Source organism: Puccinia triticina, chromosome 11A (genome assembly GCF_026914185.1).
Source record: "Puccinia triticina chromosome 11A, complete sequence".
In the NCBI taxonomy this organism is placed as follows: domain Eukaryota; kingdom Fungi; phylum Basidiomycota; class Pucciniomycetes; order Pucciniales; family Pucciniaceae; genus Puccinia; species Puccinia triticina.
Window position 1 is genome coordinate 6283391 of NC_070568.1, and position 67314 is coordinate 6350704.

Here is a 67314-nt window from a genome sequence, read left to right on the forward strand (position 1 = left end):
ATCAGTTTAACAACTGTGCCTTTCCGTTTTTTGATAGACTCAAATATTTTTTCCTTCAACTTTGTCCTGATGCGTCTGCCTCATGTACGTGATTCTATAATGGGCTGTTGAACCCCCATTATCTCAACAGCTTTCGCGTATAAAGATCGTTTAACACCCCAAACTAGAAGCTTCATTTTCTCTTTTTCAACTGCAAGACAATATCAACCTCCATGTGGAATGTTTTTTGAATGTATCAGGGAGCAGAAAGACTTACCATTGGTGCCCAACCCAGCATACTCTATCCCCAACTGATTGGCCAGTTCCTGCTGAGACAACTCGGCTTTGTTTATATCATCAGCCAAGCGATCTATGGCATTGGCTTGGAGGGCCCACCGTGCATTCTGTACCACTTCACTGGATGGTTGCAAACACATAACAGCAATCAAGTCAGTTTTTGGATGTGCGGTGTTTGATATAGTTACCTACCAGAGCTTTCTCAGGGCCTCTTCTTTTTCCAACAGTTTGTTGAGGTTCTCTCGACGCTCTGAGTCCTCATCAGATAGCTGCTTTAGGTGGTTAACTTGATTTTCCCATTGAGTCTTAAAGAACTCTTGAGTATAGTTGAAACTACCATTTTCATTGAATGGGTTTGGCAGTTGTATCAAACAATTCAGGTGCTCTTTAGCCGCCCGCCTTGCAAGTTTTGCAGCATCAAACTTTTTCCGAAGCCACAAAACTAGTTTAAACAGCAAGAAAAACAGGTAAACATAACGTGATTTTACAGTAAATTTTACACATCGCTTACTCAACGATATTAGCCCCTCTGCGTTGTGAAACTGACAAAGATGAGAAAGAGCGCCAAAGCCATGGTTGCGGGAAGAATAGCGTAATTTTTGTATTATCGGAGATAGAGATGACCAGAGTCGTTCACAACCTTCACCATCTGACAATCCCCAACCCTTTTTAAATCGGGGATTATACTCTACCTGGCATTTCCATTCATGAACGTATGCATGGAATACTGAAGTCCCAAAGTTTACCTGTTCCTTTTTGTGCGGAAATGCAAAATAATCCCGCTAGATAAAGGCTGTGAATGAGTTCCAGTACCAAGTCAGAAATAATTACAGAGAAAGGCCTACAAGTTTGAGAAACTTGTGCAATGAGCAACCTATGTCGTAAAGCACACCCACCGGTCAATTGGAGTCGATATCCTCAAAGAGTTGCTTCAAAATTGCTACCGGAAAAGACCTTTGTTCCTCGCTTTTTTGGATGTTAGCAAGAGAAACAACCTGGTCATGGCGGCAACAACACCCCATCAGGCCGGTATCGTCACAACCTTTCCACGTCGATTCACTCCGCTGATCATTTGCCGCCTTGTGTGACGTGGAGCATGGATCTGACTTGATTCACTGTAATCAGCATTGGGAGGAGGCTATGTTATGTTATTTTATGTGAAAGGTTTATTTACAACATCGGGTCTGCCAAGGTTTTCAATCTCACTCCACATTTTCTCGACAGATTCTGGTTCCAAGAAGATTGGTGGTATTACCAATGGAATTGCTTGCCCACCAGCTTTTGCATGACACCTGTGCTGAAAATTTCCATCTAAGCAGATGATGAGCGAGTTCTTGAGAGATGATCGAGATGCATATGAGTCGTTCTCCGGTGTTGGCCCAAAGCACCCGGGACAGGAGGATCTTGCAAGGACCTGTGTTTTTGTAAGCTGAAGGGCAGTGTTGACCAAATTGTTGGTTTTCTGGAGCATGTGACGAAAGGTGTTCACCGCCGCTGAGAAAGGTTTACGCATCTCTCGCCGCTAATGATGTTATCCGCCAGATAATTATGAGAATCCAGTGCAAAGAGGAGTAAATGAAAATTACTTGCCTTGGTGCGTTCCTCATTAAGCAACCTTTCGGATCTTTCCTCAAGCCAACCTGCTAGCATTTCAGTAAACGGCAATATGGCAACGTTACACCACTGCCATGCTAAGTTGTGAAACTGCAACAGGCAAATAGAAAAGGCTGTCTGTGGCTGGACCGGCGAGCTGCCCATGTAGCCAGTTTCAAGCAATCTGACCGCATCCGGAAGACACTTGCAGAACTTTTGTCTGATTTGCTTCTGCCCTATTTAGGCACTCATCTGATCAGTGAGATTTTGCATTGGTTTGTTGAAAAATCTGAGCTTTCACCTACACATGATGTCCACCACATCAATTATTCGGAAGTTGAATTGAATGCAAGTGCATAATTGATCCTCCCATGAGTCAAATGAATTGTCAAAGGTCCAGTTTCCGGTCTTTGCTTTGAGCCACACATAAACCCAATGAAGTTGGGGTATGATTCTATCCCAGTTTTTTTCATTTGTTGCTTTTGTTGAGCAGAGTTGAAATATAAGATTTGTTGAGTAAGAGAAGTTATAGGTCGCGTGGGTTCTTCAAGTGTTTCCCAATCGGCTGGATCTGAGTCGTCCCATAACTGAGCTTGAGGCAAAGGTTCTGTTGGATCAATGTCGAAATTTGCAAGGTTCGAGGTCTGGCCAGCTTGTTGTGAACAAAGGTGAGCTTTGAGAGCACGAGAGGATGAGGGCATTGGAAGTTCTCCGCGATGCAATGCCTCTAATCTTTGAAGAGATCACATGTTTCGGGCCTGATTTCTCTCGCAAAGCGACCGTGCCGTTGGTGTTTCATGGCGGAAAGGATTAATGCGGCTAGTTCTTCGAGCAATCAATGTCGGACGGTTCACTTGGGATCGTTGGTCAGTTCTTTGTTGAGTGGATTTTGGAGGCATGAGAATGGTGGATGGCAAAATGTGTGGGGGTGCAATACGAAGTTTGGGGCAACTCATCTGCCTGAACAATGAACTATGAGTACAAAAATACACAGCCCACAAGGATGTTACACCAACAACCTTTGTGCCATTTGTATCAAATTTTATCAAGAATTCTACGCAAATTCTCATAACCAAAAGTATTACTTTCAAGAAGAATCTAAAAACTTGACATAATTGCAAAATTTCAATTGTAAATGGGATAAAAATAGCATTACTAATAGAACACAAACCTGCCTGGCTACTGAAGAAGAATTGAGACCAAGCATATCAACCCAAATTGTTAAAAAAATTGTTGAGGGGTTACTGACATGTGGGCCTTAATATCATGCCTAACTCTTGGTATTGTTTGGAATGGCTTTATGGTACTTGAGAGTGGTAAAACATAAATTGATAATCTGAGATTTAGTAATAACAACAGATCAAATCCTGCAAACCACTCTCATCCCTCACACTGCAGCTTGCTTTCTAGGAGGGCTAATTTGCTGTAACAAGGAAGGCTTCCAAAATTCCAACAGTCCAAGAATTTTGCTTTATAGATGGAATCAGTGTTTTCATAGCCAATAGGATCAAGGGAAGGAGGACTAAACACCAGGAAAAAACAGTAGTCACTTGATGGCAAGTGACATGACACAGATTTGTTTTCAGCTCCAACACTGCTCCAATGCTGCTCCTCTCCACCAGCACATCTAGGGCTCACATGACAGGTGTCAGGATCAAAGCACTCAATGTGACAAAACCAGATGATTCTCAGCTTTGGCCCTGGCCCAGATGATGCTCAGCTTTTACCCTGGCTCAGCTGATGTTCAGTTTTTGCCCTGGACCAGCTGATGCTCAGCTTTGGCACCAGCCAACTGATGATCATCTTTTGCCCTGGCACACCTGATTCTTAGCCTTGGCCATGGCTCAGCTGATGCTCAGCTTTGACCCTAGCCTAGCTGATTTTCAGCTTTGGTCCTGTCCAAGCTGATTCCCATATTTTTCCTGGTCTGGCTCAGCTGATACTCAGCAAGCTGAGGATCAGCTGGCCAGCTGGCCCAGGACTGGTTCAAAGCTGAGCATCAGCTGGGACAGGACTAGGAAAAGGCTGAGCAAGGACTGGTAAAAAGCTTAGCACCAGCTGCGCAAGTAGTAGTACAAAGCTGAGCATCACCTGGGCAAGGACTGGTCAAAAGGCTTTATTCCAATTCTGAGAGTGAGCTGCGTGAAAAAGCTGAGTATGAGCTGATCAAAAAAGCTGAGTATGAGCTGGGTACCAAATCTGAGTATCAGCTGGACAGAACTGAGGATCATTTGAGCTCATCAAAAACTGAACATGACCTCCTTGGTAAATTTTGGAAGGTGAGTAGATTGTTGGGAGATTAGGGTAGATAGTGGATAGATATTGGATAGATGGTGGGTAGCTAGCTGGAGCTGGTGTGATGTCACTTGTCATCAACTGACTATTTTATTTTCCTGGTGAAAGAGCTTGTGTACAAGATTTCCCAAATGGTGCCAACCTACACTTCATATTCCCATACTGCATGCAGAGTCTTATACAATTTTTGTGTCAAGTAAGCCACCTCTTTGGTTTGGATGCTGCATGGGTGGGGATTAGCGGGTCCAAGGCTGTTGGAGGTTATGTGTTTAGGTGCCAGTATGTTATGTGTTTGGCACCTAAACACATGGAGCTCATGCTTATGAGCATGTTGAATATGCATTTTGAGTTTAATCCAAGGATTAGTGGGGTCTACATGTAGACCCCACTAGCTCCAAACGGAGCTCCGGGTCAAGTTGATCCCGAGTTGATCCAAGCTCATGTGGATGCGGGGGTGGACTAAGTGCCCTAATCCGGACTAACTTAGTGCCAAATGCGGGTGCTCTAACCTCCGACGGCCTTGGACCTGCTAATCCCCACCAATGCGGATGGCCAATTGGATTAGCCTATTCCAATTGTAATCCGAGCTAGTTAGCCCAGGCTAATCTAGCCACAGATGCAGATGCTCTAACACTCCTAAACCGGCTACTTACATCAGGTTCAGCCTCTCCAGATTGATATGCTTCAATCTTTATGTTTTTTATACACATGTAGAATTAAAAGGCAATTGAAAAATTGACTCCCAAAAATTGAATTTCTGACTCACAAAAGTAGCAGACACTGCGTGGAACAACTTCATTACATTGCTATTTTGGCTCTAACTTGGTGGATTTCCTACTGAGGAAATCTACCAAAACCTTAGCTGTGGTGCCAAAAATTGCATCAAACATTTACAGCTGGCAGAATACACTCTAAAGAGTACATGTTGAGCTGCATAGCATTAGCTCACCCCAGGAAAGGGTTGTGCTACTGAGTGCCTCTGGCACAGTTAACAGTGTCTCCGGTACAGTTAACAGTGTCTCCGGTACAGTTAACAGTGTCTCCAGTACAGTTAACAGTGTCTCCAGTACAGTTCATAGTGCCTCAGGTAGTGTCAACAATGTCTCTGGCACAGTTCATAGTACCTACGGCATTGTTAACAGTGTATCTGGCACAGTTAATAGTGCCTATGGCAGTGTTAACAGTGTCTCCGGGATAGTTAATAGTGCCTACGGCAGTGTTAACAGTGTCTCTGGGATAGTTAATAGTGCCTACGGCAGTGTTAAAAGTGTCTCTGGAACAGTTAATAGCGCCTACGGCAGTGCTAACAGTGTCTCCAGCACAGTTAATAGTTCCTACGGCAGTGTTAACAGTGTCTCTGGGATAGTTGATAGTGCAACAGTGTTAACAGTTTCTCCGGCACATTTAATGGTGCAGCAGTGTTAACAGTGTCTCCAGCACAGTTAATACACCAGGGGAGATATGTTCCCACTCCCCAGGGAGTGTCAGAGCTGAATTTTATGTGAGTTTTGGTCGGATGTGAGCCTGATGTGGATTAGTAACCCATCCCCAAAATAGTAAATTGGATGGAGAAGTTAGTGAAAAGTCAGTCACAATTGATTTGGAAGTCAACACAATGTTGTGTAGAATTCTTTTGTTTTCTATGTACAACTGTAGGAAGAAATATGATGAAATGATATTTCACCAAAGTCCAACTCATCAATTGCTCCTGTTTACTGCTTTTTAAGGATAGCAAAGCAAAATTCCCATTCTCAAAAGTAATTCCTCCAAAAAAATGGGTCTCTTGTAATTCACATTATATGCCCTGATGTACAAAATTAAACTAAAAGTTGACTTGGTATTATTGGGTTTAGATTTTTGGAATGTGGTAATGTTGCAGTCATTGAAATTGAAACCCATTTTCTTGGAAATGCGGGAATTAATTTGAATTTGGCTGATAAAAATGACAAAAAACTGTTTTAATAGGGTGAAAGTCTGAGTTAAGTCAAGGTTGGATTGCGGTGCCAATTCACTTTGGCCATATATCCTGTCCTCCTCACAAAAATGATCTAGTGAATTTTGTATTTTTTTGCTTTTCAAAATTCACATGTGCACATGCAAGTTAACCTTTTTGCACTTTGCTAATAGTCACCCTGATGTACGCGCGTACATTGAGGTGGAAATATCACAGGATGGGCCTTTCACAGCCACATGAAAAGTAAAAAATTTCATTGAGGTGGAAATATCACAGGATGGGCCTTTCACAGCCACATGAAAAGTAAAAAATTTCATTGAGGTGGAAATATCACAGGATGGGCCTTTCACAGCCACATGAAAAGTAAAACTGGTATTTGCTGTGCTTCAGGAAGAAAGAACTTATCACAACTTTCTTTTTTCTTTTTGATGCCTTCTCTTAGAGTTATTAGAAGGCCTTTCAAGCAGCTTAAACCCCTTCAACTTCAAGCTCATCTCCCTTCCCGTGAGAAGTTCCACAACAGTCAGAAATGCAATAGCCGTAATAGATGGGGACCTTGGTGATCAATTTCTGGAGCTTTTCAATTGGAAACATTCTGATGTCAATAATCTTGATGGTCCTGAATCCTGTTGGGCAAGATAAGCCACAGAGAAACCCTTCTGGACTTATATCATCTTGTGCTTGCTTTTGAGATTCACAACACCTGACAGGGCTTCCAGCAGGGTTGATTATATTAAATTGAGACATGGATTGAGCTCATGGCACAGGTTTTTACTTCCCTGAATGGGTGGGCTGCTTGGAGGTTAAGTGTGGATCAAGGATTCAAGATTATGTTGCGGATTGACATTTCCTGGATTGTGGGGCTGCTCTGAGGCCAAGAGTGGTACAAGAATCTTGATGAAATCATCTTACAATGGAAAAAGCAGACCCTTTTTATGTTTGTGGTGAAGAAATGGCTCATAATTAGATTGAGCTCAGACAGAGTAAAAAAAAAAACATTGGAAGGAGTAAAACAATGGTGAAGAAAACAAGAAAAAACATTGGCAACCAGAAAACATGAATGTTTATTCATTGAACTCGTCATTGCTATTATCACCTTCATTGTTGTCTTCACCACTATCAAGAAGACCAGTAATGTTGTCGTCATTTGACTCTGAGCCGGAATCGGAGGCAGAGCTCTCATCTTCAAGAGATTGGCGGCTTTTACCACCTCTTGTTTTCTTTCTAGAAGATTTGAGTCGGGATTTTTTTGGTGGAGGGGGATTTTCTGAATTGCTCTTGAGGGTGTTGTCCACGCCTTCGGGTTTGTATTCAAACAAGATCCATCCTTTTCCAAAAGCTTGAATTATCCTTTGCAAGGGGTTGATCAACATTGTGTTGACAGGTTGCCACAATTCTTTTGCCTGAAATTGGGTGGGGTTTTGCTTGACTTTTAACTGAACTTTGGCGCTGTTCAATTCACGGATCAGATGTGTACCTGGCCAGTGTGTGAAATGTTTTCCACAAGAAGCATCTTCAAAACAGCCATGTTGATGAGTATAAATCATTGAACCAGATGAATAAAAGCACTTACTGAGGAGATCTCACAGTTGATTACTAATAAGCTTCTTGTTGTTGCGAAGGGGTGCTGGTTTTGATGTAGACACCATCAGATATTCAGTCAAAAAGAACAGTGTTCTATGGGTTTTACTCACTGAGGCAATACTTGGGTGGTACCTGGGCTGGATCGTCTTCTTTGTGTGTCTCTTCAATGACATTAGCTTTGCGTTTGTCAGATTTGCCTTCAGTAGCCGCTGGGTCACCTCCAGTTGAGATCTCCTCAACAGCAGCCATACCAGCAACGTAGGTATGAAACTTTGCCAGTGGATTGCTGCCTGCCATGAGCATGCCGAGGAAGTTCTGGCCAAGCTCGGTGCCAACCTGAACAAATAAGTTGCCAGAAGACCAAGCAGATGCAACAATTAACATGCCCTGGATCTTATGGGCTGCGGCAAGCTGGTTCATCTACAAAATTGTAGTCACAGGCGAGTTGATTAGCAAATATGATGATCCTCCTGGTAACAAGAGCTAAAACTCATGGCTTTGTGTGTGTCCGCAATCCAATTTTGTACAAATTGGATGATTTTTTGGTTTGATCCAAGGTTCAGCATTGTATTAGCAACATGGGCTTGTCTAGCAGTCTGGATTGTACTGTTCACAACCTCCAATGGTATATTGCCTCGGATGTATTCAATGTATCCAAGATCCTTGTACTTTTCTTTAGTTTTGGAGTCAAAAGCATTCCACACCTGTGCAACTTCTCTGCACCGCTGCTTGACGGGGACACCCTCTGAAAAAGCATGGGGTGGATAAGAAGTTTGTCAGATTCTGTGATAAGGGAATAACATTGAAAATGCTCCGACTGACTCTGGGCAAAAATTTCTTTTGCCTTTGGGTCAAAACGACAGAAGTTATCATAATTGGTTGCACCTCGCATTTGGTTGACCTGCCCAAGGTGCGTATAAAAAAGTGTGGTGTGGATTTGATTCTTGAAGCAAGGAGATGAAGTTGACGCTGAAATTCATAGTAAAGGTTGTTAACTTCTGCCTTCAGGTACGTGGGGAGCCGTTTGACCGTCGCATAGAGAGCCTCTTGTTCGCGCAGGGCATCAAGCTCCATCTCAGCCATTTCTATCATCACATTGTCAGGAAGAGTGGTGAGTCTCTTGTTGGATTCTTCTTCTGGAGCTGGGTTATCAATGGTGTTTACATTGTTGCTAGTATTAACCGCTAGTCTTGAGATTTTGTTGGGCTCAATGTCTGATTCTTGGGGGTGAGGATCCTGCTGGGGAGCTTGAGCACTGGACATGCTTAGGAGCAGGACGCGTAATGAGTCAAGTGAATTGTTGCCAGGTGGTGTACGCAAGGGCTGTATATCCAGAAGTGGTGGCGCGGGTGCGATGGGAGGCGGATGAGTGGACTTGGGGGGGAAAGTGGGCCGGGAGGCTGCGAGGTTGAGTGGTCCGCGCAGTTGGCAAAATGAAGCGGGGGATAGCCCTCTAGCTTAGCTCAGCTGTGCGTCTGAGCTAGGCTACAGGGTATGTATTACAAGGTCCACAGGTGGTTGTGTAGCACTCCCTTACATCCATGGTTGCTTGCTGGTGTCTAGTTTGAGTCCTGCTAATGACAATTTTTGACAGCCTGATATCCCGCCACATTTTTAGCGCCCGTCTACATGGCCACGTGGATTCCACGTGTACATATCTGTAAATATCTGTGGAACCCTTGGGGCCATCACGAGGTGCCCCCGTGATCTACTTGGTGGAGAGCACGTGAACGTGTGAACCAGCAGCCGCTGGTCCAACCTTGCGCAGGGGCACTACGGGGAATCCACAAGGATTCCTCGAGATATCCTTGTCAAAGAACTTCCCAGGTGTAGATTGGGAGGTCCAAGTCTGTCAGAGATTATGTGATTAGGTGCCTGTATGGTATGTGTTTGGCACCTAAACACATAGATTTCATGCCATTGAGCATGATGTATATTCATACAATTTCCAATTTGATTCCTTTTGATCAATCAAAATCCAACCTCAACTAATTCTGTTCTGTTGCCCAATCAACACAGTATTGCATGAATTTCCCTTGGCATGGAGATCTTCTGGCCAATGCATTCCCAAGACCCGTTATTCACATTTTGAATATGATTATATTGATGTTCCTTCCTTCAACCAATCCACCAATATTCATTGCATATTTTGAAGGTAACTATCACTTTAATGCTTTCCACTTAGGGAAGCATTTATCCTGCTCTAAAAATAAGTTCGCATTGGTTTAAATAGAAAAGTGAGGATGCAAAGGAATGGGAGAATGTAATTCATTTCAATTGTGATGAATGGGAGTAGGACAAATGATTTCCTCTTTTCAATGATATACCTGTCTAAGGGGGGCATGTTGGATCCTTAAAGCTAAGAAAAGCTTCCAAAGCTTTAATCAAGCTAATAATAATGCCCACTCATCACTCAGGAGACCAGGGAGTTGATTGCTGGCCCAACATGCTTAAATCACAGCAATACCTATTTGACATACAAAAAAGCTTGGTAAAATTCTGAAAATGTTCAGGTCATGAATTTGCACATGCATTATTATACTGTAAAACATTTGTGGCTACTGGCTCACAGGAAGCTGCATTACTGGTGCCTCCCAGATTAAAATAGGATTTTTTCTTCTCATTTTTCCCTAGGGTCAAGGAGAGCCCCAAATGACAGTTACATTTTTGGGGGCTTATGATGAAAGAAATATGGCCAGAGGCCTATGACTGACAAGAGATGAGCTGGAAAGATCAAGAGCACAGGATGCTCAGTGACTCAGAACAGCAGAACAGAAGTCTCCAATGGAGCAACTGTGGGCTTGGAACTAAGTGCGGTCTGTATTTCATGAGGGAACAGATGAAATACATAGGGGGAAAAGGGGCCTAAAGAGGGCCTAGTTGACTGTAGGGCCCTGATGGAAAGAAAGGGAACAAAAAGAAATAAACCCTCTTCTGGACATGGGGCAGAATTCTAACATATGAAAGGTCGTTCAGCTTTCAATTCAGCAAAAAACAATCTGGAGAAAAGCAAGCTGTTTTTTGGGGGAATTTGCAGTGCCCAAAAAGCCGTGGTGGAAGCGTGCACTGGGGGCTGGACGTTGAGACAACAACCCCCACAGTGCATGAAGTAAGTATGTTCTGCTTTTTTTCTTTCATATTCATCCTTGGGAATTTATTTTCTGCCCCTGTAATTTCATGACTTCATGTCTGTGGCCTCAGCTTCTGCAATGAAAAATGTGGTGCCAAAAACTTCAGTGCACCCACTGTACATGTATCCCTCTGGCAAAGCCTCACAGGAGTCTTACATACATATCAAGGAGGTGATCAGTTGCTGAGTGGAAGACTTCTTGTTGAGCCGCTAAACCTTGCTTGCTGGTGAAAACTTGATCTCACTCAACTTCCACAGATTTTGCCGGGAAATCTAGGCTGTCTTGTCCCAAAGTCTAGATCTGCCTAGCTGCTAAATCTGGGTTTCCAGATTGATGGCAAGTTCTTTGGTAAGGTTTAGCCTTCCCTTGGCCAGATTAAGCATTTTTGCCAACAGGAGGTCCTCCATTTCCCATCCATGTGTTGATTATTTTTGATGTGCTTTCTTTTTGAGTCCTGAGTGATGTTAAATCTGGGGGGTGCTCGTCCGGCCTCGGTGCTGTACTATTTGTAGTGCCCTCCCCCCCTAACTTAACTAAGTCCCTCTCTATGTGGAGGGGGGACGCTGTCCCGCAGGGACCCTCCGAAGGAGGGTCCCTTTCGGAGGTCGCTTCGCTCCCCCGAGGAGGAGGGACTTGGCTAAGTTAGAGCATCTCCAACGGACTCGCTAAAGCGTGACTCGCGACCCCAATTTAGCGAGTCGGGCGAGTTTTTGGGGTCCAACGGACTCGCTATACGACTCGCCAAATGCCTCCCGAGTCGCCTCAACTCGCCACAGCCCTCCACTTGTGGCGAGTCTGCACCAACCCGACACTCGGCCCTCTTGGGCCGCACCTCGCACCCCACGCATGCTACACCAAACGCTACATCACCTACCGGCCCATCCTCACATCAGGTCATTGGTAGGATGACCGGTCGTTGATACCCACATATGACTGGTCATCGATAAGATGACCGGTCATGGGTATCAATGACCGGTCATCCTATCGATGACCGGGCATCAATAGTCATTGATACCCATGACCGGTCATTGATACCCATGACTGGTCATCGATCCCATGACCGGTCATCGAGGCCGATGGCCGGGCATCAACATAAATGAGCGGACATCAAGACCGATGACCGGCATCAATATAATGACCGGTCATCCTATCGATGACCGGGATCGATGCATGGCCGGTCATCGATAGGAGGACCGGGCGTTTGACTCCGAGGATCGAAAGGATGACCAGGAGCTGGTCATCTACTTGTGTGGCTTGACGGGCAAGGTGTGGTCTTGCCGACGACGAGTTGGTCCAGCCTCTTGTCGGGTCTCGATTTCTGGCGAGTCCGCTGTGGACCGAGCCTGGGATACCCCGTTACATGTGGTCCAGGGCCGTGACCCAGGGTCTGCGCGATCCAGGGACCGCTGGAGATGCTCTTAGCCTCCCCCCTGACCCCACCTGGATCTCGCAACTCTAACCATCCGGACACGATGCTCCTCCAACTCTTCAACTCGTTCACCATCAACAGAACCCACCATCAAACTCTCGATCAGATGTTAAGCACCCCCTCCCGAACATCTCTGCATGCCAGATTCTGACTGCTGACCGACGTGCCACCCCTCAGTCCCAGTCGAGATTCCTGCCACTTCGAACATGACCCAACTAGCATGTCCCTATCGATCGTCATCGTACTCGGAATACTCGTCTCCTATCTCCCTCAACACTACCGAATCATCTCATCCAAATCATCGGCCGGAATCAGCCCCTGGTTCTTACTCCTCGGCTCCACCAGCAACACCGGCAGTCTCGTCAACGCCGTCACCCTTCAATGGGGCCTCGTACGCTGTTGTCAAGTCTTGGTCAGTCCATCCCACAATCCATTTTGATACATGCACTGATATTCGCTTCAACTCAGAGCCCCGGTGAATGCGCCGAATCGTTACTCGGAATCATTCAAGTCTTCCTCCAATGGGCCTGTTTCAACGTCATGTAAGTCACTCTTCATTCAATTTACCTCCCTACGCTACACACAAAACTCATTTTTGCTGGCTGGCGGTCAATTCAGTTTGATTCTATCCTTGATCTATTTCCCGCCCGATCTCAAATACAGCCGAGTCGTCCCGGTCGAAGCCCGGGAAAGAGCAGTATCGCCACTGATGGACCGCGCAACGAACTATTCATCCCAATTCCTATCCCGCTTCTTCCTCAAACACAACCACCGATCCACACCCTCATCCTCTCATCAAAAACGAATCCCACCCAACTCAGACTTCGTCTCCTCACACTCTAGCCACGATAGTCTCGCCAGCAGTCCCTCGACTACCTCAGAGCACAGCACCACCTTCCCCAGCGCGAGCTCCGACTCATCTGCCTTCGATCCCTCCAACGTCCTCCCTCCCTCAGCCACCCGGTTCACCCCACTGACCCTCTCCAAGGCATACACCATCTCGCTTGTCCTCGCCTTCGTCGTCTTCATCCACTTCCTCTTCTCCGCCCTTGTCACCCTCGGCCTGCTCCTCCTCCTACCCAAGGCCTCCCTTGGCGAACCTGTCCAGACACCCCCATCCCATTCCGCCGAACATCCCACCGTCAGACTGCTCCGCATCTGGGCCTCCTCCTCCGGCATCCTCAGCCTCCTGCTCGCAGCCTGCCAATACCTCCCTCAGATCAAGGAAACCTTCCAGGCCAAACTCGTCAAGGCACTCTCCATCCCGATGATGCTCATCCAGACCCCGGGTAGCTTCCTATTCGTCTACTCCTTGGCCATTCGTCCTGGGCTCAACTGGACCACCTGGATCGTCTACCTCGTCACTGTCCGTTACATTTTCCATCCTGACTGTACAGCGTAAAGCTCTCTTGCTGATCTCACTTTTTATTTATTTATTCTTGAAAACATCACAGGGCATCTTACAAGGCATTCTGCTCGTCCTATGCGTGCTCTGGAAGATCAAACAACACGCCAACGGGGTGGACGACTGGGGCAAGCCGCTAGCCCGTTCGGCGGGAAGCGCCAAGCGCACCCGCGACGGCTTGCTGGGCTCAGAAGACTACGGCGAAGGACAGGAAGACGGCCCGGGACACTCGGAACGCAGCCCACTCCTCTCCGCTCTCCGAACCCCGTCTACCTTCCTCTCCTCCTCCCCACAAAACAATCGGGGGACAGGATCAAACTAAACGTGGTCCCTTCAGTCTTCACCTGTCTTATTTCACTTGGTTCAACCCGGGAATCATGTACTTATTTTTGAAGTTTTTGGTTTGTTTTGTTTTGTTAGCTATGCTTATAGTAATGATAATCCCACCAGAAAATATACATACAATACCTCAACAGTATAAGAGATTATATTCACATACTGGTGCAGATGTTCTGTAGCAGTATGACACAGTTGAATTGAAAAGATTATGACTGAGTTAAAACACTAACATGGTGCGTGGAAGGATAAGCCATTGTATGAGTGGTGATGAAGAGATACACGTGATAGAAAGGAGAAATAAAAACAAGGGAAGACTTGGCTAACAAAGCAGCCATCTTCAACATCACAAGAAGCATATCAGGAAAAAGTATGGTCTCAATCATCGGAAAGCCTTCCAAGATTGGAAATTTGGATCATCATTTCAAGTAGATATCTTAGGCGTGATTTGCTTTGTTAGTGGAAGCAGGAAAACCCCTCAGAATTTTAATAGCTGTAGTACTGCATAGGGAGCAAACAATTGTAGGACTTTCAATTTTTTCATATATTGATTTAGAAGAAGATCAAGACCAGTTCCCATAGCTGTTCATCATACGCAAAGAACATACGGTTTGAAAGTCAGATATCAAAACTGAGCACATGGAATAGATATTCCAAGAACTTAGACGCAGTACAGAGATAAAAAAAATAGGACATGAATTACAAAGATTAAGAGGGTCGCAAGAGATCATTCGGGTTGGATTCCAATGCGCGCTTTTTTGCCTGAAGTTTTTCTATATGAGTTTCCAAGTCCAATTTGATCAAAGCATGGATCACGTTTTCGTTCTGGAGCGCGTTGATGTCATCCTCTTGCTGGGCGATTCGGGCCGTAGCCTCGCGAATTTGAGCGGCCAAGTCGGTGTTCCCGGCGGCCTCCACTTGAGATTTGATATCTTGGAGCTCGGATTGAACGCGTTGATGGATCTCGGCTATCTTGCGGTCTTTGTTCTTCTGTCGCCTTTTCAGTTTGCGCAAGGCGATCGACTTCTGGCACGATTTTTTCTTCAACTTTTCGATTTTGTCCTCCCAGCGACTGATCTCCTTTTGGGCCTGGCGGGTATACTCCTTCCGATGATCCTCCAAGGCTGCGTAGCGGAGACTCAACGCATGATAGGAAAGCGGTTCCGCGGGCCCCTTACCCTTGCCGGCTGGCTTGGGCAACTGAGCCTGCAAGGTCGATGAGATCTGAGAATCCGAGTTTGAAGATTCGTCGCTGCTTTCCGAGGACTCTTTGTCGCTGGTTTCAGAGGACCCGGTGAGTGATTCTTCCTCCTCGTCATCCCAGTTCGCGTCTTCCGGATCAGATTCCACCTCGATCACAGCTGACCAGTTGGTTTGACTTCGCGAAGGGTTTGTACTCCGTCTCGGCTTCGTGTCACTCTCTTCAGATGGACTTTTGCCCCTTCGAGGCGCAGTACCTATTAACGGACCAGCCTCAACTGCAACGTCAGCAGGCCTGGAATATCGTCCGGGTGGGGAACGAGAATTTGTATCAGTTAACGTACCGGACGTAACCGGATCAGCATCCATCGGCGTGCCATCAGCTCGCGTGGAATTTTTGACCGGGCTAGCACCCGCTGGAGCCGGAATGTCAGCCACATTAGCAACCGGCACTCCATCAGTCTGATCACTATCGCGGGAGTCGGACGGAGGGAAATGTGAACCGGTGTTCCTAGGTTGGCCGTCGAGTTCTTCTAAGGGCGGCGTCGTCGACTCTAGATCCAAGAAATCCAAGAAATCCGTGCTCGGATCCACCTTCTCACCGCCATGAACGCTGTCGTCGTGGCTGTCGTCGGAGCCCGCGATGCCACTCAATCTCTTGGGTTCGGTGGTAGGATCAGGATGCTCGCGGGGTGTGGTTGATTCGTCGACTGAACTCATGGCGAAGGATGTGGCCGGGTGTGGTCTCCTTGAAAAAGGACTACGATGTGGTTTATATATTGATGCCCACAGCCATCGGCTCTACATGAATAAGTATACCCATCTTCTATGAGGTCAGACGAACACAAAGGATACAAAGTTTGGTGGTGTGTCAGCAAACAAACCAAACACGACCAGGCACTTGGGCTCCATATGATGGATCTTTACCTAAATATCTTTACCGAGTCTACTTCTACATTTAACTTTAATAAATACATATTTATGTATCCTACCCCGAACTCGGCGGGCTACACAGTGCCTACAGAGCATCAAGGTGGTAGGTGGTCGACAGGGTGTACTTAGCTCCGATGCCTCCGGTCCATGATTGCCGCGGAGGTTAGCGAGCCTCTCGCGGTGCAGTAAGAGATAGGGGTACATATGTACTTGCCAAGCGCGCCATGAAGGTGAGGATTAGGGAGAGGGGAAGTTATTTGAATGTGGCGAGTCCATTCCGTCCGTGACAGAAAGACAATATGGCCTATATTGCGACTCGGACTCCCTTTCGAAAAAGGACGTTGTAAGCAGATCGAGTAGGCAAGTAAGCAGGCGGACCCACTCGCCTACCACAAGCAATGAATCGAGGAAGACATTGGATCCATGAACCCGACGCGTCTCCTGCTCAATGTGGTTAGTCTTGAGCTGACGGCCGGCAGCACTGAAACTCTTTCTGCCTTCTAGTGTTACAAGCAGCTTTATTGCTGGAAAATCCATCAGAACTTTGTTCTTGCTATCTGGCTCTGGACTCTTACCATATGCACTCAACTCAGGTATTTATGCACTCTACTCAGGACAAGATCTGCGATTCGGAGGGCCTGTGACTGGCACAATTATGTATGAGGGGATGGTGTCATGTCATGTGACTTAAGTTATTCCAAGCGAAAACTCTCCATTTCTGGCTTCTTCGCTTACTTTCGACGTCTTCGACACGTTATATAGCTAATCTTGTTGTGGTTTTCTGTCAGTTCTTTTGGTTATTCGTAGGTTATACCGTTATCGTGATCTTTTTTTATTTCATTGGGTTAGAAGAATACATAAACCCCGGGGCCAAACTTGATTCTTGCAAAGCCACAAAAGATGACGATTCTATCATGAAATGCCACAAGCCATGACTATTTTGCTGGAAAGTTGACAAATAGTGGTTGTTTTGTAATTGACTGTCTGTCTAGACTTCAGGGAGGTTAGATTGCTATGTGCTACAAAAACGCTGGTAATTGTTGAAGTGGAAAAGAAAGAAACGAGGTTGAAAGATTCACTCTCCCATCACATGGGACTCGGCCCAAGCCAAAACTTCATCAAGCGTAGCCATCATGGAGTCTTCACCATCAAACTCATCATATTCGTCGTGATCGGTTCCGCTTTCTGGATCGGCTAGGTTTTCTCTCATATCAGTAGATGTGCCTTTTCGAGGTGGCGGAAAATTTGCATCGTCTCGTCGATCCTCGCCATCCATTTCGCACTTCAAACTGGCTCTCGATTCCAATCGAGGGCCGATTTCTTCCTCTGATCCGTTTTCCGTGTCTTCCGTCGCACCCATCTTGCGTTTTTTGGGGGTTGGGCCTGATTGGCTTCCATCGGGTTGATCGACGTGCCGCTTAATGGACTCCTCGCTCTCCTGTGACCCTTGCGGAGCCAGATAACCTTCAAATATTTTGATATCCCAATCCTCGTCAAGCTCATCGATCTCCTCTTCTTCTGGCGAAGCCTGAGGTATCTCTTGGTTATTATGGCTACTATTGGGAGGTTGGATGTTAAAGTCGGAAGATTGGGAGAGAACTTGAGAATATCTGGGCTCCGCATCATCGAGCTGTAGTGGGACCTCGGGAAATCCGACGGGACCGGTCTTCGTTGGTGGAGGAGTGGGGTGCTGTTTTTGCTGACGGAATATTCCGCGTTCGTCAAAATCTTCGACGATTTTTTTCATGTTTCGGAACTTTTCTATGCCGACGGCCTCCTTCGTTCCCTTCGCGGCTTTCTGAACTGGAGCCACTTCTTCCTCCTTGTCATCTCGCGACCGGAAATCAAACTTGCGTCTATCCGCTTCCGGAGATCTGAAGTCCGACATCCCTTTCGAACTATTCACGTTCTGGTGGTGCGTTGCCTCTGTCTCCTCATTTGACATCTCGTGCAGCTCCTCTAAAGACGGTAAATCATTATGTTGATCGAATCGTTTGGCTTCGGGGACCTTTTTGATAGGTTTGATTCTTCCGCTGAGCTTCGGCTGATTCGCTTGCAAGGAGCTCCCTGCACCTGTTTGGCAGATATTGCGCCAATCCTCAGGTGTTCGAGTGATATTTGTAGTCCTGATCGGATTCAAAGGCAAGGAAATTTGACTTCCCGAGTGTTGAGAATTAGTCAAATTCGCCGAAGATGTCTTGTTGACTTCACGGATCTTTGGCGGCTTGGAAACCCCGTCTCTGCAACTAAAGTAGTGAAGAATTATTTTCCTGGCATGAGCGTTCTGAAAATAATGTACTGGCCGGAGACTTCCAACATACCAAACATGATGACATGCTCCTTTGCACCTGTGAGCACACTTGTACCGTCCATTTTCTATCAAACAGCTGATTAATGTGAAAGCTTTGACAAGGTCTGCACGCGGAAGTGCTTACTTAATCTCTCTCTGGCTTCGATTGCGGTTTTCTTGCCCTCAGTCGCGCTGGCAGGGGCTTCTGACTTGTGGAAAGCTTTCTCTGTTTTTCGCTGTGGATACGGGATTTGAGTCGAGGATTTGATCACGGACTTCGGATGTTTGTCTAGAAACTCGCATTCGGACTCGTTACTCGATGCCGCTAAGTCTTTCGGGTTTAATCCTTCCAACACTTCCAGTGAGGCGGCTTCGTCATCGGTGATTGTTTTGGGTTTGGGATAATGCTCTCTCGAAGTCCGGGGCTTCCAGCGAGTGCTTACGCCGATTCCAGCCAGCTGGGTACATGCAACCTGCGCGACAATCGTTTGGGATGGCTTCACCAGGATATATTCCACATTGAATTGCTTGGTTTCGCGGAGTAAATTCACCCTGCAATCATCAAATGTGGTTCTAACCTCAGACGCTGAAACTTGGAAAGATGGATAATTGATACATACTGGATCGTTCTAAACTCGATCCATTCCTGATCATTCGTCATAACCAGCACTGTGGCCATTAATGTGTAGTTTTTCCACTTCCCAACAGGGGCTTCGCCGGTGTCTGATAATCCTACATTGATCTCAACACAGACATGTATGCCTTCTGGGACAACACTCTCCGATACCGTTGCCATCGTGCAAAAGAATTTGGGCAAAGAGCGCGCTTGGCGAACAATCCTGGTACCAAAAGGAGGATTCCGGTCAAGTATCTACGAGAAAATCAGATGAATTTAGCAACTTTCATTGCGCAATGAAAAGATAAGTGATTCACCATTTCGATCCGGTGATTGGATGTTTTTTGTAACTGATCAATTGTCGCAATTCCTGCATCCACAAAGCGCTTGACGGACTTCTCCCCGATAGAATCAAGCTGGCGCAGCACCCACGGAGAATCATCCCAAGCTTTGGCTGTCACTGATCGCAAACTTAATGCAAAAATTGAAAGTCAGCAAAATTATAGGAGATAGAGGTATGCGCATGAGGTGATTCACAATTCTAAACAATTCTTAACTGCAGCGTCGTGTCGGGAAATCGCCAGCGCTACAATACCTGGTGTTGATGAATGAGCTACCAGATTGAACAACTGTATGGACGCGAAACGCGCAGGGTGTGCTCCTCACATTTGGAAATCCGGGGGAGATGTTGCCAAATTATGTTCACTTCCATAACTGGATTGGTGTTTTCGACCTTGACCTCAGCTAAGGGGATACCGCCAAGGACCGCCTGTTTCGACATCAAACTGGTGAGTGATTATCTCAAAGCTATTCCACAACTTTTGGTTCTGTCTAACCTGAATTAATAGCATTACCTTCAAATTTGCAAACAGTGAGTCATCCCTTCAAACAGAAAACTAAATTCAGCTGAAATTTGTAGCCTACTTTCTGCGAGGTTTGCGTAACTTTCCCGGTGATGGGGCACTTGAGTTCCGGGTGTGAATTGAGGGTCTTATACGCCATCCCTTCACCTGTTTCCAGTGCAAAAAGATTAACCTTTCATTGATTCATACAAGGTTAATATGCAATTTGCTGACCAGCCCTCAGTCTCAAAGTAGAATATTCATCAGCGTCAGACACAACCTCTAAAATGTTCCTCATGTTGGCACTCGGCTTCATCCGGGCGAGACTTAGAAATGTTTTGTGCCGGAGACAAAACTTGGACATGATTTCACCGAGTTCTGTTGGCCGAATCACACCATCTTCATTCTCCTCGATTAAGCCATCCAGTACTAGAAGATCCAACGCAGCTCCTGCGAGATTCTCTAACTGCTTATCAGGCGCAATTTGATCGTCACTGATTGAGTAATGCTTGGGGTTTTCTAGAAAAATCAACGAGTTAGCCAATCATTCAAAATCATTAGTCAGTACGAGTGAAATCAGCAGGAGAGCATACTTTTTATCCGAACAGACAGAAATGAATTTTCAAGCCAGTCAATTGCTGAGCCGCGACTGGTGATGGTCCCCATATAAATCTCGGAATTGATGTGCTCGGTGAGATTCTTTATATACTTGGAAATTCAGTACCATGCAAGAATCACGAATTTTCTGAGGGCCAAGAAGAACAGAAGTAAACTGACCAAGTGAAGGCTTGAAATTGCCGAAGATACGGGTTAGTGATCAGAAATTTAATTGGAAAATAAGCTAAACAAAGACTAACCAAGACTCTAACATGGTCTCGGACTTGACCAGTTTTTCAATCCGCATCTTATCATTTTGGGAAGTCATCACCACCGCCACACCCTCGTCGTCGAACTGTGGCCTTCCTGCTCTTCCCATCATTTGGATCAAATCCAATTCACTGTAATCTTCGAATCCATCTCTGCTACTCGTCCCACCTCGGTAAGTTTTGGTTCCGCGAATAATGACACACCGCGCGGGAAGATTGACACCGACCGAAAGCGTTGAAGTGGTGCCTAAAAATTAAAATGAGCAAGGTTGATATTAGTTTTCATTTAAATCTCCGATTGAAGAATACACTCACACAAGACGGAAATTTTGTTTGATGTAAAAAGCGTTTCAATCTGTCTGCGGTCAGATTGGTCCAGACCAGCGTGATGGATTCCAATCCCCTGGGCGCCAAGTTCGCTCAACTTCTTGTCACAAAATGTTCCTACGCTGAAAGAGCCAAGAAATGAGACGTTTGAACTCTAGATTTTTAAGCGTTTTCAATACCTTTTTGGGGCTTCCCATGGAAGTTTCTCCCCCCGACTTGACATCTTTTGATAAGCCTTCGAAAGGGTTTCGGCTGCTTGCAGTGAGCTTTTGCGGGTGCCGCAGAATATCAAAGTCCTGATTTATTACGGGAAGTGCACTTAAGATCCAGTCAAACAGGAATCTAATCAGACCAAAAAGAATGACGTACGGTCTTCCAGACGAGTGAGTCGAAATATGATCGATTAGCCTGGATTTCAGGTTATAGTTAGTTGTTGGTACATGTCGGCAAGAAACCTATCAAGGAGGATGTAAAGACTGCTCACTTGAAATTTAATAAACTCATGAATTGATATTCGGTATGCTCCGGTCGACGAGTATAGCCGTACACGAATTTGGACAATTTGACTGGTCTGTGTTCTTCGCCAAAGCTGAGAGAAGTAAAGCGATGAGCAAATCAGTAAAGGCTGCCAATTGACTGGTCCAAGTGCCAGACATACATGAAAGTTTTCGCTGGTGCTTGGCCGGTCAACGCCTTTTCATTTTGGTCGGCGACCCCACCGTCACCCATCCACTCGGCAACATCACATATGTTTGGCACTGTCGCGCTGAGTGCGATCAGTCTAATATCTAGTATAGCATATGTCACAAAGGCATAGCTCAGTAATCCACTCCGGACTGCGAAAGAATTTCAGAATCTGACGAACTAGTCCCAAGAGTTTTCATGCGTGCCACAATTACTTCGAGAACGCTGCCACGTTCTTCGTTTAGCATATGAACTTCATCAATGCACACTAATCTGATTTTGTCCAAGAGCTTGGTGAATTCAAACCTATTTTATAATACATCCACGTTAGATGCGGGTAGAATCAACTCGTCATATCAACGCGGTAAATGTCACCCTACCATCTCCGAGTCATACTGTCCCACTTTTCAGGTGTGGTGATAATAATATTCGCAAGCTTAGCATCAGCTAAGCCAGCATGTTCGCTATCGCCCGTTAACTCTACACAGTTGACTCCGAGCGATCCAAATCGTGCGCTCCAATCTCGAAACCTCTCCGCGCATAATGACTTGGTAGGAGCCATGTAGACACTCTTCGACATTTGGTTGTACTCCAACATTCTTAAGATCGCTAGTTCGAAGATGACCGTTTTTCCGCTTCCTGTTGGAGCGTTGGTTAAAACATTGTGATTGGTGTTATACACCTATGAAATCCCATAAAGCATCAGTCCAATGTGGATACGTGGCTTCTGAAGAATTAATGCTCACAGTGGGAAAACATTCGCTTTGTACACTGTTGAAATGATTGAAAGCAAAGAAGTCGCTATAAGGTTCAGCTGATAAGACGATAACCAGCAAGCAAGTTGCAAAGGGGATTCAACACAATCAGATATCCGCATGTCGTGACTCGTCAACCCGATTGCTACGTACGCAATGCGGTCACAGGGATTAATTGTGGTGAGGGGTGATTCGAGACATCACGAGCACGACAATCGGCTGGGTGGTAAGAACCCTCCTGGTGGATTGAATCGTCCATGATGGTCTTTGGTTTGGTTTGCTTCATGGTCAACAGACAAGCACACCCAGAGAATCGGTGGTCAAGAGATCTTAAAGGCAAGAGCTGAGCACGTCATCGGTAAGCCAGCTATGTATGTATGCGCCCAAAAAACAGCGCTCCACCAAAAATGAATGACATCCCACTTGCCGGCCGTCATGCCTTAAGACCCTCTGGCTGATCAAACCCCTACCCTAGGTCATAGCAGGCAAGCCTTGCCGGCGAGCATGTGCATTGTCCGCCTGCGAGCGAAGCTCGTCCAGAGGGGACCGGACTCCAGTCCTCGTCTGGGCTGCAACGGCCCAACGGGAGCGGGGAAAAAATATTGGCCGACGGCGGAGCCACCCTCCCGCATTCGGAGAGCGCTCCGCCCGCGCGGGGCCACCCTTTGCAGCTTGGCCTGTTTCCGGGTCTTCGGCTGCGACGAGCCAACAGCAAAGTAAGATGGACGAACTCAAGAAACCACGTGTGATGATACCCGGAGACCAGATCACACTCAATCGAAACGAACCCTCCACAAAGACCGTCAAGCTCGGCCCGGGCTTACTACTGCTACCTCCAGCTCCATCTTCATCATCGACTTCTCCACCTGATCAAGAAAACCTGATAGTTACCCGACTCGGCCTTCACGGACACACCCAATCAGCCTCTGCAAATCAGCAGCAGCTATGGATCCAAGGAAGGTCAAAGAGAGTGCGCGTTTTTCCCGCACTGTGTCTCCGATTCAAAATCGTGATTATCAAATAACGGATAAAAACTAACAGTCACTTTGCTCTGGGTGATAAGTATGTGGCGGCGCTAGGGGACCCCGTCATCGGCATCGTAATCGCTAAACATGCCGAAGGGTACAGAGTCGATATCGGCACTTCTCAACCGGCTTCTTTAGATGGATTAGCTTTTGAAGGGGCAACCAAGCGAACAAAGCCCAACCTGAAGGTCAACAGTCACCCCTTCCTTTCTGCCCTCTTCCCGAGTCTTTCTACCTTTGCACTGAAGTCTTTTCTGCCGCTTGAAAAAATCAACAATCGTACCAACCTTGGCTATCCGCAAATTAGATCGGGGCAGTAGTTTATGCCAGAGTCTCGTTGGCATTAAATCATACAGAAACAGAGATCGAGTGCACCAATCCAACAAATCAAAAAGCGGATGGATTTGGCGAAATGACTGGGGGGATGTTGCTTCGTCATCTCGATCTTACACATTGCAAACAGTTGAGCTATTTCCCTTGGTTCCTGTTCCCCCATTCCCACCGTTTCACTCAGGAGCACAACACAAATCAGTCCACCAGCTTACCTATCTTCCGATCGTGTCTATTTTTTTGTCTTGTTTTTCTCCAATTGATACCGTTAGATTGCTCTCACCACCTTATAAACTCTTGAGCAAGATCGGGGCCTCCCAAAAGTTTGAAATCAGCATCGGAATGAATGGGCGCATATGGTGTAAATCTAATTCAATCTCAAGTACTGTCAAGATTCTGCAGCAGATCCAGAAACCTACATAGGCTCACTCCACCTTACTAACTGAAATTTGTACTAGAGCATTGTGCAACTCTCGGGCAACTGTCATCCTGAGAGATAAACGTCCAAACAAGCTACAAAGATGAACATAACAAGGGCTGAATGAAATGATCCATCAGTGGAGAAGTCAAGTTCTCAATCAACTTGTGGTCTACTGTTTAAACCTTTATTCATTTGTAAATAACTATATTTTTGTACATTTCAAGATATTTACTTGTGTGGATTGATTGCAAACCTCCTTACCCTGGTTGAAAAATATTTTTGTCTGGGTTAATCTAAGGCCCCGTTTGGCACCGATATAATTATAGGTGATATAATCGCTGATTAATTCAATAAAAAATAGAAAATTCAACATAAAGCCTCCAAATTTTTTTTGTAGGCAACCTAAAGTGCTGGTCTCTTCAAATTTGAAATCAGATTCAACTGATTCAGCCATCTTCAGCACCATAATACCATTATATCACTTTTGACCATTATGAAGTGATATAATGGTATTATGGTGCTGAAGATGGCTGGATAAGTTGATTCTGGGTTCACAGTTGAAAAGACCAGCACTGTAGGTTGCCTACAAAAAAAATTTGGAGGCTTTATGTTGAATTTTCTATTTTTTATTGAATTAATCAGCAATTATATCACCTATAATTATATCAGTGCCAAACGGGGCCTAATTAATTGGTTATAAGACATGAACAGCAACATCATCATTAAAACAACTCTTTGCTGTAGTCTGATGCTTGTTGTCATGTATTCTGCCTTGCATCTGGCCATGTAGTCACTGAACCCTGGTATGGTGAGGTCTCATGTCTCTCAACTTTAGCATATTATCTTCCACTGTGAAAAAAAACTCAAGAAACTGCTGCCAGTTGACATGCAATATGACAAAGGCCCCTTTTTAATATTACATGTCAACTGGCAGCAGTTTCTAGAGTTTTTTTCACAGTGTTCTGAACTATGTTTGCTTGGGTGTTTATCCTTTTAATCAAATTATTCTTTCTACAGGTATTTCCATTCATTATGTTTCATATGTTTTCACTTTGCTCCCAACTATCATGGGTGAAGTGCTGCACTTCAAAAAGCACCTGTTTTATTGCAGCGCACCTGCACTGCAGTGTTCTGCCAATTGGTGCAAGCACTAGCAGCCTGGCGCTCTTCCAACGCTATACAGTTGCGCATAGCATTCCACTATGCAAGGTTTTGGGCCGGTCCCAAATGTTGGGGCCCAAAACCTGGAAAAATACAGGTTTTCCACATATTTTTGAGCGGCTGGGACATGGTATGGTGTCCCAGCTATGGGTTTAGACCCACCAGGCACTCCTGGTGTCAGGCTAGGTGATGCTAAGAGCCGAACTCTTCTGGCGACACCCGCTGATGGGAGAGAAGTGGAGATGAAATCTGGATAAAGGTAGGTGTTTTATTTCGGAGAAATAATAAGAATAACTAAAAAGGAGGGGCCCGGCGGAGCGGGGGTGGTTTATATCCCTCCAAAGATGATGCTGAGGCCTGCTACGCAGGTGTGGTTGAGATCCCAGGTAGTGGATATTTGGAGAGCAGGTCGAATCAAGGAAGGGTTTAAACTTACTTGAGGGTATCCTTCCTAGTTCGACGACGAGCTCGACAACAGAACAAAAACTGTGAAAGCAGGCTTAAAACGGCGAGATCCTGAAAGCGATGTCGGTCGTGATCTTGATGGAAACTGATCAAGAAGAGGAGTAGACGATGGCGGTCAGGGTTTCGAATTGGTGTAGTAAGCTGAGGAAACCAATCTGGGAGGGAGAGCTTACCTCTTTAAATAATCCAATGGTTCCCTTGGGAGGATTCTTCTTGCGGTGAAGGTATTGGCCGGAAGAGTATTTGTTGGAAATAAGTCATAATCCATCCGATCTTGGGAGTATGACTGTTAGAGTTTTTGAGTGACAGTTTGTGTAAAGGACAGTCATCTGATTTGTTATTTGTTACTTGCCTGTCACTTGTCTATCGTATTACATTACTGTGACAGTTTCTTTCTTATGATGTAATTACTTTATTCTATTTGCCGCGGTGCGCAGGAGGCAAGGCTTTTTGTATGTAACAAAGGTTTCAGGTAGTTTTGCCGGGCGCGTGCGGGGTGCTAATGACTTGGTTGGCTTTAATCAAGTAATAATGTCTCTTATAATGTTTCTGTTGAAATTACTCAGGTGAAAAGAATTGTGTGTTGTGGGATTTGAACCCACGACCTTCTACATTCATGAGAGCTGCTCTTATAACACTGAGCTAAACACACAGTTGGTCTTACTGGTGATTTTTGGGACGTTAGATCATATAGCTTGGCCCCTCAAATGGAGCTTGAAGCATACATTCCAACACACCCCCTTGCTTCATGCAGCATGAACAAACTATGAATATTGCATATGCAAATCATGTATGTTTGTCATGCATCATAGACGCACAGGGCGCTAGTGATAAGTAATAATGTCTCTTTATTATTTATTTTTGTAATAATATTTAATATTTATTGTCATGATGGCTTGCGCAGTGTAGCCGGCTGACACCTGGGAGCACTGCATGACAGTTTCTGCCTTCATGTGTGGGTTTAGTGCCCAACCAGTAAGGCTGTAACCCGCAACCGGGGCTGGGTGCATGCCCCGGGGCTCATACCCTGGGGCACGGGGCATTGGGATTGGCCTTAAAAATGCCCCGAACCCCGGGGCATATGTTTTTTTTGCGAAGGGGAGGGATGTGACGTCTTTTTTTCTGGGAAGTCGTAATATGACGCTGACAAACACAGCCTAATGTACCGTGATGTCAAGCTGCCAAAGACTCAAAAGAATTTGATGGGTAACAATGGTATAAACAATGGAAATGAAGTTCCCCATACTGGTCCAAAAGGAGAGGCAACAAGCACATGCAAGCATATAGATTTCTGAATACATTTGCTTGGATGCGTGAGAAAATTGTGCGATAAGTAACAAAAAAGAATACATTAGCGACCCCCTTGACCAAACCGGCAATCAAAAAAAATCAAAAAAATGTTAATGAAAACTACAAAACCAAAAAAAAAAAAAAACACCATAAAACCGCATAGTGAGGATAAGAAAATAAAAAAAATAAGAAAGCGAAATGCGGTGAGGGATTTGTGAAGGTTTTTTTATTGATTTCCAAGTGACGCGAAGTTGGATCGCATCAGCAAAAACCAATCTAAGGAACAAATGAGGAATTCCGAACGCCTCCTGACGACATGGTCCCTACGATTGGTGGAGACAAGCCAGTAGACATTAGTAGAGTGACACGGGGCATTGAAGCAAATAGAAACGACACAAACCAGAGAGTGGAATTCTTGCTTGAGCGGATACGGCCCTTCGAGTAGGCGCGGTCGGGTCTGAAGTTCCATTGTCTGAAGTGGAACCGCGTGGTTTTGAGGAGTGAGATGGATGACGTTTGATGGGACGATCCTGGCGATCGGAGAGGTGGCGGTCAACAGGACGGCGAGGGGAGGGAGGCTGTTGTTGGTTTAAGGACGTATCATCTTGTTGTTTCCTCCGTCGTCCGTAGGGGTTCGTTGACAGGGATGGGTTCCGTTTAAGCGTCAAGGAGGGTTCGTTAGGTGACGAGAGATAGTTGAGAGAACTGTTGAGTGAGTTTTCAGGGCCCCGGGCCCCAGAACTGCCCGATCTTGATCTAGCACCAAAGGAGGAAGACGAGGATGTGGGCGTCATCGCAACAGATGCAGGCCCTAACGAGGTGACGGTGTGGGAGCGTAGTCGGTTCGTATGGCTGGGTGTTCGACTTAAGCTCGCTGGAGGTAGCCGTCTCGGAAGGGGTATATTTTCCGTCTCACGCGATCTTCCTGACGAGGCGTCCCAGAAGCTGGAGCTACTCGGCGCGAATGCCGCATTGTGATGAGGTCTTGTCGGGCTGAAGTAATCCTCCTCATCATCATCTTCTTCATAGATCACTGAAAAAGGCTTGCAATAGTCATCTTCATTATCCGATAACGAGCCAGGGGCGAGTGGTGCGTCTTGGGAATGTTGGCTTCTCATGGGTAGAGGCTCCGTGATGGATTCCATGCATCGCGTTTGCGATAACGGGGCCGGCGACTCACGGCCATCCAATGAATGCGGTGTCGGAGTTGCACTTCGACGAATAAATCCTAAAACAGAGCCAGATCTGCTAGCCTTTGAGTTCGGTGCTGGGGACATAGCGGCTGCTCGAGCAGATGCGTATTGCGCGACTGCATCGTCAGGCGAAAAATCACCAAAAGGAGTTGTAGCTCTCACGAGTGTTTCAGTAGTATGCTGATATTCATCATTATGTCCGTCCCTCGACCCGGATTGTTTGGTATCAACGCGTTCTACTCTCCCAATCGCCTTCAAATCGGGCAGGGGAGACATGGCGGCTGCTCGGGCAGATGCGTATTGCGCAACTGCATCGTCAGGTGACACATCACTGAAGGGGGTGGTAGCCCTCGCAAGGGTTTGGGTGGGCTCGTCAAGTTCATAACTATGACCATCCTTCGACCTAGATTGTTGGGAATCAATCCTTTCTGGTTTGCCACGTAGAGAGGTGCTTCTTTGTGGCGGAGACAGTAAATCGATTGGCCGGGATTGCGAGTTGGAACGCTCAAGATGAGTACTCTCTTCTACTGCTCGACCACGTCGGGAAGTTGTGCGCTGGGGAGGATGAATTCTAGTCCTTGGGGGAGTGGTTGGATCCATGAACGAGAATTGTTTGTCTTCGTTAAACGGTAGGAATGTGATATCATTGCTTTATCCGGGGAAACAGCAAGCTCCGGTCAAATTATTACTTTTGTGTGCACGTCTAGCCAGGAGCCAATGAAGTGTGTACTCACAAGCTCGATAGTTTTTCTCCAGAGTCTGCCTGGTCGTGAGCAAATCTAACAGGGAGTTTCGGCACAGGTGGGACAAACCTGTTGGGTTGAACTACGTGGTTTTCAATCCTCAAGTTTGCACCCTGAGAAGCTTCTAGTGATCTTAAGGCTCTAGAATTTGATGGCCGGGCAAGGTTGTCCTGCAGATTGGATTGGTAATTCTGGTCGTCAAGTTCTTCCTGAGCTAGATCCATCATTGTGAAACGATTCGAGTTCCTTTTGCCTATTTTGGGTATCACGGATGACAGGCTAACGACCGATATAACCTTGGACTTTCTGGCAGCCAAGTCCCATAGTCCTTCCCGCGTCATTTGCCGACTGAATGGTTTCGAACAAAAGGGCCTGATCAGGATTATCTTTTCTGATGGGGGGTCATGGATATTGATGCAGTACCGAGCTATGAAAATAAGCCTTACGAGAATTCGTAGAATGGGTCATCACCAGAGAAATTGCCAGATGACGTGATCTCGGCAACCAGGATACTTTCTCGTGGCGGACGGTCAAACATGTTACGAGGCCTGAGCTCACCAGCTTTATCAATGCTGTATACCGAGTTGTTTTGTTGATGACGACCTCGAGGCGAACTAGAATTTAAGACCATAATAGACTTTCGGGTAAACGATTTGAATTCTTTGGTAGTTATCGGGATCTTGCATTCTGTGGTTTCGTGCTCCACTTCCTGCTGAGCCTTGCGTTGTTCCTCTACTCGCATTCGAAACTCTTTGCGAGCTTGATAACTTAGCGTGAATCCAGCGACTGTCAGCTGTGATTAGCAGGAAAACAGGAATGAATTTATGAAAATTATCAGGCTACTGGTTACAAACACCTATAATTAACTGAGGTAGCCGAAAATGCAAGAGGAGGAGACATACGCCTATGAAAAACAGAAGGGACAGCCATACAACCATGGCTAACCAAGGGGGCACAATAAAGTGTCGGCCGGGTAGTTGAGCAACAGAGGTGCCAGTGGCACCAGCATCAGAATCAACCTTGACAGGCGTCGTGTGATGAAAATGAAAAATGCCGCGTGTCTCCAAGCTGATGAAATAAGGGTACAAGAACCAAAAGACAGATGAGCAATATTCTGCGTACAGCCTGGAGTAAAATCTTACTGACGACGATTCGCTGGCTACCGAGTCAACCTCTGGTATGGTAGGCGAAGGTGTGGTAGGTGAAGGAGAAAGATTCTGACGATGTGGGTGATGGAGATGATGCTTGTGGTGCGAGTGAACAAATCTTCGGAAGCGGGCTGCGCCTGACATGCTGTTGATGACGTCGCCGTTTGACTTTGATTTGAGTGGAGAAACAGGATAAAACGGGGCGAAAGGTTCCTGTGGTCGATTATGACCAGCCATCGCAAGAGTATGCTGATTTGAGGGTCAGAGATTGGAGCCGGAAAATAAGGAGGCGAGAAAACCTTCGAAGGGCCACTCTGAGTTGAACCAGTCGGGAGAAGCGTCTGCTAGCCTAACAGAGTAAAGATGAATATGATGAACCTGTGAGGGGGGAGAGGCAAGCGAGTAGAGATAAGGAAGGCCGTAAAGGAACGTGTAAATGCGTCAGCGTCGAAAAGAGTGTCAGGGCAATGAGAGATGTAGGCCTTGCAAAGAGATGGGTGATGGTTGACAGTGAGACTGTGAGAGAACGGGAGAGAGAGGAGATGATACGAAACAAATGAATTGAGAAATGTGTTTTCCTGCTGGAAAATGGCTCAGTGAAGCTGCTGCAGCTGGGATTGAGAATTTCATTTACTTACGACTTGCGTATAAAAAGTGTCGGGGGCCGGGGCTTTGTATGTGTTTGCAGAGACCTGATAGCCGTCGCCGACCATGTACATAGAATGTGGCGAAGGTTGCGATGATCACATCAAGTTGTCAGTGATGTTGGAATGATTGACGAATTGGGGAGGGACGGCCAAGCGCGTGGGAGATTCGTGAGGGAATTAGTGCATGCTTTGGTGTTGCGAGATCAGAGTTGCCACTGACTGAGGAGAACAAAAGGGCTTGCAAGTCCAGTCGGCCACGAAACAAAGGGCAGGTGCGACTGCCAGCTTGGGATATTGATGGCGAGGGCAGTTGCTTTGCTTGGATGTTCTCGTTTGTCCTTTGTTGAGGGTTGAATACTGAGGATATTTCCAAGCGAAAAAAAAAAAAAACCAAGTGTTTGGTAGAGTTTAATAATGATGGTGGACAGCTTCCCAACGTGCCCACAAGCGGCAGGATAAGTTATCTGTGGATATGAAGAAGATGATGATGATGATAAATATGTACAATCTGAGTAGCCAGTTTTAGACTGTTCTACAAAAAAGAAGGATTAAGGAAAGGATTCGAATATTTATTTATGCAATTATCGAAGTATCTAATTATGAGCTCTAGCTGGTGTGCTATGATATGATACTCCTGGCGAATCCGGAGAGAATATGACGTTTTATGGTGGTAGAGCTTGGCCGTCTGGCGAGCGAGGTTGTGCGCTGTTCATTAAATGAGGGCAAGGTGCGGTGCTGGGTGTACTGAGTGAGGCAAAAGCTGAGGAGACACTATAAAAAAAAGAATGACGATAGGAATGAATTCGAAGATGTGGGTGGGCTTCCGGAATGAAAGTAGGTAAATTTGGGCGCCAATGGATCCCAGGAGCTCCAGGAAAAGCAGTGTGGTATGGAGTGAAGCAGTTGCGAGCAGTACTTCAGTGGGGCCCAATCAACACTGAGCAATGAGGCTCAACTCGATGCTTTCTTCTCATCCTCCACTCAACTTGGTCCAGCTTGGCTCCATAGATAATTAACTCTCGGTTCGGCTCGGTTCGGTTTTCCTCATCTTATGTTGGTCTCGATATTTACATATTGACATTTGCCTGGCTCCTCGTGAAGGCGAATCGTCATAAGGGTGGACGTTTATTAAGCCTGACTTGATGGCCGGTGTGCACTCGAAAGCTCCCTGCCATTATCATACGAGCGAAACGATCCGCCGTTCTTGGGAGTTATTTTCCTTCTTCTCACTAATCGTGGCAGTGTGATCTTGAAAAAGGACCCAGTTGGTGTATCACGAGAGAACGCGAAGATCGCTCCCAAAAAGCAAGATTAGTAGGCAATTGGGAGAAAAAAACGACCATTAGGCTTCCGCTTTTATCGGCGGACCGTGACCTCTTCTTTTTCCCGCCGGGTAAAGGATTCTGAGTACAAAGGCCGAGGGCCGAGGCAAGCATAAGGGTGCATTCTACAAATCACTCTGTTGCATTCACTGCCTTTATTAACCGCACCGACAGAATGGTGGTCAGGGGGCGGCCCGTCCGGCCGCTTGTCGGACGTGGCGGTCCGCAAAGACGTCGGACAGCCCTGTCCGAGCAGTCAATAGGCGTAGAAAGTGCTCGGACAGACGAGTCTGACTCGGACCGCCATGTACAACAGGCCGAACAGGCGACTCCGAGGCCTCTACAACAAGTAAGTTCCGGTAGGGATGACTTGGATTGACTTGGATTGATGGACTTGGGTGAGCTTGGATGTAATTTTGGTGGCCGCAGGTGGCCGCCGCGCTAGAGCTTCTGGTTGAATTCTTAAGCACATCTCGCCGATTGGCTAACGCAGCCTAGCATCACATCACCGGGCCGGAGCACTGCCACCGGGGCGGTCAACCCGGCCCTGGTAGTTTATTCCCGAAAAGATCTGCTTCATGACCGGCACATCTCGCTAATTGCTGAGCATGTCCTGACATTGCTCAGCACTTCCACCGGGCACCAAGCACATAATGTAGATCATTCCGGAAAAGATCTGCTCAAAGAGCGGTATTTTTATTCGTTGGACAGGTGATTATTAGGGGAAATGGGCGAGTGAGAAGCTCTCAATTGAGCTTCGGAGGACCGCCTGAGTCAAGAATGCATGCCTGTCTCTTGTGGTTATAAATACATTCCCATCCTCGTACCAATCCCACCTTCTGCCTCAAGTTAGCACGATCCCAAGGACGCCCTGTGGCAAGAACTCGCCGCTTTGAACCTCGCACAGTTACAAGTCAAAACATGATCTGCGTCAAGTTTACCTACTTGCTTGCCGCCTCATCCCTGCTCGCAGTTGCCTCCGCCGAAGAGAGTAATGCCCCCAAAGCTGAGGCCGTAGAAGAGAAGTACGTTTACGGCGGGGTTTCAGCAGGCGGCCTTCGCACATCGTACTGTGGAATCGGCTGGGGGGTGCCGGTCACATACAATTGGATGACCGGCTCTGGGGCGGTGAGCGCATTCACCGTCATTCAGCGACCGCGTCGTTGGTTCAAGGACATAGGGGATTCTGCTCTCAGTACTAGCCGCCGCTCGCTCAGCATCGAGCCCGAGAACCTCTCCCGTCGGGACGATTCCAACACTGTCCACTGCAAAGACAACATTGGCCATGTGGACCACTTTGTGGTTGCAGACTGCGTCAAGTAAGTCATCCAGCCTTTGAGAATTGTACCATTTTTCCTTCTTCCTCATAGCATCGAGCATCGGGGACCTATTGACACAACTTATGCACCTTTGCTCAGAGCGGTAGAGTCACTGGTTGCGAAGAAAACCTCATCCGCTGCTTGCGGCACATGCAGCGTATGTTTCTTAGAATGAACATTTCGCAAATAACCTCATCGAATTTGTGGAACAATTACTAACCAGCCAATCGTGCTCTTCTCTTCACTAATATATCCACAGGCCAAACTAGTCACCCCTCAAGGGCCGGTGGCACCTTCCAAAGCGTGAGTTGCACATGGAATCATCAGTTATCATCAGTTATTTGCCAACACGATGATTTACCAATAAAAAGGTTGTTTTCATGTTCCACTTCTTGCTTTCAGTCCCGTCGATGAATTGAAAAATTTGGCCATCAGCACCTTACAGGCCTGTGGTGCCAATAAGAGCTCGGCTGTGAGTGACCAAAGACATTTAAATTCAGAACGAGCCTTTTAACTAACGGCATCCATGTCGATCTTGTTTGCCTCTCTTTCGCTCTCCAGCCAGCGCGTCGAAGTCCTGCCGATGTGAGTGTTGCTGGCGACCAACTGGTTGCAATGATCTTCCAAAAAGGCAACGGTCAAACGTGTGCTTGAACACTGTGAACGTATTTAATTATTATGTAGCCATCCTCCCAGTTGGGCTTTCTTCGGCATTGACTCTGATTTATCCATGTAACCGAACCATGCTTTATCAACATATCATCTTTTTTTTTTCTTCCTCTTCAACTGTCTGCAATCCAAATCTTTTTATTTTTCTCAGTGCCAACCCAATCATCAAAGCTGTAGGTAACCCATCGGGAGCTTTCACCTTGACATGACCTACTCAGTCGGAATACGACGCAGGGAATAACGATGAAGTTGGGTTATTAGATATCATTGTACGCGAGCGCGTTGGGTCTGTTCTTGCAAGGGTTTTCCTCCAAATATGGGACGTATCCGTGACAATCAAATCAGGTTTCAAATTGGATAGTGAAGGAGAAAAGTATCGACTACATACATACACAAAATACGTACAATGTTTTCTATGTGATTTGTTCTTGAAGCTAAAAAATGACAACATTTTGGGCGATCGCTTCCTTTGGATAGCTAAGAGGGGGAAGAGTGGCTGAGAGAAATGAAATGGCGTGAGTTTATGTTATTACTGCTGAAAAGTCATTGCAACATCAATTCATCGTGATTGAGCGATTATTAAGACTGTCGCGAACTAGGAATCAACTTCCGGTACCATTTGTAGCTTTAATCAGATTACGTCAGGGCGGGAATCAACTTCCGGGTCGGTATTTTTGGAAGGCAAGTTTGACATCGTCGATTCCGAACTCAAACTTGGGAACTCCGCCCTTATCATTACCGCCTGACGTGCCGCTTTCAGCTGGATTACTGTAACATTTCTCCAAGAGGGCCTGCCAATCACCAATCAATCTGATCAATTCCTTTTCGCAGGCGCTCCAGACGGTCTCCATGACTACCGAATTCTCAGCTGATGGATTTGCGACATCTGAGAAGTGTTTGTCGACCCGTTTACTTAATGTTTCGATGGATTTTTTGATGTCCTTTTTGTCTTGGGTCGAGATTACTCGTTTCAGTGATGTCTTGGTGTATTGACTATGTTGCGGGATTTGGCTAGGTTCCGTAGTTCGTAGCAGTTCATCTATCCCCTGGAAATAGTCCTGTTTGCTCGAAGTACTTGGTCAGTAAATCTGCTAACCCATAGATGTCAACTTGGAAAGGGCCAAAGCACGAACAATAAAACGAGCCAGTGGTCGTCGAAGCACCAGTCGGATATATAAAGCCAGATTGTGATCATACTGCTCTTTTGCTTTCTCCAAAGAAGCTTTTAAGGCAGGTGCATTGATCTTGGACACCGTTGTCACAAAGTGATGCATGTTCTCTAAAAATGGGAAACAATTTAGAAAAAATCAAAATAAGAAATTCAGATCAATTCAATTTACCTATGATAAGTGTATGATAATTTAGCCGATCCTTGTCGCGATCTTCTTGACTACCACCACCAGCGTTCGCAGCAGGATCCCCCTCACTTTTAGCCATTGTTTGTAGAGCCTCAAACATAGACTGGCTGATCTGTTCATAGAGCTGATCGACTAGTTTTCGCGTCGGACAATCAGCCGTTTCTCCGAATTCCATCTGACGTTCCACCCTCAAGACAAAATCGGGAAACGTGGATATGAAGGATACAACTCCTTTCCGTTTCTTGACTGTCAACCTGGTCGTTTCGATCGCCTTCAATTGTTCTTTAATGTTTTGTTCGAAAATGTTTAGCGACCTTTTTTGCTGAACTTCCAATATCTTGTTGAGAAATTCGCTCCGCACAAGGATATCTGATCCAATAACCAAATCTAGCGCCATCATCACACTGATAATCTGCCTGAAAAGCAAGGTTGACGTTTAGTTTTGTAAGATGAAAAATAAAACTACAGGCTAAGCTCACATGGGATCCGCGGCTACCATTGCTTCAACCCATTCCTTCATCTCTCCAGGTAGGAATCCAAATATCAAATCCATAACGCTTAGGATATCATTGAATTTGCTGTTGACCATAGCTGTCTGCATCAGGTTGACGGCCGCACGCTTGAAATAGCCTTCCAAGCCAGAATAGCCGGCGTAAGTGATCAAGCCATCTCCGTCCTCCGATCCGGAATGGACATGTAAAAAATCGATGACAAAGTTTTGTTCGCGCTGAACGTGAGGAATCAACTGGATCAAAAACTTGTGTAGCGCTTCACCAGCCGTTAAAACATCTGTCGAACTGTTGGCATCTTTTTTATCTCGCTTCTCAAACTTTGAGAGGGGGTTTCGAGGGACCATCATTTTTGGAGTTGTTGGAGAAAGCTGGGCTGCGAAAGCTGAAGGAGAAAACTAGCGTTTATATGCGATTAAGGTTTGGATTTCTTCTTCAATGCTACTATCACTTACTAGCTTCAAGTTCTTCTTCATTGGGTTTCCGAACTTTGTTGCGAAACATCGACATTATTTCCGATATTTCTGTTTTGTGTAGCTCACTGGCAGTAGTAAAGTATGACTGTGGTATGGATGTTAGTGTTTCACATCCTACAAAGCTGTAGGTGTGTCGAGTCAGGGATGATAGGTTACTCAACTGCACATAGTTGTTGGTATCTGACCGCATCAATCTCCTTTGTGAACAGTGTCAAGCCACAATATCGCTCTAAATATTTCTCCATAGATGAATGTAAAGGCAGCTTCAACTCATTTTTTAACTTGATATTATTCTTATCATTTAATATCAACCCGGCCTAATGATTTGACAATTAAATTATGCGAGATCGTGATGAGCGAAAGCGTATCGGCGTCTTATATTTGGATGAGAGGAGTTATGAATAACAAACTGACCTGATATTTGAACATCACGATGAGGAACTCATAAACACGTTTGCAGAACTGTTGAGCATTTCTTTTGTATTGCTCTACCTTATCGTCCGAAGCAGCAGCCACAGCCGCGACGTTGTTCATGTCTCTGACGGACAAAATGGCCTTGTAAAGACTGGTCGCGGCCTTCTCAAGCTGGTCGATCCCTTTTTGGCTATCGAGAGGTTCTTGGGTAAGTGCATCAAGGGCAGTATCAGGAATGCGAATAGTTTGCTAATGAAAACGATGGCATCGGTAAATCATTTAAGGTGGTTGTTTTTAAAAGACTTTCTATACGGACCATTATATCTTCAATCTCTTCTAACAGAACTCGTTGATTTGAGATTTGCACTTGTAAGCCTCGGTTTTGACTTTCGATGTGAACCACGTCCTCGTCAACCATCTTCAATTGACCCGCAATTGGTTGTGGGGAAGAATAATGCGGTCAATGCGGATACCAAGGTAACTAGACACAAAGAACTCACGTTTAGCTGGGTACGATAAAGACTCAATAATGCCTCCATCTTGTCTAACTCAGCCAAGCTCTCGTCGAGATGTGTAACAATTGTTCCAACCCGATCATCATTCTCAATGATAGCATGGATTTCGGCTAGTTCTAGGGCTTTTAATTCTGTCATGAGCTGATCCTCGATCTGGCTAACAGACTCAGCTGCACCATTTGACGAGATTGCACGCCATTGGAATCCCTCTAAGATTTCTTCCACATTAGAGAGTACATCGGGTATGGCAAGATCTGATTCGTCTGACGGTTTTACAGCCTTTGGTTTGTCAGACGTTGCCGAAGGCGTATGTGGTTTTTCGCCTAGGAGCGATTCACGAGAGCGAAACGCGCTTTTAGCTGGTGGCGGCCGTGCTGGTTTTGACACGGACACTGAGGAGCTAATATCCTGTTCTTCGTCAGCAGTAGAGTGGCGCGAAGGCTCCAGTGTTTCAGCAGTCGGCGGCCGTGGTTCCTTGGTTGGATACCTGTCTTGATTGGGTCTTAAAGGGGAACTGATTATTCGATTGACAGCAGGACTATCTGGGGCTGTGGGAGTGGTGCGAGAGTGGGAGCGATGGTTCAATGACAGGCCAGCCATCGAGATTTTCGGACGGGTAGCCTTGCGGGGTGAACCAGGTGAGCCACCAATACGGCTCTCCTCTTCACCTGAGGTTCGAGACTGCGTTATAGAAAGCTTGGGACTTGGAATGGGAGATTCGATTCCGGAGGAGAGCTGGGGGGCATGGTGTGCCCGACGCGATGATTCAGCATGGGAAATGGCAGCGGGGCTGCTAGTATTGGTGAAGTTTGTGGCAATTGATGGGGCTGGGGTAGCGTAAGACGGGGCACCGCGAGAAGAGATAGGAGTGGAAGAAGGCGACGAAGATTGAAAGGATGCTTGAGGGACAGGTGAAGGACGGAGGGTCGATGAAGGCTGTAAAGGGTTGGGTGAAGTAAGCGGGTTGATTGGTCGACCCCTGGCACCAGTGGTGTTGGATGACTGGGCGGAAGTGACGGGGGACGAGGGTATAGGATTCGAATAGGCGGGGGTAGCTGAAGTGAAAAAAGTGTGTAAGTCAGCTGGTGCCTAGATCAGGAAGTGCCGGTCGAGATGTGGTTGAGACAAAGATATTGACTAACAGTAGTCGCCATTTGGAAGGCCGATCAGCTGAGGCAATTCACCCTTGGAGTATTGCCTGAATGATCTAACGAGCACGTCGACGAATTTGTTCCGTTCATTAACATTCTCAGCAAGCCAGGTATAAGACCTTTGGCCGATAATCAAGCGGAACGCAGATTCCTAGTCGATGGTCATATTGGTGAGATCAGCGTTGGATGGAATGTAGCAGCGTACAGCAAGAGATCGATACAATAGTCAGACTAACATCAAGCACCTCAACGGTTCGAAGATCAATGATATCCCAAGTTTTTCCGATCGAAAATGATCCATTGGTATTGCGCTTTGATTTATGGAGAAAAACACGAGCGGTGGTACCAACTAGGGAGGCAGAATACCGTCAGAGGATAAGTAAATAATAAAAATCATGAAAAGAACAGTTGACAGAAAGCACATACCAGCCAGTAGGATATACCTCGGCTTTCGTTCACCGTTAGTTGAAACGTCCTCCCAAGTTTTACAATGAGAAATATACGTCTGGCCGGCTGGATTGATCAGGTGGGAGAAGCCGATTAGCTGTGGTGTTTTCTGAGGCTATCCAAGGTGACTCACTTTGTCCAGCACTGCCCTTGGAATGAGGCGAGAAGAGCGAAGCGATTATTGAGGAGCGAATGACATCGATATCCGACATTGAGGCGAGGTCGAAGCAGGCAAAAGTCGAGCGCTCCAAATTCAAGGGTCAGGACAGGTCGCGATCGAGGAGAGTTTGCCGTTGACCCGCATACATCCTGTTACAGTAGAAGCATATGACATCATCTGGCATCACACCACTCACTGCACACCACCCTACACCCCCCGGCCCAAAGTCCCTGCCTGAGGCTTCGCCGGAGGGACTTCGTCCTATCAGGAATTCTTGCGTGACAATATTTTGAGGGATGTAACAACAAGCGGGCTGAAAGATCCGAAAGTCACATACCAGAATTCCTATCCCTCCGGCGAAGCCTCAGGCAGGGACTTTGGAAAGTTTGACCACCCGGTACCGAGCACAAGTTCAAGGAAATCAAAATAAATATGAATCACTAACTTGACACAAGTCCCCCCTGGTGGGAGGCTCACTGTGGCTGGCGGCAAAGCCGCCCCTGTATTACTGCAAATTTTACGCGGGAGCAGAAAGTTTGTTTGACTGGGAGGTTTTAATTTTTTTCAACTCCTCCCCCAGCCTCTCCACAGTTCTGCCCCAGGTGAAACTTATACTACATTATTTTATCTACAATTTTGTCTACTCATATTTCCTCTATCACAATGCATTGACCTTCAATATATATATTTTTTTCTTCAAAAAATGATGAATATTCAAGTTTTTCAATGGTGGCTCCACCGGATTGTGAATCTGGGAATCATTTTTTTGGCTACAGTACAAGACACATAAGTGGCTCAAATTCTTCACACGGACAGAACCTACAACTTTAAGTGCTCAGATTTTTCTTATCATTTTTGCCCTATTGTGAAGCAGATCCTTTCTGCTCCTGCTTGAATCAAGAGATGAATTATAAGCCTCTTCTCATTCTGGTTTCAAGTATTGCATGTAAATCCGCTTAAGCTTGAACATCTTAAGATTTTCAGTGGGCTAAAGTTATGGCTTTCCAGTCCCAGCACCGGTAAAGATTGGTTTTCTGTCCAACACAGCTCCAACCTTGTGACATCACCCCCTTATTATTGCCAACCAAAAAAGTTATTAAAAACTGAACTGAGATTTCAGGATGAAATTAAAATAAATCTTTTGCCAGACTTCTCATCTTCTTCTTGAGAATAAGTGTATCCCACAAATTCAAGTTACGTGATGTAGCACCACAACTATTTATATTCTTTAAATAGGACTGTGGAGGTTGATACAGAAAATCTCAACCTTCTTACAGACTCAATACAAAAGATTCATGTTATGCTACCAGAAGCAAAGCAGGAGGTGGGTGGAGTCCATGGGGCCCGCCTATGTCTTTTTTGGCATATTTTGAGCTACATAATAATATCCATTTCCTGGGATGTGAGTGAGAGACTGAGAGTCTCTCTTGGAGGCACCGTGTTCAACCACCAGGGCCAGAGCAGCCACAGATCCATTCAGCTACTTGGGCAGTACAAACACACAGGAAAATTGAAATTTTAATAATTTATTGACAGTGGAGTACACAACCCGGGTGGTCTGTCTAGCGCAGAAGATGTATAATAATCAGGCCTTCTGGATGGTTGATTTGGCTGAAGAGGTTTCCTCCGGGAAGGTGGGGCAAATGTGAGGGCAACATTTTCCCTGCCAAAGCCCTTCCTTCAAAGGTTTCCGTCTCGCTCAAGGGGCACTTCACGCCAGTCCAGGCCACAGCAGGGCCCTCTAAATCATGGTACTTGAATTAAGGTAAGGAGGCAGATAGCACAGCAGTGACCCACATATCAACTGTTAGCAGTTAAGTTTTTCTTGTGGTGTGTGAGAGCTATGTACCCAAGTGTGCTATTTGATGAATAGCGCACCAAATCTGGGCTGCTGCCAGTTTATGTGTTGATTCAAGTGTCACGGTGCTTTAGTTTCAGTGTGTTATGGATAATTGCCTTCTTTTGTCCATGTGACAAAAAGGTACAAAAAAAGCAAGCAAGGAAATGTATGACAAAGGAAAACCAAAACACAACATGCAAAAAGAAGACAAATGGAGGTCTAATTTGAGTGTAAGTAAGTATTTGGCTGTACACGTGTGAAAAATGGTGTATGTATTTTCTTGTAATGGACGAGAAAGAGTTGGGAGCTTTATTTGAGGATCAAAATTTTGTGATTGCCAATCCCCTGCGACTCTCTTGAAATCGGAGATGAAATCTTGAAATCTGAGTCGATCCAGATCATTGCAACAATGGATCTCGATCTGCAAGAAGACGAGCGGTCAATTAAAGACTTTCTCGAAAAAGGGAAAAAGATAGAAGAGGAGGTACGTACAATGTTTCTGGTTGTTCCCGCTAGTGCAGCCAACTCTGGTTTGGAAGAGTTGACGCTTGTGAACATCCTTGAAGGTCCGAATGTGGTGGCCTGCCATCTTAGCTTCACCGGCATTACGTGCCTTGATGACCAGATCCTGGGGGTTGTTCTTTGATGCCCTGGAGTTGAAGTTGAGGCCAGCGCCGCGGCTAGGGATGAGGGCCTGACTAGCGAGCGAGGCCTGTTTCGAGTTAGGTCGACCGGCAAGTCTGGGTACGAGGACCGAGGAGGCCTCTGTGTGGTCCGTGAGCGCCGACGGCGTGCCGGCAGGGGAGGAAAGCACGGCGAGCCGGGTGATCAGATTGATGTTCCGGTTCCCCGCCTGAGTCGACTGCGAGCCCACCGCGTACGGTAGGAGGTTCTGCTTGTAGATGTACCGCAACGACCGATGACCTAGCCGGACCCCGTTCGGGAGGACTAGCTCGAAGGCCGAGTCGCCTAGGACGGCCTGCCGCTCCTCCGGGAGCGAATCGTCGTCTTCGTTGTCCGCTACATCCGACGACTCGCTCGTCATATCTTCCCATTCGTCCTCCTCAACCATACTCGAGATCCTGTTCGCCTTGGCCTTGTTCTTGATCGGCTTCAGCTTCTTGTACGACGCTCGATAATCAAAGAAGTCAGAGTACTCTAGCCTTTGCTCTTCGGTATCCCAAGCCAGCTTGCAATGATTCTGAGAATAGAACAAACCGGCAATGATTTAGTATGAAGAGTGTAGTATGTATGGATGTGTGACTGATATCAAGCAAGTAAAAACAAAAAATACTTTATCACACATGTGTTTGCGGACGCTTTCGAGTCCTTTGCGGGTCAATGAGGCGTGATCTTGAGGGGCATGGTCGGCGGTGATCTTACCACCGAACCCAGTGCCGCAGTAGAGACAGACGTTCCAGACAGCTATCGTTTCTGCGAGATAGGCAAGGAGGCCGGGCCTATCGACGAGGTATTCCTGGTCGGGTAGGAAGAAGCCGTGGGTGCGGAGCATGTGGGTGAGGGCCTGGTCTGGGTCGGCGAAGCGGACCGAGCTCGAGCGGGGGCAGAAAAGACATTCGTTTGGCTCGATCCGCGGCGCCTGGGCAATCCGCAGCTCGATCAGCCGCTCCAAGTCGGCCTTCTTCTGTTCAGATGGGCTTGCATCTATTTCGATCTTCTCGGATAGGTCGAGGCTGTCCAATTGGGCTATCGGATTTGAGGAGTTCTCGGCTAGATGTCCGATTTTAGTTTGTTGGTGTTTGTTTTCTTTGGGTTGTTGATTGACGGTCTGATGGTGCTTCTTGCTGACCAGATGGTTGTTTTGGGCGGCCAGAGTATTAAATGACTTCCCGCAGGGCTGACACTGATAGACTTGGGGGCTGGATTGGAGGCTGGTCGGTTGTTGTCCGTCCTGAGGATCGTTGTTGAACTTCTGGTTGAAGGTCTTCAGGTCGACCGGACTGAGGCCTGCGACTGATCGTTTTGAGTTGTATCGATGCAGGTCGGTTGTGTAGTGAGCTCGCTGAGTTTGGGCAGTGGTGAATGCGAGTCCACATGACAGACAGGTGTAGGGGTGGCTGAGCTGGATTGGTGGCTGTCCTGGGTTGTCCATTGTTGTTTGTGGGTCTCGGCAGCTCCGGGCCGCCCTGGCAAGACTTCCCCAAGTTGGATTCACCATATGCATATTGACCCGCGCATGAATAAAGGTCATTTTGCATAATGACTCCGCCAACTGTCGAGGCACTCCGGTAGCGGCCACCATCTGCCAACTTTGGGCTGACCATGCGAAAGCTGTTTTTTGGCCGGAAAACGACTTTCCTCACGGAAAACAGTTTCCCCTCGAAAACGTGTACCACAGCACCTGTTTCTGGGGGAAATCAGAACTTGTTTTTCGCTCAAAACAATCAATTTCCAGAAACAGGTCTGACCCTGTTTCTCATGTGTGTTTTCTTTCTGCTGAGCCCCCTCCAACCAAGACACCAGGGCCTCTCTCGGCCAATGCACCATGTGTACACCACGGAGCGCCCCCAACCGCGGTTTGACGTCGGACGCGATGTGGAGACGACCCCTGCGACCCCACCCTGAAGTTTTGGTGTCACCCGGAGCAGGAGTGATCGCCACCCGCGGTCGGCGCGGCCTCCCACGTGATTCTCACGTGCGGGGCCCGCGGTCGGCGAATTCCTCAAGTTGGCCCGCCGTGGGCGCCGCAGTCGGGGTCCGGTGAGCGCGTAACACAAATATAGCTTGCTACCAGGGTCGAACCCAGCACATCACGGCGCTCCAAGGGTCGTCGAACTACAGCTTGCTACAGTGCCCCCCACGACTTCTGAACTACCCCTACAGGGGGGTTCCAAATTTTGGAGATTTTTTTTCCAAAAAATCTTTTAAAAGTGGGCTGATGCTGGGCTCTTTTTGGCCCATTTTTTGATGCAAATGTCACATTTCACCAACCAGACCTGGTAACATGCATGATAATAGTCCAAAGTCATTCAAATTTCACTGGACCCGCTGCCAAGAGAGCAATGAAGAAATATTCTTCACATTGCCACATTCCAAAGAGTGTACTGATGGATATGGCAATCATCAATAACTAAGGAGGTACACATTTAAATAAATACCTACACCTGTAGTATGTATGTACATAGATAATTTAGTCTCTAAATACATAATAAATATTCTATAAGTCCATAGTACATGTCTATAGCCACATACTATGGTCTTAAAACCAGCTGTTCCAAATTTTGCATCTGAAAAAAATGAAACTTTTTTTTGAGGCATTGCACAGACTTCAAAGTTATATTTTTGAGTTCTCCTACGTCTGTAGGGCTCGAAAATGTATAGTTTACATGTGATACATGTCTGGTGACTTTGAACACATTGTTCAAAGTTTAATTTTTTTTTGCAGGTGCGGGGTAGTTGAGAAGTTGTGGGGGGCACTGTACACTTGACCGAGAGGCACCGGCCTTGCCGATTAAGACACCAAACATTTCTATGCTAATTGGTGGTTTATTGTTTCATATCGACCCCATTTCTCCAAATTTTGTCAGACAAAGTCTGCGGATTTGGACAAGACTCTTTTTTTTGTAATTTCTCACTTATGTAGCCTTTTTCCAAACATGGAAAGAGGCTCAGAAAACATGTTTTTTTTTTAAAACAAAAAAATCATTTCTTGGTTGGCCTAACGCGGGCTCAACCAGAGTACAACATTGGCGTGCTGCTCAGCGCCAGCCATGATTGCGTTGGCCCACCAGCTGAGTAAAGCTGGTTGGGCTCTTGTCATGCCCAACCAGCTTGCCCCGTGGGCACGCTGATCAGAGCCGGCATGGGTTGGCTGGGTTAGACACGGCTGACCCATCTGACCGCCCGCGGTGCTGGATGGGTCGGGTCAAGGGGGGCCCAACCAATCTTCAACACAATCCGATCCCGCGTTCGAAGTCTGGGTGGGCAGGTTGGCGCTTACCCGGGCCAACCTTTTGCCGACCGCGCCGTTGGGCCCACATCAACCCAAGCTTGAATTTGAGCGGTGGTGTATCAGTCTCTCTCTCATCTCGGACCGATGCAACATATTTATTGGTCCATCTCTCACCTCGGACTGACCCATGATCACCTTGGACCGAGCCAACAACTCGGTCCGTCTATCCTCCCAGACTGATATTATCAGTCTGAGAGGAATTCTCTCCTTCCTCTCCAACCGATGCAACTAGATTGGTTGGAGAGGAAGAGAGAGGGTTCTGCCACCAATACTATGTATTGAGTAGCTCTCTCCCCCTTCCTCTTGGACCGCTCTATTGGATCGGTCTGAGAGGAATCCTCCCCTTCTTCCTCTCTGCCCGATATACAATTGGTCCAAGAGGAAGAAGGGGAGTGTTCCCCTCAGATTGATACATTGTATTGGTCTGATGGGATCTCATCTTGGACCAATACACAATGAATGTATTGGTCTAGTGTTGAGGACCTTCCATCCCCCCTGGACCCATGTGTTATGTATTTATGTATGTACATACACAGTTTGGGCCGGGAGAGAAGTGCAGGAAGCCTGCAGTTGTGGTACACAATTATGGGAGGCTGTTTTTACCTCTTGATAAACTGAATATTGAAAAAAAGAAAACTGTTTTCCTCGCGCGGGAAAAACAGATTTCATATGGTACAGGCCCTAAGTCCCGCCTGAGGCTTCGCCGGAGGGACTTATGCCCTATCAGGAATTATCGCGTGAGAATTTTGGATATTTGATCCGTGAAAAAGTTATATTCCTGGTCACTCCTGCTGTTCTTGAAACTTGTATTTCCTGATGCGCTTCTTTGTCCGCTTATTTTCTATATTTTTTCCATTGCTTGTATACTTGCTCCAATGTTTTTATAAAAATATTTGTAAAATGTTGAATAAAAGGAAAATAACTATCATATCCCAGCATACCACCGGGATTTATGAGCACAGACCAACCTATTACTTAAAGCCAAAAACACAATTGTTTGGAGTATTGATTGAGGCTAGCAAGCCTGATTGAACATGAAAAAAGAAGAGTGCACATACTCATATCACATTGTATCAGAGATGACAATCACGCATGGACTTGTTGTTTCGTGATCCACTCCGAGCCTGGGGAAATCACCTTTTTTGAAGTTTTTGAGAAATAAAATCAGCACAAAGATGAGGAGGAGATGGTCCCAAATTGTATCAGAAGAAAGAAACAATGTAGGCCTGTCCACTACAAGAAAAACTCTAGAAACTGCTTGCAGTCAACACTGGGTTGCTACGCTACGCTACGCTATTTCAGCATTACGCGTTAGCGTAGCGGCAAAAAGCGCCCATCTATTTTGCATAGCGTTAGCGCGCTGTTAGCGCCGCTACGCTGCGCTAATTTTCAGCGGAGCTAACAGCGCGCCAATTCTTTGTTAGCGTTAGCGCGCCGCTACAGTCGCTACGCTACGCTGCGCTGCGCTACAGCGCTTTTAGCGGAAAAAAAGCCCTTTTTTCCCGCTAAAGGCGCTGTAGCGCAGCGCAGCGCGCGCTCTTTTGCGCCCTGCATGCGTAGCGTTAGCGCAATTGCGCGCATCTGCGCTAACGCTACGCTATCAGCTAAAATAGCTGCGCACCGCGTGCGCGTAGCGTTAGCGCATATGCGTGCAATCGCGCTAACGCTACGCTAAAAAATAGCGCATTCGCGCTGCGCTACGCTACGCTAACCGCTATGGTTAGCGTAGCGACCCAGTGTTGTTGCAGTTGAGATGCAGCAAGCTTCAATCAAGCTTCAGCTCAAGCTGGAGTCAAGCACCCAAATTCCGTGCTGGTGCACCTTGAGTGTGTACCTTGTTCAGCATCTCAATCTTGAACATGCTGGAGTGCTCAATGCTCATGCAGTAGGCTGAGGCAAATGAGCATCACCCGGAGCACCCTTTCATTTTCTTTTATTAAACAATCCATGTACCATTGAATCCAGCCATAATAAAATAAAAAGGGTATGTACACATGAAAGGGATATGTACAGATAAAGAAATATGTACACATGAAAGGGGAATGTGAGGAGGTGTATTAACACATAAAAGGGATATGTGCACATGATGAAAGGGGTATGTATGCATGAAAGGGGTATTTATGCATGAAAGGTGTTTGTGCAGTAAGGGATATTTGCACATGAAAGGGATATGTAAACATCAGAGGGGTATGTAAACCTGAATGGTAAAAGGGGTACTAAAAGGGACCTAAAAAACTCAAAGGGGACATGTAAACATGAAAGGGTCATGAACAAATGATGAATGGGGTATGTACACATTGTGAAAGGGATACATGCACATGAAAGGGATATACACACATGAAAGGTGTATGTGCACATAAAGGGCTATGTACACCTTATGAACGCGGTGAATGCATACAAAAGGGATATATGCACATGAAAGGGGTATGTGCACATGAAAGGGGTATGTGCACATGAAAGGGGTATGTGCACATGAAAGGGGTATGTGCACATGAAAGGGGAATTTGCACAGGTATCAACTGATGTACTTAGTTTTTTGTACCTTAGACTCACTCTTGCATAAATTAGACAATGTGCATGGAATCACCCAGTGCTTGATTCTTGCATGAGGCACAGCTTGCCTTGAGCTCTTGCATCTCAACTGCAAGCAGTTTCTAGAGTTTTTCTTGCAGTGGTCATGCATTGAATTTTTGAATTGCTAGCTAATCATCTAGGTTGAGTTCTGGGCACTCAAAGTTGAGTACCACCAAAACTTAGAATATTGTCACGCATGAATTCCTGATAGGGTTTAATTCCCTCCGGCAAAGCCTCAGGCAGGGGAGGGACTTAGTTAATCTTGACAAATATGTACTTGTTGGATTTGAGCAATCACTTCCCCAAGGTGTTACCACTGCAGGGAGGTGGAGGGCACCTTGTTTGTTTCTGTCGGAGTGGCAGGGGTTGTGTCATGTTGAAGGGAGGTCCTCATGCTCTTGAAGACCGCAACGGCTTGATTACATCCAGATTGCCTTTGCCAACAGCCCCTTGTGGGGGGGGGGGACCCGCTTGGCACGCAAGCTCTCCTGATTTCTAGAAGAACTGGGCACCTTCTACACAAATTAATAAACTCTTATACAGAAATACAATTCAACCTTTTGTGGGATAGAGCATGGCCCCTCCTCTAGACACAACACTTCTTCTAATGGGTAAGGGCAAAACCACCTCCCGTGTCTATTCTTGCGATATCTCCCCAATCCAGCCTTTTCATTTATTTCCTTGTGGTCATCCTTCTGCTCTCTGTGTTCCAATTGCTCTCAATTTTCTCAAATCTTTCTTTCTTCTTTCTCATTCCTCTTCTCTACATCTTCTTCTCTATTTCTCCTTATGCCATCCAGATTGCCAACATCCTCATGACATGTTGTACTGCTGATAGGACAGAAAATCCACAAAACAAGATACATACAGTTGTAATTACTCCGCTCTTAGTTGTACAGTGTGATATGTGAAATCAAAAACACTATATATAAAAAAAAGAGGCACTCCAGGTGGAAAGTGTCTCTGAAGCCATGATGGGTGATTATGTATGTTACACTATGTATTGGAGCATTCAAAAGTGTAACATTTTTTTTTACCACAGCCAGCCATTACTGTGCTCAGTAGCAGCATTAAGCCCTGCGTGCTTTAAGTTTACACCACTGACGCCTGCCAGAAAAGATATCCGTGGCAAAATTGGAAGCTGCACTATGTGACTGAGAAATCAACTTTCTTTGGCTGTGTCACAATGGATGTGGTCCACCCTAAGGAGCAAAGTACTTGATTATTCCACAGGACAACTTTTGCCATTGGGTAGAATCTAAGCTTCTCAACAACCTTACACCAGGCAAGATTTTGACGCACTCTCCAAAGAGTGCCATACTGTACCCTTTTTTTGTAACTGTGCTGGATGCCTTTGATGCAAGTAGTGTAAGAAGTAACACAAATGATCTGAAAGTGACCCTGGATTCATGCATAAATCATCCAGAAGTCATGCAGAAGTCAACTAGAACGCAACCAGAACACAGTTGAAACCACTAAGACACAATGGCCACAATCAAATCATAATTCAATTTCTGTTTGTTGATTGCCAATTTCACCTTTGTGTATGTGCACTGGAGGGGCCTTTCACCTCCATTACAAGTACAAAATGGTCAGAAAGCCATTAAATCCCCCTTGAGTCACATTTAAATTGTGTGAAACCCTTGCACATAGAGAAATTGATCAACAGAAATTCTCCATAAGTGATTAATAATTGGGCATTGAGTAAGTATCATTTCATTTCAGGTTGTAATTAAGTTATCCTTAGGAAATGAAATAGTTCTATACAGCATTGCACAAGGTCCTGTGAAAATTCTGCATCACTTCTGACACACTTCCCATTGACTTCTGAAGAATTCATCAATCATTTCCTAATCCACATCTGACTCACATCCAAACCTGAAAAACATGAAGTTAGTCCCTGAAAGTCTCTGGAGAGTACATCAAATTCTCCCCTGGTGTTACGTCAGAGGCAGTGGACACCTTCTTGCAGGAGAATTGGACCATGCAGTACAGCTTACTGAAGTCTTACTTGATGGATGGTGGATCCAAGTTTGGCAGAGATGTTGCAAGTGCTTCTGGGGCAGCATTGTATTTTACCCCTGGCTGGTATTGCATTCTACCCCCTGTCACCCTGAAGGTCAGGGTATGGTCAAGCGGGGGCATGGGTGTTTGAAATCAATTTTATTGAAGATGGTGGGAAAACAAGTACTGATAGAGACTTGACAAAGTGTTGAGGAAATGTTCCAAGCACAGTGAGTCAAATAAGGTGTTCAAAGTTGAAATCATAAAATTTTCATTACATAAAATCATAAAATCATAAAACTTTCAAGGGATGATTTTATATGTACCATTTTAGAAATGTTGCTCTAATTTGAGTGTTTGGGTGTACATATTTTTTTCACCTCAGAATTTTATGATTTTATGGTGTTATGATTTTATGCAAGTCAACTTTGAACACCCTAAAAGCATAATGATCATTCAGTAAGGAAGGAGAATCAGAAGGAACAACTAATATATATACATGTACAGTATTGGCTCAGTTGTGGGTGTGTAGATTAGAAGCATACAACACTAGATAGATTCCCATACACTATCTCAACAGTCTTGGCGTGTATTTGGATTCCATGAATTCAACAGTGATTGCCTTCCAATCTATTCAGCTAGAGTGCAGTGAGGAGACATGTGGCATTACATGCCAGAAAATGATAGAATCTTGCGGCAACTTTGTCCATTATTGAGAGGCAAAGCACATGGACTGGCTCTGTGATCCGCTAAAGGAAGGCAGCATGGTTTTGGCATACAATAAATCTCTCAATATGCAGTGGAGTCAGTTTTTTGGTCACAAGTCAAACAGGTCCTACCACAATCACATCATCAAGCAGGTGGATGGTAGATATTATGTGTTGGCAGAGCTTTATGGCTTCAAGCTGAAGCAGCACTTTGCAGTGGAACAGGTCAAGAGGCATCATTCCTGCGGAGGCATATGAGACCAAAAGTAAATCCTCCCAATGTATACATCTCTGGTGTTGTATTTATTCCTGTATTTCTATACAGAGAAATATAAAAATTTCTTTTTCCTCTTTATGAATGAGAGATATTGTAAAATTATCCCCAGAAATGGACTTGATAACTTGCAGTCACCCACTGGAATGACCCCTCTATCTCCACCGGTTTAGGAGTTACACAGATTTCAACCTGTCACAGGGAATGTTTCTCTTACTTATTGTTCTTCAATCTGACTTTGCATTACATATGCATAATGAATATGCATAATTTTTTTGTATTTATAATGCCCTGCGGGGTCGTGCCCTTTCTGTTGAGGGTAGCACCCTGTTTGTTCCCTATGAGGCTGTTCTCCTGTCAAACAGTATGTTGTACTTAGGGATGTACCCCATTAGTTATTTAGCCCACCAAGCCTGTTCCCCTGGAGCTAAAATCCCTCACCCCTGGGTATAAAATGAGGCCTCTCTCTAGCCATTTGTTCAGTATGATGGCAATTGCCCCCACATCACACCACATCACACCACATCACACTGAATTATCAGGGTGTAAATGGGTCGGGCCAACCCAAAACCTACCCGAGACCCATTGGGTTTTGGGTTGGGTTTGGGCACATTCTCAAAGAAAATGACATGACCCAAACCCGCTCTGACCCAACTTGTAAAATTGTTGGGTCGGGTTTGGGCAGCCTATTTCCTAATTGGGTCAGCCTGCGACCCAAATATGACACCTCCAACAGTCAAGTTGGGGGCTTTTGGCGCCTAAGCGGTTGGATCGACCCAAGACCCAAACCGACCCGACCCAAAATAGTATGAAATCGGGTTGGGTTTGGGCAGCGTATTTTAAAATCTGCCCTGACCCAACCCAAACCGCGCTAAAAGTTGGGTCAGGTTTGGGCGCTGCTTTTTGACCCAAACCCAACCCATTTACACCCTGACTGAATTATATACTACCTACAATTTCATATTATTACCCTTACAAGTGCAATAAAAAGTCTAACACATTTTTCTTGTCATCAACATAACAAGTGCCTAGTGCCAGTACCCTGTCCTTGGTACCAATCCTGGTTGAAGCATAGTGCTCCCACACCCTTCACGCCTTGCCTGAGCCAACATGGATTCCATCCCCACTCTTGTCATTGATAACAATACCTCACCCAACCTCAGTTCAATCCCCAATCTTCACATCTTCTTGTGAATAGTCAAACTAAAGTGTATTTCTAGTAAGCAACATGATACAAAGAAATACACGAGAAAAAATAAAAAATAAAAAATACCTAAAGGCAAAGACAACAATAGAAAGGGACACGAGCGAGGATACACGAGAGGACAAGGACAAAAAGGAGAAGAACCAAGAAAGACAATGTTAGCCTGAGTTATTTGAACGATGGCAAAAAGACTTGTCAATGATGAACATACTGAAGTGAGAAGTCACGGTTGATTGTCGTTGATGGATCGGCGGAGAGTTGATAGGAAGGGAAGTGACAGCGCTAGATTATCGGCGGAGTATCGAAAGGAAGGGAATAGCGAGAAAGAATCGAGAGGATGTTTTCGAAGCGGTAGAGATACGCAAGGATGATCTCAAAGATAGAAGTTTGACAAAGAATGAAGTCAATCGTGGAGGAACAGCAGCGCGAGAGATGATAAGATAAAAGGCGCCGAAAGCAGACAAGTAGATAGAGTTTGTCTGAGAGTTCCCCGAGGGAAGATCAGTCGAGTGAGGAAAGTGAGGAGCTTATAAGGTGGATAGCAAAGGTTCGAGCGGGGATTTTGCAGAGGGAATCTTGAGGGTCAAGCGCGAGTGATGACGACATTTGAGATCGATCGAGTTGATGATGTCATTAGAAAACAAACTAGGTGTCACGGGACATGTTCTTCTAGAGGGATATCACTCAGATATCAACACTTCTTTGCCAACACTCATTAATAATCTATACATCACACATATTGATCAAACAACTTCATCCTGAACCAACAAATCCTATCACATGATTGTATTTTATTGTATTGTATTTTATTGTATTGTATTGTATTGTATTGTATTGTATTGTATTGTATTGTATTGTATTGTATTGTATTGTATTGTATTGTATTGTATTGTATTGTATTGTATTGTATTGTATTGTATTGTATTGTATTGTATTGTATTGTATTGTATTGTATTGTATTGTATTGTATTGTATTGTATTGTATTGTATTGTATTGTATTGTATTGTATTGTATTGTATTGTATTGTATTGTATTGTATTGACCAAGCCAATCCAAAAGATATCACATGGGGGGATAATAAATTGACTCCCACAAATTAAAAAATTGACTCCCAAACGCAATTTACATTGTGCGGACTGCTTCAGGACGTCTTTCCCGGGTCCTCAAGACCGCATTTTGACCCGGGGGCGTTTTGGGAGTCGGAATTGTAATTCCGTGATCCCAAACGGGAGTCGGGATTTTAATTTTACAAAAAACCCCAGAAAATAGAGAAATATTTATATCTCCTCACTGGAACACCCAAACGCTCCCAAAATTTTAAAGCAATCTAGATACACTGTCTAGAAAATATGTTGAGATTTACAGCAGTAGAAACCATCAAGAAGGCCTTGTGGAACAGGGGGGTTAATTTGGCGGATTTCCTACTAAGGCAACCCCCCAAAACCTTATCTATGGTGCTCCAAATGGTCCCAATTTTTTTCTGCCACAAGAATACACTCTTTAAAACATATTCTGCGCTTCACAGCATTAGAAAACCTCAGGGACACCTTGTGTAGCCGGGGGGTGATTTGGCGGATTTTAGCCGCGAGCTGCGCTGTGCTAAAGCGCTTTTTGCGGGGTTAGTGCAATTGCGCGTATCTACGCTAACGCTACGCTAAAAGCTAAAATATCTTTGCACCCTGTGCACATAGCGTTAGCGCAGATGCGCGCAATCGCGCTAACGCTACGCTAAAATATAGCGCATTTGCGCAGCGCGCGCTCCTTTGTGGTGTTAGTGCAATTGCGCATATCTGCGCTAACGCTATGCTAAAAACTAAAATAGATTTGCACCCTGTGCGCGTAGCGTTAGCGCAGATGCGCGCAGTTGCGCTAACACTACGCTAAAAATAGCACATTTGCGCAGCGCTACGCTACACTGACAGCTATGGTTAGCATAGCTGACCCACGGTTGATAGAAGGTGTTCCTGATGTGTACTACCTCCTTGGAGCTCAATATATTTTCTAGAGAGTGTATTATTCTGACAGAAAAAAATTGGGGCCGTTTGGAGGATCATAGATAAGGTTTCAGGGGTTTGCCTTAGTAGGAAATCCACCAAATTAACCCCCTGTTCCACAAGGCCTTCCTGATGTTTTCTACTGCTGTAAATCTCAACATATTTTCTAGACAGGGTATCCAAATTGCTGTAAAGTTTTGGGAGCGTTTGGGTGCTCCAGTGAGGAGATATAAATATTTCTCTATTTTCTGGGATTTTTTGTAAAATTAAAATCCCAACTCCCGTTTGGGATTGCAGAATTACAATTCCGACTCCCAAAACGCCCCCGGGAAAGAATGCGGTCTCGAGGACCTGTGAATCACGTCCCCAGGCGGTCCGCGCGACGTAAATTGCGTTTGGAACTTTGGGAGTTGATTTTTTAATTTGTGGGAGTCAATTTCTCAACCCCCTATCACATATGAGGGGAGCAATACAAAATGCAAAAATACAGCCTATTGTATTGGATGAGCAATAAAATACAAATACAATATGATGCAATACAGGGGAATACAAATACATGTATTGGATTTGTTGCACCTCTGGTTGCAGAGTGTTGTGTAGTTGTTTTTTGGTTGTGTCCATGCATGTGAGCCTGTATCTCTTACATGACAAACAGACACAAGATATGGGGAGCAATAACATTGTATTTTCAGGACAAAAGAAATACAAATATAAGGGTTAATGATTATAAGAGTTGAAGATATTTATTTATAAGCTTTTGAGCTTGAATTTCTAGTGCTTTCAACAAAAGTTGAGCATAATAAGTTAGGATAAAATACTAGCCTCCTACTCAAAAAAAAAAAACTGAGGAATGTCTGATTGAGCGTAAAATGTAATCAGCCCAAGGTTTTGGGCTAAAGGAAACAAGCCAAGGTTTTTCAAATGGGAACCAGCTATGTGTTTTTTTGGTTATCCCACAAAACACGGTAAAATATAAGTTTAATCAAGTTTTTGTTCATTGCATATGTGTTATCAGTGCCATGTGCATATATAATGAGGTGATCAATGAAGAGAGAAATTAGGAAGAGGGGTAGTCAAGAAGAAGTCATCATTATGAATAGAAAAGAGAGAGAAATTACATTCTGGGTTGTCCAGAAGGTCAACTTGCAATTACTATGCACTAGAAGCGGGGTAACTGGGAGTAAGGCCTTCATGGATTGCAGCAGATGGAAGCGCTGGGTGCAACATTGAATATGGTGTTCTGGTCTAATTTTTGAACTGGGGGAAAGTCCTCTTGACTCTGAGTCAGGAGAGGCAGGTATAAGTGAAATTTGCAGAGCCTGGCTACTTCTTTCTGTGACATATTTGAATTAAAATATAGATTAATGCCTTTGAAGAGTGCAATGGAATTTTTACATGTATTGAGTACTCTGTACAATATAATTCAAAAAGTTTAAATGTGCATTTTAATTACATGAACTCTTGTACTTTTTTAACAGTAGTGTGAGTGCACAGAGCTTGTTCTGGTGCTCTGAAGCATATGGAAACATGTGTACACACATGTAAAAATAACAGATAATTGATAATTACATATACAAAATATTTATTATTAATGTTTTAAAGATAAACAGCAGCCTTTTGGACATACAGGCATATCTCTAAGGCTGAAAATGCATTTTTTTCTTATTAGTGGATGTGCATTGGGCATGAAGGCTATTTTCATACTGCTCCTCAGACCTTGGCTCAAGCTCCACCTGAGCTTGGACAAGGCCCCCCATGAAAATACATCTGAATTGATCCAAGGGGAATAAAATAAATTTATGAGAACTATTGATCCTGATCCTAATGCACTGCCATATTATGAGTTTTTGTGTGAAGCCCCCACGTTCAACAGGGTTTTGTAAAAAGGGTCACAGTATCACTTGACTGCCTGTGCGGACAAAATTACATTTCCAATGCTTCTCCTCCCCTAGTCCAGCAGAAACTTGCTCTCTCCCAGCAAGGTGAGTTCTTTCTATGTTTCTTTCTTCTGTTTTTCTTCTCCCAGACCAGTGTTATCTTCCAGTTGTACTCACAGGAGACTTTCTCTCTCCCAAATAGACCTGAAATACAAGAGAATGCTATTGGAAGTTGAACCAGAACATTCTAGCTTTGGCTCTGCCCCCTGCACCCTAGCTTTGGCTCTGTCCCCTGCACCCCCTTTCTCCCTCTTCTCCAGTGAGGGTCCACAAGGCCCTTAAATTTTGAGCTTTATTTGATCCCTTTCTACTTCTCCAACTATCTGCTTCCACAATATTCTGAGTTTGAACCTTGTGCTTCCCTCTCAAACTCTCTGACACCCTTGGGCCAACCTTATTCCCTTGATTCTCATTCATCCACCTCCACCAAGGGTATCTATCCCCCCTTTCCTCTAACAAATCCATCCCAACCACATTTTATCCTTTTCTTTGATCCATTTTCCACTTAAGATATATAGACCGCCACAAGCGGCTGGATTGGGGCCCGGGGGAGACCAGGGTACTGTCCATTTGCACACAAACAGAAAAGGTGTACACAACCTGCCCCTGTTGTGCCTGTGAACAGTATATCCCAACTGGGCTTCAATTGCCAGGGTTTTCCAGGGCCCCTGTCCAAGTATGTATGGTTGTGGGGCAGGTATCAGGAGCAGCCCTGGCAAGAATGGCTGCTGATCATCCAATTTTTGTTGAAAATGCTTAATAAAAATTGGACAAGATAGCTGAGATGAAGGGCTACAACATGGTCACCTGGTACTTGCAGTAATAGCTTATAGCTAGTTGTAAAATAGGTGTAAATACAAAATTCCTGCTTTTTTTTTCACCAACCTAGCTTAGCAAAGCCTTGAGCGGAGGATCCGCGGGGGACCCCGAACTTAACACAAGTCCCTGACCCTCTCACGCCCCCGAGCACCCTCCCGCTTGAGTTAAGTTCGGGGGGGACCCGGCGCGGAGTAGAGGCTCATGTGTGAGACTGACTGCCATACCACCGGCAACTCGTTGAATACATACCCCAAAAGTACCAAGGCCCCGATCGAGCGAGAATAGCACAGTATGCCGACATTGAAGCCGTCGAAGTATGCTGAAGAGCACGTCGCACCAGCTGTGCTCGGGAAGTTCGGCGAGGCCCTGGCCGAGTGCTTCTCGATGAGCGATAGCCATGGCAAATATCTCTACCAAAGCTCATCTGCCTCCCTCGTGCGTGTCATCTTCTTAGTTTATGAGACTCGCATCCTGCTTGTACTGAAAAGCTGACCTTTTTGTGGCCTGTTATCACTACATAGTCTTCCGCTGAAAATCAAATCAGGCGCAAGTTGAACAGCCATCAACCTTGGGACAGCCTAACCGTAGCTCATCTCCGAGTCATCCACGCCGTCCATTGTCAGTCCTAGTTCTTTGCAAGTTCTGATCCCCAGATTTGAACTTGACTGTTTCTGTTAGCCGCCGACTTGAGCTCGCCTAACTTCTTGGCAATATTCGACGCTCAAAAAAGCTTGGTCAGGTAAACCCTACTCTGTCCAAAACAACATATCAAAACGTGACGCTCATTTCTTATCATCCCTTTCCAAAAAAACAAACAAACAGTGCCTATAACGATTGGTTTAGATCTGATAATACCGCTTGGAGTCTTCCGGTGCTTTATGTCATCTACCGCGACTTACGGGCGTTTGCCACACGGGTTTGAGTTAATCCACTTTTTTTTTTCTCTCTCTCAACTGCATATACATACCACCAAACAATCGTAAGAGAATTGGAGAATCTAACACGTTTGTCTTGTGTTTCTTCCCGCCCCCAGGCAGACGAGACTCTGCTCCTCAAGGGAGAAAAGGCCGTCAAATTAGCTGAGGCGGCAAGACTGATCCAAGTTGGATTCGGATTATGCTGTAGTGATGTAAGTATTAGCCTTGCTCGTAACTGTCCCCGCACTTTGACGCTGAGATGACCACGCCGATCATCCAGAGAACTTCAACCGGTGACACCAAAAAATTGGGCGTTTTGTACATGGCTAGTTTGCTGTTCAAGATCTACTTCAAAGTCAGTAATTTTACATATGTATCTTCATATCATCCCGCTCTGAGGTTGATTTTTACTTTTTTTGTTTCTTCCACGACTGGGGGAATTTGGAACAGTTGAAATCTACGGCGCTTTGTAAAAACGTCATTCGGGGTGTAGATAATGCTGGCTTGCTAGATGGCTTCCAGGTACCAGTTGCTCATCGGGTGACATATCGTTATTACATGGGTTTGTAGATTCTTTGAGGAAGAGAATAGAAGTCGAATGATTGCTCATTTGTCTCTGTTTCTGGGTTTCTTTCATCTTGCCAGGAGTGCTATCATTCCTTCAAGAGGATTACGAAAAGGTTGGAGTCCCTTTGCTCAGGAGTTCAATGTTTAACTACAGTTTTCGAGTTCACGCGGTTCTTAATGCCCCGATCTTATCCAGGCAGAAGATCATCTCTCTTTTGCCTTCAACAATTGCCATAGGAACAAGCGTCGGAATCGAGACCTGATCATGAACTACCTGGTCCCGCTCCGATTGCTGAAGGGCAAACGGCCAATCCCTGCACTCTTGAACCAATTCACCCAACTCTCTGACCTCTACCAAACTTTTATCGCCGGTGCGTCTCTTTCTTTGCAAGTTACCATCCATTCAAAAAAAGCAAAGAAAAAATGCTGCTCACTGATCTCGTTTGGGTGGTTGTTTTTATAGCTGTTAGATTGGGAAATGTGGAATTGTTCGATAGCCACTTGATCCAAGTCGAAAAACAGCTGATGAAGAGGGGTACTTACCTCATAGTTGAACGTGTGTCTTTTTTGATGACCATAATTTTTCTTCGGGATCCGGCCCCTGTTAATTATTTTGTTTCGTACGCAGGATGTCGAGATGTTTGTCTTTGTAACTTTGTTAAGCTGATGTCAGTGAGATTACAGACGAGTCGTCCAAACAGAATCAGCCAACCAGGTTTATGTAGTTGATTGATCAATTCGTGGTTACTTTTGTTTTGTAGACATCGATTGAAATCACGAGCTCACCAGATCCCATTGGAGTCATTCCGGAAGATAGCCTATGAGGTAGAAGACGAGCATGAGGAAGAAGATGTAGATAGTAAACTGGAAGAGGTCGAATGCCTCTTGGCGAATCTGATTGCTCAGGTAAAACAGAAAATCACATGCCTCCAATGTACGAGAGAAGTGTGCGCATTAACTTGTCGGGGTTTTCACATTTTTTTCAGGACCGAGTTCGTGGGTATATTCACCATCAAGCCAAGATGTTGGTCCTATCCAAAGTTGATGCCTTTCCCGCCCAGACTGTGATCAGAGGGTATTAAGCATTGGTTTTCATGTGATTATTGACCCAGATCTGTGAGATCTGAGATTTGCTGAACTGTGTAGAAACTATTGATTGGTTTATTCTGGATGAAGTCGTGAAGGTGCATTTTGTGCTCTGTTGTGTGGCAGACTTGTATCCATCTGGAAGTGTATGTTCCGTGCAGGCCTGCGTTGTAACTATCAGATTGAGAATGTAATCTAGGTCCAGAGATTGCCATAGACGCCCAGAGGTCCTGAGCTTGATACATCAATGAGAGAACCAGCCCACCAGTTTTCAGGTTCAATGTAGGAAAACACCTTACTTGGCATGATGGGAATGTGTAACATAGATCACAGATACAACACCACTTTTGACTATATCTCCTGTACAACATAATATCTCCCATCTACATATAACTAAAGAAATGGCCTCTGGGGGCCAAACAAACCAGTACAAATATCTGTCATGCAAGTAACGCCGGTGTTGGCATGCAAGTAGTGCCGGCGTCAATGCTCTGCTTTTGTATTAACCACACTCTTACTCCACATGGTCATGAACAGAACCTTCAACAGGACCCCGGCAAGCCCCTACTAGACACCCTTACGTAAATTGTTTCAAAATGCTCTTTTTGGCAAAAATGATACTTCCGTAAACCTGTGAAACTTGTTTCAAATGGACACTGCTGGGATTTTTTTCTTCTGGGACATACTGACGTACCCTGTTTCAATCTGGTCTTCCCTTTGAAGGGAAAAAATGACATACTTAAATGTTTTGTGTCAATTTTTTTTTGTGCTTTAAAGTGCAAACATAGTGTGCATACATATTAGTCCCCCCTGTTCTCTCCTGCTCCCATGTTACATTAGGAAGGTCTGAAAGGCTTCTAAAAGTGATTTTTTGTTGATTTTAATCCATTTTTTGTAATACATCAGCAATGATAACCAGAACATCAATTTTGCACTTTTCTTATCCAAAACCCCCATAAATGGCTGCTGATGTTACTTATATAACTTGTTTCAATCCACTATGCCAAAATTTGCAAAATTGAACATACTGACGTAGTTGGTTTCAAACAGTTGGTTCTCTCCAAAAAATCAAAACTACAGCCGTTTCAAAATGGCAAATTCCCAGGGTATCACGTAAGGGTGTCTAGTAGGGGCTTGCCGGGGTCCTCCTTCAACCCTTCAACATATGGCCTGTCCCCAAGACTGAGTCCGTTTGAGCAGACTCAACGGATTTATTATTTCACATCCCCTGGAGCCCCAAATTTGGGGGATATTGCCTTGTACAACATAACCCAGGTACAGGGCATTTTGAACCCATGCCAATGTAGGGGTGGGGGGGTTAAACCTTACACTCACATGCAACCATCTGCATTACTGGCACCAGCTTGCTGAGAAGGATTCCTCTCAGCGGGTATGCCAGCTTGGCAAGAGGAATCCGTCTGGGTGAGTTGGTTTCCCTTACAGAAGAGAACCTGAAGCTCAGGTTTTATTGTGTAAGCTGGTGTGCCATGGCATGTGATCCACACCAAAAAAAAGTTGTGGATTGCTGTAGACTCCACACCCTTGGCAAAAAAAAGGGTGTGCAGGCCCATCACACAAAAAATAGTGGGTGTCAATACAAGAAACTAGAAACTGCTAGCAGCAACAGTGGGTAGTTACGGTACAGTTATTGGTAACATACCAATATTGTAACGGTTTTTCTCTTGTTACCGTTACCGTTAACCGTAACAGAAGTGCATTATGATATTGCACACCCAGAATGTTTGAAATTTGACATCTGTTACAATATCTGCCCGCACGGAGGGGCAGATATCAGACTACATATGATCCAGAGGGGGAAATTTTCCCCTCTTTATCTTGTTAACCGGTGGTTAACGCGTTACGCTACTAGTAATGCGAGTAACACACAAAAAAAATCAGGCCCGTTACGATACGGGCCCGGGGTTACAACTGGTTGTTACTAGTAGCGCTAACACCTGAGCGCAGTAACGGCAAGTGTTACGCTACGCAGATAATGGCGGTTATTTTAGTGTATCGTAACTACCCACTGCTGCTAGCAGTTGAGATTAGGGGTGAGCGTGGGTTGGGTTTGGGGTGGGGTGGGTCAGCTGGATGCCCATTTTTGAACAGGATGGGTCAACCCACTGGGTGGCCCATTGTGGGTTGGGTCAAGGGTTTTTGGGGATGGGTCGGCCCATGGGTACCCATTGAGACCAAGTGTGGTGGTAAATCTGGGTCGGGGACCCAAATTGGCCGCACAGGTTTGTGGATTTGCGGGCTGCGGATTCCGCAAGGCTGGCGCGGAGGATGTCTACGAGGCAGTGCGCGGGGTTATGTACACAGCGCGGCGGCGGCGGAGCTGAACTTGACTTACGCAGACTGGCTAGTATAGGCTGGGACCGGGGGAAGCCGTGGCAGCCAAATTGGGCTACATCAGCGGGCGTAGCTGGGGTGGAGGCAGCGTGTGGGATCCTGGCATTGAAGGCTAGACAGAGGCAAGAGGAGTCCAACAGTGGGAGATGATGTGCGGCAAAGTTGGCAGAAGATCCACGTGAGAGCGGAATGGACAGATGACATTGTGGTGATCAATTCTGGAACACGTGTCAAATTGTCCACGGAGCAATCAGTGCGGTGCACAGGCGGTGCAGAAACGGTGCGCAACAGAGCGGAGCGGAGCGCACAACTGAAGGCAATGGCGGGCGGAGCTCGACGGCAGAACTGGACTCAGACTAAGCAGGCCAGGGCAAACTGGATAGCGGAGGTGGTGATTGGGGGAAGCCGTGGCAGCCAGAAGGGCGGCGTGTGGGATCCTGACATCATAGGCTAGACAGGGGCGTGGAAGCTAGAGAGAGGAGTTTGACGGCGGACACAAAAGGATTTGGTGTGAGAGCGGAGCTTGGTGGATGACGTGCGTGTGTTTATAGCCCTTGGCGGATGACAGGTGTGCGTGTGTGAACGGAGTTAGCCATGGCGTGCGTGGGAGGCGGGTGGAGAATATCTTTTAGTTCTCTTCCTTTTTCTCTATAAAACCACAGTGGGGGAGGGAGGATTCTGGAGGATACTCCCCACAGACTCTCTTTTTACGGTTTTTACTTTACTTCGCGGATTGTTGTGCTTCTTTTACTTTGCGTACGTTGCGGAGTGGAGTTTTACATTGCGGACTTGCTTTATGTGTTATGGTTGTGCTTGCTTTGCGGCTGTTTTCTTGCGGATTTATCTTCTTTATGCAGCAGAGCTTTATTTTACTGTTTACTTTTGCGGAGCTAGATTATTTTACATGCTTTACTTTATTTATCCCACTCAGAGCCCTACAATGCGGCAGAGCTGTGGAGCGGAGTTTCTCCAGATCACCCGACTTTACCTGGGAATAGGGGTGTAAACGGGTTGGGTTTGGGTCGGAAAATGGTGCCCAAACCCAACCCAACGTGAAACCCTCGGGACAAAAGTGCACATACACTGCCCAAACCCGACCCAATTTTCAAGGTGTTGGGTCTGGGTTGGGTCTTGGGTCAACCCGACATTTATTGCTCAGCAGATCTTAGAAATGAGTGCCCTGTTTAAAAGCACAAGAAAAGAAAAGAACAGCTTTGTGTATTGCTTTAAAATAGACAAAAAAGAAAACATGGAACTCCTTAATCTATGAGTTCATCTGTTTCCAAAGGGTCCGGGTATAGGCCTTCGTGGCTGCGGATCCAGTCTTGCCCACATATGAGAGCCTCGAGTGTTTCTGGCTTCATCCTGGTTCGGTAGTCACTGAGCACTCTCCCGCTGGTTGAGAAGGCAGATTCCGAAGCGATTGAGGTCATTGGGACCATTAGTATGGTTTTTGCCAGCTTGGAAAGGTTTGGAAATCTTCCCTGGTGGGTGCTCCACCAGGCAAGAACTGAAATTTTTTGAGATTGAGTCGCGACCGGTGGTTCTTGAAGGTACAGATCAAGCTTGGAAGTGGTTGATACAGCTTGGGTGGAGTGGATGGCTGTGATGTATTTCTTGAAGCGCACGTCAACATTGTCGTCGTCTTGAGTCAATTTTGGTTGGTCTGATGGTGCTTGACTAGCTGAAGATTCTTCATCCACATGCGAGGTGGCTTGCTTTGACAAGAGCTTGTTAAACCAGGTAGAGAGGGTTTTTTTATAGCAGTGACACTAGTTGCTGCTTTGTCCGTACCGAGATCGTTGGCGATAAGAAATTCTATCATGGCCAGTTTGCAGCAAGGATCAAAAATGAGGTGGATTGCTGCAAAGTCCTTCATTTTCTCCCAGTATTTATCAAACTTCTCTTGCATTGGTTTTATTAGGTCGCGCAGGTCCGCTTGGCCATTGTTGACGTTCTCCGCTTGGCCATCACAATTTTTTTGCACGCGCTTTAAGTTGTGTATTGATGGTTTTCATGTATTTGTAAATGACATGTGCTGTTGGATAGTGGGTCATAGCAAGTTTGTTTGTAAGGATCTGTCCCGGTCATCAAGAGGAAACAACCCTCCCAATGACTGGGACAGAGCCCGGTCATTGGGAGGAACCATCACTCCCGATGAACAGTCTGTAGCTGTCATCGAGTGAGAGTGTTGGATAAAAAAAAAGCACAAGTACCCGCGGTACCCACAAAAAGTACCGCCGGTACCTGCCCGCAGGTGCCGTGTACGGGTACGGGTGTCTGAATATCACGAAAAACACCGCGGGTACCCGGGTCCACTTGGCGATCTCTAATTTACATCTGCCCTGGGCTGGTTCAGGAGAAAAACACACGTCAATTGGCGGCCCGCGGACGCAAGAGAGGGAAATCAGGGGAGTGTACTTACGTTCACCACAAGGCGGGCCTGCGCTTGTTCTAACGTGAGTCTAGTGTCTTCTGGGCCATAGCTCATGGCAAGGGTATCTTGTTGTGCCCGCTCCAGTGAATGTTGAACGTCAGCATACCATCACCGCCAGCCAGCAGGATGATCAGGGGAAAGAAACTCACCTGCTGTTGCTCTTGGGCTGCCCTACACGGGTCATTCATTGTTATCTTGACCTGCACTTTGGAGAGCGGGTTCTCCAACACCGCAGAGAAAAAGGGCACAAAGTTGGCGTCAGTGGTGATCATTGCGTTTAATTTGGCACTGTATGTTGAGTGCTTAATTATGATCCCCTGCCATTGTAGCAGGCCCTGGGCGTCAAGGCTCTTGAGATGCGCCCCCAGGAGAGGAATTGTTTTGTTGACTGCATCCACGGCGTCGAGTTTGAATTTGCAATGTCCGTCAGGAGCACGGCGGTGCCCCTGGGAAGCACTTGTTCCCATTCCTTTGCTGCTGCTGCGGGAGGATTTCTTGCATTGGCAGCTTGGGCAAGCTGGCCGGCCGCAGTCCGCAAGTAGACATGGTGGAGAATCTGGATGGGCATTGTGGAACTACTCAAAGGGGAGAATAGAGCTTGGAAGGGAAATGGATAGCAACACTAGTACTAATGTAAGCTATGCAAGGGTGCTGATGAGGCTGCCTTCCTGACTAATGCTGAGGGGATTAGAGTAACACTAAGAAAAAGAAAGAAAAGGTGTGGCTGATTTCTACTTGATCTTAGGAGCTAGTACTATGAGCTGACTACTGACTACTGAGGGTGAGAGTGTTGGAGCAATGGTTGAAGGGGGAAAGCAATTGGCAATGATTCAATGGCAATGGGTTGATGAGAATGGGCACTATAATTTCTGTATCTAAAATTCTCTATAAATTCTGCATAAGGTAAAAGTGAGGGGGGAAGGACAGTTCTTATATGAAGGAAGGATGAGCACAGACAATGAGAAGTTCTGGCTATGGGAATGAAGGTTGTACAAATGAGGAAAGGTTTTGGCAATGGGAATAAAAGATTGTACAAATGGGGAAAGTGATGTGAACATAGTAACTACTTGTAATGATGAGCACTACTGAAAGATGTAAGCACAGATTCAATGATGTAATGTGTACAATAGGCATAGTACATAATGAGTAATGTATGTAAAGGGTTTAGTATGTGAGAAAGTATCTGTAAAAAGAATGTGATGTAATGATTCAACTAAGTTACTAATGGAATGAGTGTTGTAACTAATGAAGACTGTAAGGTTTCTGTAAGTCTTATATCCTCTATAACTATTGAACCATTGAAGATAAAGGGGTACTATGTATGAGTGACTATAGGTGAAATGAGGCGTAGAATCTGAATATGCAACAATAATGAGACATTTGTGAAGGGTTATGGGGTAATGGGCAGTGTAATGATGAATATCTGTAGAAGAAGATAATAAAATACTACTTATGGTTTGGAATGGAGCACCACATCCTCCCCCAACTTATTGTCTGTCCCCAGGCAATGCATCAAAGAGAAGAGTGATCCAAAAAGAGTTGAAGAGTGTTGAGTCCAAGAGTCCAAAGTCCAAAGTCCAGTGTTCTTCCTCCAAAAGGTGAAATCCAAAGTCCTGAGTAGCAGTCCAAATCCAGAGTCCAGTGTCCAAAGCCAAATAGAATCCAAGTATAATCCAAGTTGAGTATATCTGAGTCCAAGGTATCCAAGTCCAATCCAAAGTCCAATAGTCCTATGTATCCAGAGTATCCATGGTCCAGTATCCAATCCAAAGAGTCCAGTATCCAAAAGAAGGTCCAATTATCAATGAGGGGTGAATGTTTAAGAAGATCTAACTCTGCTGAAGGCAATATCCTTGAGACAGACACATATTAGACTAAATTCCACTCTGAAGAATACAATAATTTTCCTGCCTAAAATGAGACCAAGGAAGAATGCAATGCAATGATGATGAATGATGGGGTTGATAATTGTAATTTCTGAAGGTTGGGAATTATTCGGAGTTGAATGACTGGATTTCTGAAGTGTCTGAATATATAATGTAAAGTCCTATGAAGAGAATTTGAAGTCCAGAGAGGTTGACAGGCTTTCCAAAGAGGTTATTGTTCCAATTGGGTGGTTTCTGAAAGTGTCCCAGCAGCTACTAGAAGTTCAACTAAGCTTTTAACAGACCTAGAAAAATCTAAAGGGATGTAGGAATTATCTGAAAGCCATATGCCAGTATTACTAGTCTGCCTAATTAATCCTTTCTGTGTATCATAAGTAACTAGATGGCACCTAGTGATGGTGTGACCCTTCTGAAAGCAATATAAACACTTATAATTCTTCTGTTTGGGAATGGTTGAAGAGATTTGATTTTCAGGAGTGGGGTCCATAGGGAAACTGACCATGATGGTGGAGAAGAATGATTTCAGAGAATTGAATGATTGATGAATGATGATGATGATGGAGAAGAATGATTGGTGTTCAGGAATGAATGAATGATAATTCCAAGAAAAGATGATTCAGGATGATGAGGAATGAATGAATGATGGATGGATGAATAATCTCCAAGGAATGAAGGATTGATGATTTGGGGGGGGGGGGGGGGGGGGGGGGGGGGGATGAATGCTTGATGGTCAATTTCCAGTACTCAGCACCCTGGATTTCTCCATTTCAACGAAAAGCTTTAATTTTTGTCAAGATGGGGAATGGAACCTGTGTCCATGCGCGCGTGCTGTCAAAAGAGGGGTCCAGTTGTCTGAGCGGGGGCTCCAAGCGGGAGGCGCGCGTGCGGAATGACGAAAGGAAAAGTAGAAACTGGTCGACCTGTATCTTCCAAACAACTTGATGAAAATTCTTGAAACCAAGTTCATTAGAAAGAGGCGATTTCATAGATTAAAATTGTATATACTATTTATTTTTAAGGGTTGAGTATCAATTGTGTAAGGCAGGTTAACGATCCAAGCGAGTTCCACGGGCGCGCGTGGTAGTAACACCCCATAATGAAAAGGCAATCTGATTTTGGATATAACTCAGCTTTCAATCGATGGAATTGTCTAATTCCTGATTCATTTGAAAAGCCGGAAGGAGAAGAGGAATTAATAATCGATTTATATTGAGAAACAATTCGGACAATGGATCGCCGTGAGCACTGAAGGAAGACTGTAAATGAGGTCGCGTAAATCCTAGCAAAACTTTGAGCGCTTATAATTCCGAAACCGCTCCATAGAATCGGCTAACACCAAGTTCAAGTGAAAGGCGAGATCGGAAAGATGAAACCTGGAAGGAGTAATCTTAATTTTGAGGTCGGCCGAATCATTATTAGAACGATCCAAAGTTTAATTAAGATTTCCGCAGTTTCCGCCGCAG

General features: G+C 45.5%; 10 protein-coding genes across 10 annotated transcripts; 4 read left to right on the forward strand and 6 right to left on the reverse strand.

Annotated features, from left to right (window-relative positions):
• Nucleotides 1–7182: 7182 nt before the first annotated feature.
• PtA15_11A634 (uncharacterized protein) lies at nt 7183–8965 on the reverse strand (the record flags this gene model as incomplete). Its single annotated transcript, XM_053161563.1, has 4 exons — nt 7183–7567; nt 7706–7745; nt 7813–8122; nt 8699–8965. 4 exons carry the CDS (start codon nt 8963–8965, stop codon nt 7183–7185), a joined length of 1002 nt encoding a protein of 333 aa, XP_053025497.1.
• Nucleotides 8966–12305: 3340 nt separating this feature from the next.
• On the forward strand, nt 12306–13989 carry PtA15_11A635 (uncharacterized protein; the record flags this gene model as incomplete). The annotated part of the gene is made up of 5 exons (XM_053161564.1): nt 12306–12370; nt 12440–12674; nt 12731–12804; nt 12881–13628; nt 13717–13989. 5 exons carry the CDS (start codon nt 12306–12308, stop codon nt 13987–13989), a joined length of 1395 nt encoding a protein of 464 aa, XP_053025498.1.
• A 722-nt stretch (nt 13990–14711) lies between these two features.
• PtA15_11A636 (uncharacterized protein) lies at nt 14712–15923 on the reverse strand (the record flags this gene model as incomplete). Its single annotated transcript, XM_053161565.1, has 2 exons — nt 14712–15460; nt 15548–15923. 2 exons carry the CDS (start codon nt 15921–15923, stop codon nt 14712–14714), a joined length of 1125 nt encoding a protein of 374 aa, XP_053025499.1.
• A 1288-nt stretch (nt 15924–17211) lies between these two features.
• Nucleotides 17212–22775, reverse strand: PtA15_11A637 (uncharacterized protein; the record flags this gene model as incomplete). The annotated part of the gene is made up of 22 exons (XM_053161566.1): nt 17212–18382; nt 18458–18512; nt 18572–18978; nt 19047–19297; nt 19360–19513; nt 19580–19637; nt 19709–19811; nt 19879–19896; nt 19967–20052; nt 20119–20403; nt 20478–20583; nt 20662–20671; nt 20742–20997; nt 21066–21194; nt 21294–21373; nt 21447–21485; nt 21562–21666; nt 21736–21865; nt 21943–22067; nt 22166–22443; nt 22508–22575; nt 22670–22775. The coding sequence occupies 22 exons, from the start codon at nt 22773–22775 to the stop codon at nt 17212–17214; spliced, it is 4020 nt and encodes a 1339-aa protein (XP_053025500.1).
• Nucleotides 22776–23237: 462 nt separating this feature from the next.
• Nucleotides 23238–24294, forward strand: PtA15_11A638 (uncharacterized protein; the record flags this gene model as incomplete). Its single annotated transcript, XM_053161567.1, has 4 exons — nt 23238–23486; nt 23580–23729; nt 23849–24003; nt 24144–24294. 4 exons carry the CDS (start codon nt 23238–23240, stop codon nt 24292–24294), a joined length of 705 nt encoding a protein of 234 aa, XP_053025501.1.
• A 3190-nt stretch (nt 24295–27484) lies between these two features.
• On the reverse strand, nt 27485–30529 carry PtA15_11A639 (uncharacterized protein; the record flags this gene model as incomplete). The annotated part of the gene is made up of 6 exons (XM_053161568.1): nt 27485–27531; nt 27609–29050; nt 29136–29492; nt 29591–29937; nt 30047–30212; nt 30291–30529. The coding sequence occupies 6 exons, from the start codon at nt 30527–30529 to the stop codon at nt 27485–27487; spliced, it is 2598 nt and encodes an 865-aa protein (XP_053025502.1).
• A 2653-nt stretch (nt 30530–33182) lies between these two features.
• Nucleotides 33183–34234, forward strand: PtA15_11A640 (uncharacterized protein; the record flags this gene model as incomplete). The annotated part of the gene is made up of 5 exons (XM_053161570.1): nt 33183–33580; nt 33680–33737; nt 33840–33883; nt 33983–34052; nt 34142–34234. 5 exons carry the CDS (start codon nt 33183–33185, stop codon nt 34232–34234), a joined length of 663 nt encoding a protein of 220 aa, XP_053025503.1.
• Nucleotides 34235–34902: 668 nt separating this feature from the next.
• PtA15_11A641 (uncharacterized protein) lies at nt 34903–39331 on the reverse strand (the record flags this gene model as incomplete). The annotated part of the gene is made up of 13 exons (XM_053161571.1): nt 34903–35307; nt 35383–35528; nt 35590–36023; nt 36087–36501; nt 36572–36677; nt 36754–36909; nt 37007–37255; nt 37323–37424; nt 37507–38576; nt 38664–38823; nt 38909–39021; nt 39099–39185; nt 39253–39331. The coding sequence occupies 13 exons, from the start codon at nt 39329–39331 to the stop codon at nt 34903–34905; spliced, it is 3522 nt and encodes a 1173-aa protein (XP_053025504.1).
• A 2186-nt stretch (nt 39332–41517) lies between these two features.
• Nucleotides 41518–43232, reverse strand: PtA15_11A642 (uncharacterized protein; the record flags this gene model as incomplete). Its single annotated transcript, XM_053161572.1, has 3 exons — nt 41518–41540; nt 41612–42320; nt 42414–43232. 3 exons carry the CDS (start codon nt 43230–43232, stop codon nt 41518–41520), a joined length of 1551 nt encoding a protein of 516 aa, XP_053025505.1.
• A 13665-nt stretch (nt 43233–56897) lies between these two features.
• Nucleotides 56898–59172, forward strand: PtA15_11A643 (uncharacterized protein; the record flags this gene model as incomplete). Its single annotated transcript, XM_053161573.1, has 13 exons — nt 56898–57041; nt 57128–57224; nt 57285–57345; nt 57429–57522; nt 57640–57735; nt 57804–57878; nt 57974–58085; nt 58169–58203; nt 58287–58461; nt 58554–58646; nt 58719–58758; nt 58852–58996; nt 59077–59172. The coding sequence occupies 13 exons, from the start codon at nt 56898–56900 to the stop codon at nt 59170–59172; spliced, it is 1263 nt and encodes a 420-aa protein (XP_053025506.1).
• Nucleotides 59173–67314: the final 8142 nt, after the last annotated feature.